General features: G+C 43.0%; 3 long non-coding RNA genes across 8 annotated transcripts; all 3 read right to left on the bottom strand.

The window, feature by feature from the left end:
* Positions 1–3,382: 3,382 nt before the first annotated feature.
* Positions 3,383–29,773, bottom strand: LOC144313492 (uncharacterized). 5 transcript variants are annotated; one of them, XR_013379134.1, is made up of 5 exons: positions 29,633–29,748; positions 22,092–22,254; positions 20,178–20,257; positions 19,585–19,743; positions 15,490–17,204 (listed from the first exon to the last, which is right to left on the bottom strand). It is a non-coding gene; the product is annotated as an uncharacterized LOC144313492 (long non-coding RNA). The 5 variants fall into 5 exon arrangements; XR_013379136.1 differs by lacking the exon at positions 20,178–20,257 and having other exon boundaries at positions 15,491–17,204; XR_013379137.1 differs by lacking the exons at positions 15,490–17,204; positions 20,178–20,257; positions 22,092–22,254 and adding an exon at positions 3,383–3,619 and having other exon boundaries at positions 29,637–29,773.
* Positions 29,774–35,996: 6,223 nt separating this feature from the next.
* Positions 35,997–37,526, bottom strand: LOC144313491 (uncharacterized). The gene is made up of 2 exons (XR_013379132.1): positions 36,797–37,526; positions 35,997–36,315 (listed from the first exon to the last, which is right to left on the bottom strand). It is a non-coding gene; the product is annotated as an uncharacterized LOC144313491 (long non-coding RNA).
* A 2,239-nt stretch (positions 37,527–39,765) lies between these two features.
* Positions 39,766–47,541, bottom strand: LOC144313489 (uncharacterized). 2 transcript variants are annotated; one of them, XR_013379130.1, is made up of 3 exons: positions 47,431–47,522; positions 40,941–41,213; positions 39,766–40,248 (listed from the first exon to the last, which is right to left on the bottom strand). It is a non-coding gene; the product is annotated as an uncharacterized LOC144313489 (long non-coding RNA). The 2 variants fall into 2 exon arrangements; XR_013379131.1 differs by lacking the exon at positions 40,941–41,213 and having other exon boundaries at positions 47,431–47,541.
* Between the last annotated feature and the right edge of the window lie 15,904 nt (positions 47,542–63,445).

The raw sequence follows: 63,445 nt of genomic DNA, 5'->3' as shown, positions 1-63,445 counted from the left end.
TCTCCTATGGACTTCATCTAGCGTGCCAGTGACACCAGCTCTGCCTTAGAGAGTTGGCTTAATACTATTTATCTATTACTGGATCTTTGAATTTCAAGAGCTATGAAATTGATTTGAAAAGAACAACTGAGGGAAATTTAGCTACTTCTAGGACTTACAGTACTACTTACAGTAGATAATATTTCTAGAAAATGTGCTGCAAACTTTCTCCCTTAGAAATGAAAAAACACCTTTCCAAATAAACTCTTTGGTTAAGTAGTCAAAACTGAAATAGCTGAACTATTTAGAAATTAATGGTACCATGTGAACCTGTGGGATGTAGTTAAACCCTTACTCAGAGAACAATTTATAGCCTTAAAGAGATTTATTGAAATACATGATTGAAATACATGAACTGAATATTCAACTTAAGAAGATGGAAAACAAACACCACACCAGTACCAACATGGATCTGCACACACACATACACGTGTGTGCACATGCATGCGTGCAAGCACACACACAGGAAGGAAGGAAAACGTTTCCTCCTGAATTTTTCATGGAAAAGTCTTAGGAAAAAAAAAAAAAAAAGAAAAGTCTTAGGATAGTGGGATATGTTTCTACCAGGAGATTTTCTGAAAATGATACATTTTCCTTTAATCAATAGTTTGCTATTATATTGTGCCTTATTCAGAGTGTGAAGCTTTCTAGAGGATATAGCCATTCTGTAATAGACAGTCATGTTTTATCTACATCATCTTTGGAAAAGCACCAGTCAAGGAAGATGAAGGGGATTGTGGGAAGCAGACCCTTGATCATGTGAAGAGGCATCTTGCTTGGTGATGCGATTTGTACAAAATGGTCATGGATGGCATCAAGGAGGACCTGGAGACCAGAGTGTAATGTGGAAGGGAGGACCCTCAGCCACCAGCTGGAATTTCCAGGGCAGTAGAGAGAGGTAGAGGGGAACAGTGTGTTGGCTTCCTTTATCTAGTTCCATTTGATAATTAATCTGATGACTAATAGGAAACCAGACTCCTATCTCCCTGAGGATGTCATCCAGACAGAAGACCACCAGAAAGTCCTATCTGGGCTACAGCAAAGAAGACCTCCAACACCCATTTCTTTAAACAGCACCTGACTCTGGACTCCTGCTCAGAATGGCAATTATAGAATTGGGTCAAACACCCCCATCGATGTTTTTTTTCTACAGCAGTCTGGGCAGTGCCAGTACTTTCTCTCTTGCCAAGAGGAAGGAACCAAGAAACCAAGAAACCAAGCCTAAGTCTTCAACCCATGCATGGGGCTGCTGGTTCCTGTATGCCACTGATTGGAATTAGGGCTCTGGGGTGTCTGGGAGTCTCCCCTTGACCTATGAGTGCCTCAAACCAGACACATGACAGGGGTGATGGCACCTTTAGACTTGTGTGTGTCCAATGGGATCTCCACTGACTTATTTAACCTCTTGGAGCCTTGTTTTCTTTCACATTGTTGTTTGTGTTCGTCTCTCTCTTTTTTTTAATTCCAGTGTAGTTCACATACAGTGTTGTATTAGTTACAGGTGTACGACATAGTGATTTGACAATTCCATACATTACTCAGTGCTCATTGTGATGAGTGAGCCTTTAATTCCCATCACCTATTTCCTACCCCCCCACCCACCTCCCCTCTTGTAACCATCTGTTTTCCATAGTTAAGAGTCTGTTTTTTCGGTTTGTCTCTCTCTCTTTTCCCCCCCTTTGTTCATTTGCATTGTTTCTTAAATCCCTCATATGAATGAAATCATATAGTATTTGTCTTTCTCTGACTGGTTTATTTGGCTTAGCATTGTACTCTCTGGATCCATCCATGTTGTTACAAATGGCGATTTCATTCTTTTTTATGGCTGAATAATATTCTGTTATATATATATATAATATATATATTATATCTTCTTGATCCTTTCATCTACTGATTGATATTTCCATAATTTGACTATTGTAAATATTGCTGCAATAAACTTAGGGATACATATATCCCTTTGAATTAGTATTTTCATATTCTTGAGATAAATATTCAGTAGTGCAACTGCTGGATCATATGGTAGTTCTATTGTTTGTGTTTTTCATCTGTAAAATGGGTAAAATCATACTGCCTACCTGTCAGTCTGTTTAGGCTGCTGTAACAGACTCTTATACATTGGGTGGCTAATAAACAGCAATGTATTTCTGAGTTCTGGAGGCTCCAAGTCCAATACCAGGGTGCCAGTGGGGTCAGGTGGGAGTTCTCTAAGGATCTGCTGACTTCTAATTGTACCCTCATGTGGTGGAAAGAGGATGGCAGACAGGATTTCTCTGGAGCCTGTTTTATAAGGGCACCAAATCCCATTCGTGAGGACTCCACCCTCACAACCTAATCACCTCCCAAATGCTCCACGTCCTAATACCATCACCTTGTGGGTTAGGATTTCAACGTATACATTTTGGGGGGGATGCAAACCTTCAGACCATAGCGCCATATCACAAGCTGTGTGATAAGTTTTTCATGAAGAAATTATAGAAAATGTTTAGATTAATGCCTGGTGTATGCCTACACTCAAACTAAATGGTGGCTCTCTGTGACTTTACCCCTTTTGTGTCAATGTTCTCGTTGGGGGAAGAGATGGGGTAAACACTAACCATCATATCCTCCCTCTGAAGGGAATTTAAATATAGAAGGTGGAGCCATATGAAATTGTCAACATTAGATTGCTTTTGACCTGTACAAATAGTAATTTTGTGTGGGTCAATCTGATGAAATGTGGTATGCTAATTCCTATCTGTAGAGACTCATGACCAATTACAAATATGAATTATTACTTTATTCCCCCCTCACTATCCAGCTCCACAGTGAAATGCACCTTAGAGAAATGACAAGACTGGAACTGTGGGGTTTTCTTTCTTTCTTTGTTTCATTTTATATCCTTCCCCCCACCTTGCTCATAATTATATTTCCTGGCACTCTGTGGGGGCAAGCTCTGCTAATCAGAACTATCCCATAGAAGCCAGTAGATTTGTTATTTTCAGTGTTAAGTTGTTAATTGATTTGATAATTACCTGGGAGACACACACACATACACATACACAAAACAAATGTCAGGCCACACACTTTTCTCTCGACAGTAAGATGAAGATGTTTTAGTTATTAGGACTCAGATGTCACCTAGAAGAATAAGAGGAGGTGCCGGGGAGGAAAGGGGGGAGTGAGACCAGCCTGGCGGGGGTAGGGGGGAGGCAGGCCATCCCTCTTGGTTATCAAGCGAAATGACTCCCCAAATATGACAATAAATCACTGCAGGAATCAATCAGACGGGAGGCCACTGCTCCACGCTGATAATGCATCAATCAATATTTAATGTTTACACTTTAATTAATCCACACATGGGAAGCATTCTTTCAGTGACAAAAATAAAGGGATGAGAAATAAAACACCTTTTATATCAAGGAGCGGTCAGCCACAGCCTATCTGGGTGGCTTTGATTGGAGCTGTCATTGATCCCCTTGAGCCTCGCCTGCTTCTGAGTCACATTTGGATAGCAAGCTAATGTGGGGGAGGGGCCAGCAGTGTCAGAATCCGCAGGGAAGACTGTGACTCCCTCAGAACTGCCTCAAAGTATGGATTCCTGCGAAGGCAGAACAAAGCCAGGGCAAATATTGGATTCTGAACGTTGGTGACACCTTCTCCCCAGAAAAGATTTCTGTCTGCAGATAGTGATCTATAACTCAGGGGGAGGCAGGGTGAGCAGGAGAGACATGTTGGCCTCTGTTTTGAAGAGTCTGAGTATCATGTTGGGCATGAGGATTTCAGTCTCAATCCCAGGATGGGTAAACGTCCATCGTCCAGGAGCATGCTTTTCCGGCTCTGCCTTACTTATCATGAGCTTGAAAATACCCACATCCCCACATTCATTATAATTCATCTGTAACTGCACACGAACCTGTTTGAGGTGTGGTTGACTAGTTGACCTCATTTTACATTTTGTAGACACTTAGTCAAACATACATTACATTTGATTTTACAGATTTCTCTCATATTTGGGAGCCAGTGCCTTTTGTTTAGGGTTGCAAACATTTTGCAGGCCCTCAAAAAGCCATAGGCTGTTAGCATATCTATGGTTTCTATTTGAGAAGATGACCCAGTAGGCAATGCTTGGCTGGATTTTGACTCTCACAAATGACTAAGCTCTCCTTTTTTGGAGCATAGCAGTGAGGTCACAAGCATAGATGTTAAAAATGCCAGGAGTCTTGATTTGGGTTCTTCCAGAAGTAGATCCCAAGAGAAGAATTTGAGAGCACAGGGTTTATAAACGGGACAGGGAAGAGCAGCCAGTCAAATACAGGAGGAGTCGTCACCACAGATACATGGGACTCCCTCCCACTGAGGACTCGGGAAGTCAGAGCAGAACACTCAATGTAGAGTGAAAGCTTCTGGAAGCCGAGGAAGCCATGTCCATCTACTGACTCCCTGTCTGCTATTAACTAAGGTTTCCAGGGAGTTGGCAAACTACCACTCCCCACTTCCAAAGCCAGAGAAAGAGCCCAAGACAGAGAATCCACTCTTCTTTCAAGCAGCCTTGAGCTTACAGAATTGCATGGTAACAAGACATGAGCACAGATCAACCCTCCCCATTCTACCAGGACAAATAAGGAATAACTGACATAGATCCTGACTGTAAAATATAAAACAAACAAACAAAAAAAACCGACAAAGCAAAACCAAACTCCTCCAAACCAAAGGGTTTCAAAGCAAAACATTTCAGTTATTCTTTAACCTTTTCTCAGTAAATCCCAACTTCTTAGAATTTCCTCCAGTGTTGGAAGACAGCACACTCTATCAGTTGAGCATACGGTTAAGTAGTTTTGGGGCTGTGTGTGAAAAATATAAAGTCACACTGGAGCAAGATGCTCATACAGTGTGGGGCATGAGTGGGGCATGAAGACTTGGAGGCTGGCAGGCACTGGATGATTCATGAATCACACTGCACACTACTTCTGGCTCATCCTGTCCTATTTCAATTTCTCTTTTTCTTTCTCCTTCTCTATCTCTACCAAGCTTCCTTAGCTTGATTTGAACGATGTCAATTCTTGTACAATGCAACAATTCTGTATAAATTTACAAACTCCACTCCTAATATAAGAACCAGACTACACTCAACCATTGTAGAATAATGTCCTTGCGATTCTTTGTATAGGATGCATCTCTTTGTTGTCCAGTGCTGACTATATTGATTTAATTTTTTTTCTTTTGCATCTATACTACCTGCCTCTCCCCACATCAAGCTCCCTTGAGACTTGATAACTTTACTTCCACAGTATATGTCATTGACCTTAACATATTTCTGATTGGTTGAATAGAATTTAATTTTCCAAAGCTCCTGTTATAGCTGGTTCAATCTGTGTCACTCTTTGAGTTTCAAAGACTTAATTGTGGGTCCTTTGGTTGCCAATAGTAGCCTGTGCTTAATTAAAAAGGAGCAAGAACAAGGAATTATGAGATGCCTACCAGCCAGATGCAAAACATCTCTAGTGATCTCAATTATGACCTATTTCTCGAGGGCAACTACCACATGGCCAAACTCCTAACACCTGTTCCTATGCACCTCTATTCAAGAGCCAAACTCTCAGGAAAGACTCTTTGATTCGCCTTGGTTATTCTATTCTCACCCTGTGGCTAAGACCAAGTGGTGTCTTAAGCTGTCTCTTTCCCAAAGAAAAAGTGAGCACTATATGCAGATGAAGGAATACCATACTGACAAAAGCAAAGAAGCTATGATGCCCACCACAGTCCTGTTTTCATAGTATTTTATATAAGAGAAGATTTTTAAAAATTTAAATTCAATTTGCCAACATATGGTGTAACACCAGTGCTCATCTCATCATGTGCCCTCCTTAATGCCCGTCACCCAGTTAAGAGATTTTCCCTCAATTTTCCTGCTCTGGTTTCACTTTCTGATTTTGAAATGAACATATACACCTTCATGATTATTTTTTTTAAAGCTTATGAAAGAAATAGACATGCAAAGACCAGCAGTATGGCAAAGAAATTAAAATATTGAGCACCGGCTGGATGCCAGACTTTTTATACTTATATCCAGAGAGTCCTGTAGCATAAACTCTTGTTTTTCCAATTCGTTTCTTGAGCTCCTGCATCTCCTGGAACCAAGATGTATACAATATTTCCCTCTTGACACTTCCACTACGCGCTCTTTAAATTGTCCAAGAGCCTCTTGGGATTATGTTGGCCCAGTGGTTTTCAACCAGGGACAACACTGCCCCACCTTCCCCTCAGGTCATTGGCCAATGTCTACAGATATTTTTGGACATTGCTGGGGGATGGGAAGTGGGCTGCTCTCAGCATCTCCTGGGTAGAGGCCAGAGATGCCTCCACACATCCTATAGTGCTCATGACAGTCTCCTACAATAAAGAATTATCTGGCTCTGAATGTCCATTGTGCCAAAATTGAGAAAGCATGCTTTAATCCCAGGTGGTCAACTCTAGCCCAAACACCAAGCAAAGAGACCTGATAAGGTAATCAATGGAATACCACAATTGCTTATCTCTACCACGTGGAGTCACTATTAAGATTGGTCCAGGGCAGTCTAGTCATTCTTTCTGCCATGAATCTCTACTGGTAAAAAATGGAGCCCCATATTGGCTCTTTTGGTTCACATTCACACATTCATAGGTTGTTTCCTAAAGTCCAACAAATGAGTCAGGGAGACTGGACCTGAGATGTTTCTATCTTAGCCATAGATAAATTTTCTGCCCTGAACTTGAGGGTTTAGCTGAGCTAATACCCTGGACTTTGCCTCCCGAAGCAGAATTAATCCTGCAGACAGGTTCCTACCACGGGTTCACTGTTGATCAGATTTTAGACCCTTGAGGGGCTTTGCCTTTTGCTTCTTCTGTCCCATCATTCTGCTTGACGAGAGCCAGACATCATATTTCTTCAGTTGCTCGTGCCTTAGAGTTGGCTGCATGTTCAGCATGAATTTGGCTACCCGCAAGCAAGCAAATGACCTTGGCCCTAGCCTTGGCTCTCTATCAGTAAAGTGCTGGGTTAGGTTGCTGGGGGTTTTCTGAATGAAAGAATGTGTGTCTATCAGTTTTTCCAAGTTTTATCAGATCTATGAACACATATTCTTAGTCATATTGTCAATATTTTTCTCTTAATGGACTCACTAAATTTACATGCTCAATAACATTTTTTTGAAAAGGAAGCTTTATTCACTTTCACAGGTGGAAAATCAGTTGGCATAAATAGGAGGTAGGATAAGAAATAAGTTTGATGCAGATAAAACAAAAATCTGTTATTAAATTCTAACCGAATGCTGTGGCTTGCTAAGAGTTCGGAGCCACAGGTCCACCTGTGGTTCTTCAGAACAGTAATGGGCCAGTGTTAGAGAAGACACACTAGGACCCCTGGAGACTTGTTTTTTCTCTATAGCTCATCAGAGGGACAGGATGTGGGCTGACAGGTTGTCTTGTGACGGCCCGATATGCTCGTACAGCCAATCACTGTGGCTCATGTGTTACAGGTGTCCCTGCTATCTGAAAGTAGAGCATTCCTATGAAAACTTTCTTAAGCCGAAATGGAGTAAAGCGAAGAAGCAATTACTATTAATTTATATGGAAACATTTTTGACTGCAAACCCAACAAATAACCTCTCTTAAGCTCTTCTGAAACCTTAGGACACATCTTGCTGGGATGCACAAAATAGATCAGGATAAAGCACAGATGCTCGCAGACACAGTTCAAAGCTCTGGTGGCTAGATGAAGAGACACTGATTGGAGTTTCCAGGAAGGAGCTTGGCCATGGCCCTTCTGGCTCCTCTGGGTATACACTGCTTCTATGATCACTTCTTGGGAAGCAAACACTGAATGCTAATTTTTATTTTTTGCCCTTTTTTTGGGGGGGGGCGTAAAAGCAAAAATCCTCTTCAGATTTCTTTTAGGTATTGAAAGCAGGTACTAAAGTAAGTCTTTTGTAAAAGTGAAGTGGTGAATTCGAGCTTTCGAAGAGCAGGGGATACCTGTATATGCATCCTGTACTTTGGGAATTCTGGACTTTATGATCCTTAAGGGCTCTTTAAGCTCTAGCCACTGGCTTCATCTTCGTTGTTTACATTACAAAATGGCCTAGAGGCACTAATAAGAAGGCTTCCTGGGAGTGCTGTACCTCTAGGGGCAGCAGGTGCTCACTTCCTGTGGATGGGCCAACATCTGGTGGCCCATCCCATCTGATCTGTGAAAATCCCCAGTTCTTCAATCAGAGATAATCCCCTTGGTTTAAGGCTTCTTGTTCTCAGAAAATGTGCAGATTTCCAAGTGGCCACGGGGGGCGATCTCTCTTGGGGCCATGTGCCATTTACAGCACCCCAGAACTGAGTGTATCAGTCCTTTCCCGGGAGGGAGGACAAGACCCAAGCATGGTTAAGAAGGAAAAGTGTCTGAAGTCAGGCCAAGGTGACCAGCCAAGGAAACAGAGGTAAGCTAAGCCCAGAGTCACTGTTTTGCCTAAGTCCCTACTTGGTTTCTTAGTACTATCTTCAGCACGGTTAACACTCGGTTTGGTCCCCAGGAAGGGCCACCATGAAAGCATTGGAAAGAGGAACTTACTGTTTGGAACTGATAGCACAGAGGCGCCTGGGTGGCTCAGTTGGTAAAGAGTCTGACTTTTCATTTCTGCTCAAGTCATCATCTCAGGTTGGTGAGATGGAGCTTGGAGTTGGGTGCTGCTGGGTGTGGAGCTTCCTTGGGATTCTCTCTCTCTCTCTCTCTCTCTCTATCTCTCTCTCTCTATCTCCCTCTACCCCCTCTCCACCCCCCTGTGAAAAAAGTTAAATTAAATTAAAATCTATCAAGCACAGAGCCTGGTACAGAGTGAGCAGCTCCCGACTGTTACTATTATTATTACTATTATATTTTCCTTGACTAGTAATCAGTTACTAAACTTACACCCTCTCTGTTGTCTTTCACAACACTTGAATGGGGCCTGACCCCAAAAGAATACCAACAACATAATCCAAATTTTAAAAACTCTCATAATTGGTCCTAGGGCCTGTGCCAAGTACTTTATATGTAGTTTTATTCCACCCATCCAACTACCCCATGGAATTAGATGCTATTGGTGGTAGCCTCATTTTAGACTTGAGAAGACTCTCAATGGCTTGGCCAAGTTGTCCCTGTGAGTAGGTAGCTGAGCTTGGGTTCAGTGCTGGCTTCCAACCCAGTCCTTCTCCAGCATTCCCTCAGATGCATTGAAGTTAGAATAGGAAGTGGACCATATTTCCATTTCTCTGGGACAGAAGTCCCTATGGCTTGGTTTTCTTTTGCAGACCCTATAACAGAGGTTCTCAGACCACCCAAATCAATAAAATTACCCAGAGAAGAAGATGGAGGTAGTCTCGCCTTTAACCTATAGTTAAGATCTTCGGGGTGGGTCCTGGGAATGTGTATTTTTGAAGAGCTCTCCTAGCAATGAAGCCAGACTACAGCCTGTGGGGTATTTCACTCTAGAAATAGTGGAGTAGGGATCCCTGGGTGGCGCAGCGGTTTAGCTCCTGCCTTTGGCCCAGGGCGCGATCCTGGAGACCCAGGATCGAATCCCATGTCGGGCTCCCGGTGCATGGAGCCTGCTTCTCCCTCTGCCTGTGTCTCTGCCTCTCTCTCTCTCACTGTGTGCCTACCATAAATAAATAAAATAAAATAAAAAATTAAAAAAAAAGAAATAGTGGAGTATACTAAAAGTTTATTGAAGGGATATGTTCTTCTGTAATTTGCCAAGGATGAAATACAGAGTCTCAAGATAGGAGAAGATTTATGTTCTGTAATCCCATTAGGCAGCAAACCATAGTCTTCAATTCTTTTTATTACTGTTTTCCTTCTTTCCATTTTGTATCATCTATCTATCCATCTATCATCTATCCATTCAACCATCCACCCACCTATCCATCTATCATCTATGTATCTATTTTCACCTCTCTTATTAAGTTTTTTTTTTGTACAGAATCTGCCTATCTGCTAGGATTATCTTTTCTATCATGGAACTGGGATGGTATTTGGGTTCTGATGGTAAGAAATTACAGAACCTTTTTGAGAAGCAATGGCATAAATATGAGGGATGCCATCAATGTGTCCTTTCCCTAACTGGGAAGCATAGAAGGATGACTTGTGGGGGGAACTGAAATGACTGCTGAGGGACTGAAGTGTTAGGCATATGGCCAGGCCCCATCCCCTCTACCCTCTGCCTCCCAAATCTGTGAGACCAGGCTCAACTTGTCTTATTTTTTAATTCATTCATGTTACCATTTGCCCATGCCTATAACATGCTAAGGTGCATCCAGAGTTTGGTAGGCGACTCCTCAAAACTGAAAGGATTCTTTTTTGGATCCATCCTTAGGGTTGACAAATGATTTCCTCCCAGAGGAGGAGACTGTCACAGAGGGAGGGTGATCGAATAAAACACGGGACAGGTAAAGTACTCCAAGGTTCTATGGAAGGAATGGCAGTGTCACCTGGAGTTCTGGGCCACTGCTCCTTTCCATGGATCTGGGCAATCAAGGCTTGATGGTGCTAAGAAACCCTGTGACTTTTCATTTCCCAGGAAGCCAGACATTCAAATTCCCCTCCTTTAATTTGTACTCAGGCATGCAGTGAGGGCGCTGGTGTATGTAAGGCACTGGGGAGCTCACCTTGCTCTCCAGCTAAATTCTCAGCCCCCTGGTATGAGATGTATGCTGGAGTTGAAATTCTGAAAATATATCCCAAAGTCACCAACCAAATACACACAGAGGCATTCTTTCATGGATCTGTATCCTCCAATGAATGCATTTTCATTGATTTCTGATGGCCTCTTGGTAAGCTCCCTTGAAAGTCAGAGAAAGACATCTTTTTTTTTCTCCCTCCATTTTAGCCTAATGGAGGTCTTTCTCTGCGAGAAATCAAACTAGGGAAATGGTAAGCCAAAATCATAATTTTGCATAAAAATTGTAGGTTTTTAAAAAGAGATTTTATTTATATATTCATGAGAGACACAGAGGGAGAGGCAGAGACACAGGCAGAGGGAGAAGTGGGCTCCCTGAAGGGAGTCCGATGCAGGGACTCAATCCCTGACCCAGGGATCACGACCTGAGCCTAAGGTAGACACTCAACTGCTGAGCCACCCTGGTGTCCCTGTAGGTGTTTTTAGTAATGCTTAAGGATTTCTGATAGTGACTGAAGGGAAAAACATTTTGCATAATCACTAAACTGATGCTTTATAAAAAGCAGATTCTAGTTCTACATTTTTTAAAAAGATTTATTTATTTATTTATTTATTTATTTATTTATTTATTTATTTATGATAGAGAGAGAGAGAGAGAGAGAAAGAGAGAGAGAGAGAAAGAGAGAGAGGCAAAGACACAGGCAGAGGGGGAAGCAGGCTCCATGCCTGGAGCCCAACGCGGGACTCACTCCCGGGACTCCAGGATCGCGCCCTGGGCTAAAGGCAGGCGCCAAACCACTGAGTCACCCAGGGATCCCCAGTTCTAGATGTTTTTAACAATAACATTTCTAGAACAATGAGTTCTAGTGGAAAAATGGCCAACTGTTGGGGCACCTGGGTGGCTGAGCTGGTTAAGTGCTTGCCTTCTGCTCTGGTGATCCCGGGGTCCTAGGATGGAGCCCCAAGTCTGGCTCCTTGCTTAGCAAGGGGAGTATTCCTCCCTCTCTCCCTGCCCCCACCTCCTGCTTGTCCTGTCTCTCTCTTTCAAAGAAATAAAATCTTAAAAAAAAAAAAAAAAAAAGAAATTGGCCAACTCTTTTCACTAAAGGATGATTCTTTTTTATTTTATTAACAAGGATTGTGCTTTTTTTTTTTTTTTTTCTTTTAGGATGTCAAATGAGGAGAGCCCAGGTCCTCCAGTTTTTCATTCCAGAAAATATTCAGTACAAAACTGACTAGGGTTACTGCAAAGGTGGGATAATTAAGTGATTGCAAGAGTTTGTGCCTAAATATTATATTTAAATCACCATGCTGGCCCAGACAAGGATGGTGAAAATTGAGTCCTGTTCAGATCTCTTGTGGTTGAAGTCAGAATGAGAAATAGAGTGGGTGTCTTGGTCACAATTTAAAAAGAGCTAAAATTCTGCAGTTAGACTGGGCTTGCTTTTTTTTTTCCTGTGTTAGGAAAATCTTTGAGAAAGAATATAATTTTGAACTAGATTGTCTTTAAAACCAAGAGGCAAAAAAAAGAAAAAAAAAAAAGACAGAGCAGTTCTTTCTTTTGCTAAAGCACATCGAAAACAATGTCCAGGTTTTACAGGGGAACTTGTGATTTTAAATATCAAAGGAGACCACCTTTGCCCTTTTCTTTCACTCACATGACTGTCAAGCCACAGGCACCCCATAAAGTCCTATTGCATAGCCCTTTCCATCAGCAACAGAAAATGGAATTTAGGGCATTTATAGAGTGACATTGTTGTGGCTGACAAATTATCCATGCCAAGAACCTGTTGTGACCGCTGATTGAGGGCCATGTACATTTCCTATAAAAGCAGTGTGAAGGGTACTGAGTTCGAGTTGTGCAAAAAAGTTTTGAAAGAGAGTATTGTAGGTACTCAGCTGCTATGACCACTTTGAAACATTTAATCAGTACGCCGTTAAATTTAGCTTTTATTTTTATTTATTTGTTGATTGATTGATTGATTTAAAGATTTTCTTTATTTATTCATGAGAGACACAGAGAGAGAGAGAAGCAGAGACACAGACAGAGGGAGAAGCAGGCTCCATGCAGGGAGACCAATGTGGGACTCGATCCCGGATCTGAGATCACGCTCTGAGCCAAAGGCAGGCGCTCAACTGCTGAGCCACCCAGGTGTCCCTAAATTTAGCTTTTAAAGGGTTAATTCCATAAAATGCTAAACGTCCTGGACATGGCTAGAAGAATCTGGTTACCCCTAGGATAATAGAACCTAAATCTAGATGATATTTAGAAATCATCTAGTAAAACTCACACATTTTCCTGGTGAAACAGGGGATCAAAAGAGGAAGTAATTTGATTACAATCATATAGGGGGTTCGTGGCAGAACTGGAAGTCTCCTGGTTTTCTGATTTAGTGTTTCTTCTGTCTTAAACCACCTAAGAAACCACACTGCCTCACCCATGTGTACACAGGTAAAGGATTCCAAAACCATTATCCATCCATCCATCCATCCATCCGTCCATCCATCCATGCTTCATCTGTCCATTAAAATAAATAACATTTATCGTCTATCTTCTCTGTTTGGGGCATTCTACTAGATCCTGGGGGTGTAAGAATAAAGGATGCCATCTGCATCTTTGAGAAGCACATCACAAGGGTTCTCTGCTGAAGTGTTGCACAGTTTCCAGCAGGAATGCAGAGGGATCTGATTGGAGGGAATCCAAGAGGGCCACCCAGGAAATCTGATCCTCACAGGATAGGGAGTGTGGTCCTCCAACATGGTTCTTCTTGAAAATTCTTTTGATTTTTTGAGTTCCTTTGCCTTTTCATATGTATTTTAGAACCAGTTTGTTAAAACCTACAGAAGCATGGATACAGCACTTTTTCTGTAAGGTAAGTAGTGACGTCCCCTGTTTCCCGCTTGGTTTTAGTAAGAAATCTTCTCACTTTTTTTCTTGGTCATTCTCAATAAAGGTTTGTTAATTTTGTTGACCTTTTCAAAGAAGCGATCTTTCTTTTCACTGATTGTCTCTGATTTTTCTCTTCTCTATTTATTTTTTTCCACTCTAACCTTCATTATTTCTTTCTTTCTGCTGGCTTTGGGTTTGCTTTTCTTTTTCTAGTGTCTCAAAGAGAAAGTTTAAATTACTGATTTAAAATATGTCTTTCTTTCTTTTTTAAATATAGGCATTTACAGCTATAACTTTCCCTCTGAACACTGCTTTCACTGAATCCAAGCAAGGGATTTGTTTGGATAAGCTTTGATATGTTACGTTTTCATTTTTATTCGCCGCAAAGTATTTTTCAGTTTCTCTTGTAAGTTATTTGTTGACCCGTTGTTTAGTTAAGAGAGTGTTGTTTGCACAGATTTACAAATGTTTCAAGTTTCTTTTGATTACTGGTTACTAATTTTATTCCATCATGGCTAGAAAATATATTTTGTAGGATTTCCATCCTCTTAAATTCATTGCGCCTTGCGTTATGGTCTAACACATATGGCCCATCTCACAGAATGTTTTAAGATCACTTGAGAAGAATGTGTATTATTCTGTTATTTTCGGGTGGAGTATTCCATTAGACATCTGTGAGGTCTAGTGGGTCATAGCATTCCAGTTCCTTCATCTTCTGTCTAATTGTTCCACCCCTTGTATAAAGGGAGGTATTTAAGTCCTTGGCTATTATTACAGAAATATCTATTTTTCCTTCAATTCTGTCTGGTTTTGCATCATAAATTTTGAGGGCTCTATAAAAGATGCGTATATAGATGGTGCATCTTCATGTTGGACTGACCCTCTTAGCAACATGAAATGTCTTTGTGTCTAGATTCTCTACTTTTTAAATCTTTGAATGATGCTATCATTGGAAATTTTATCCCAATGCGTAAGACCTGTTCCTAATCTTCTGCTACCAATAACTTACTATATTGCTTTTTGAACCAATGGTTCAAAACTTGTTTGCAACAACATTCAAAACTTGTTCTTATAAAGTCATACCCTCAGGAAGAATGACTAAATCTGTTTCAAATGTCTTTGCCCTCTTTCTTTATTGATTCTGTCAGGTGACCTCTCTCCGCATCCCCAACCAGCTGGCCGAGGTTATTTCAGGCTAATTTGTTTTCCTGAAATAGTACTGTTTGTTCAAAATAAAATATTTGAGAGAGCCTTTTACAACATGAGAGACTCTAAGCAGATTTAAATATAATCCAACTCTCTCTTATCAATAAATAATTTTAGAGAAAAAAACAACAACTTTGCCTGATTTTCAGGCACATACAATCTCCAGCTCTACATATTCTTGTATTTATTCTCCTTCATAAGGAGGTTCAACTGATCACACATCGTGCCCTATCTACTCCTTCTTCTTCTTCTTCTCTGGCTTTCTGGTGCTTTAAAAGTTTCCCCTTCCAGGGCACTGGACCTTCTGAGGGCAAAGTCTTCATGAGTAGCATGTGGGTTCTAGCTAAGAATGGAGCTTGATGTCCTGGTCTCAGGAGAGCCTTGGCTGGGCCTCCCAATCTGCTTCCCATCCAGACTCTATCAGATAACTAGCAGGCTTAGTCTGTTAACAGAAGCATAGCCTTATTTTTCATAAAGATTAATTTTCCCCAGGACACCAGAAAAGTATGGCTCATTCAAGGCCAGCATCCACCATTGTTAGAAACTCAGTGCTTGATGTTCTTCCCAGCATCCTAGAGTTTCAAGGCTGGCAGGTCTCAAGATAATTCTTTCATAGCATGACTGACAGATCCTTCTGTTATAGTCACATGGAAATATGACTGGGCCCAAAGACATAGGCTTATTTTCAATGTATATATCCAAATATGACTGAGAAATGCACATTTTAGGGACACCTAGGTGGCTCAGTGGTTGAGTGTCTGCCTTTGGCTCAGGTCGTGATCCTGGGTTCCACATTGGGCTCCCCACAGGGAGCCTGCTTCTCCCTCTGTGTGTGTCTCTGCCTCTCTCTGTGTGTTTCTCATGAATAAATAAGTAAAAATCTTAAAAAAAAGAAATGCACATTTAAAAAAAACTGGATCATCTGGCTTTAAAATGCACATCGAAAACAAGAGTGCCAGGGAGACTGTCAAGTATGCCCTGTATTCAGGACTTCTAGTTTACTGACCTCCAATCCTCTTCCTACCTCTTTTCTAACCCCAACACTTATTATCCCCCTTTAAGAGACCAAACTGCAGAACTGTACAAGTATTGCCTGGATTAAAAGCAAGATTAAAAGAGAAATGACACCTGTGTTTAGATATCTAGGAACCCGTGAGTTGGAAGAGAATATAAGCTTAGCTTGTACGACGCCAAGAGATAAAACTGGAGCTAACAGAGATTATGTAGATTCAGATCTATTTTAGAAAAGTTTTCTATTTGGCAAGAGTGTCCAAAGAAATAATTGTCTGCTTTGGGAAGTAATAGCTCCCTGTCTCCGGGGACACTGAAATATAACTTTGATGATCGATCATTAATTTATTATTTCACGGTGTGTATTTGAAATTGGCTGCTGTGAAGAACGCAGGGTCCCTGACTGCTCTCATGGAGCTTCCATTTTAGTGGGGTGGAGGGCAGAGACCATAAACTAAAAAACATCAGATATTTTAAAAACGTACATTGTGATGCATGCTAGAAAGGTCGAAGACAGGCTGCTATGGTCGGGAGTGAGAGGGGTCCCGTTTTCCACCATTTCCAGGATGGTTTTGAAGGGAATCAGACACTCCTTTGGGTGTTTGTTTCCTAACAATTCTGGGACCATGATTCTATGACTCAGCAATGGGAATTTCTTGATTGCTTTGCTGCCCAGGAATTCAAGATGACCCAGGAAATTTTGGGTCCAGTTACCTGGAAATTTGATAGAGTTCAATAGAGATCTCTGAAAGTCAACTCTTGACATGAGAGAGCCAACTCCCTGAAATTAGCAGGAATCTTGTTTGCTGCTGGTTTTTGGTCTGGGTTGGACTTTTCTGATTTTGGTCAAAGGTCATTGTGTTGATTTTTTTAGCAGAAAGAGTCTGATGAAAAGAACTGGCCTGCTCTCTAGATTTCTTTTGAAAATCACCTTCCAAGTTCTGTCCTGGACTCAAGCCCTTTTGGTTCAATCATCTATAGCTGGTATGGGAGAGGTGAGGATGCAGTCATATGTACGTTATCCTACACATATTCTTAGCTTGGCCCACAAAGGGGTTTTTGTTTGTTTGTTTGTTTGTTTGTTTGTTTGAGCCAGCATTTAAAATTGGGTGTTTTACTTAAAAATCCAGACTTCTGGTGTTGCTTGGGAAATTGAAGATCTGTCCAAATATGCCCACATTCCCGTGTGGTCACATCAGCTAGGGACACAGGGCAATGGCATCCTTGGGACGGGGTGTGAGCTCCTCAGTTCCCTTTAGTTCTTATTCAGCCCAGTTCACTCATTTCTGTGACCTGCTTGGCTCCTGGAGGCATTTGAGGTTTTTGATTCCTGATCCGTGCATTTCTGGGCCTGGAGAGTGGAAATGCTGTTTAATGATGAATCCTTTATGACCCTGTCATATTGTCAATTTGAAAAGAAAGAGTATCATTGAAACGTAGCCTCTCAGAGCTGAAAAGATCTTTAAAGACCCACTCTCCAATCCAGCCCAAATCCCTGGTGAATTCAAGGGGAAACTGAAGCCCAACGAAGAGAATGCTTGCCCACGGTCACATACTGAGTTGGTGACATCAGTAAGGCTCCACGGGGAGTTGCCCATACACTCAAATCCCATGGTAACCATTAAATTTAATTGAATCCAAACCAATTTAAGAACAGATTTCCATACTGGAAGGATTTTTTTTTTCCTTTCTCGAATGCATTGGCAATGAGTAAAGAAAGGAAAAGAAGGAAATGCTGTGTTCTTTGTCAGGCCCATGTGAATTTTGTTCACGACCCAGAAAGACAATCTCCCAGATAAAAATGTCTAAATGTCTCATCTTAATCATTATCTTGTTGATTAGTACTTAACATTTAATCTAGAAACCCCAAAACAATCTTAATCTCTGTGGCAAATATCTCCGGGGTGGCCAATGCCATAAAGATATTAAGCTCTCTTTATGTCTTCTCAGGTGTTCGAAAGGAGGAGACTCTCAGTATTTGTTAAAATGGGAAATGTTCTTTGTATCCAGAGGGTGAGCTTAGACTTTGGACTCAGTCTTCATCCTTTGGATTTGGCAACTAAAAGTGAGAGTACGGCTACTCCTGATGCCTCCCTGGGGAAGAGTGAGTTGCTAGGGGGTCTAGGTGAGATTCCAAGAGGCTGAATAATGCTGAATGCCATTAATAATAATGATAGGGGTTCCTGGGTGGCTCAGTTGGTTAAGCATCTGACTCCTGATTTTGGCTCAGGTCATGATCTCAGGGTTGTGAGTTCGAGCCCTGCATTGGGCTCCCTGCTGGGCATGGAGTCTGCTTAGGATTCTCTCTCTCCCTTTCTTTCTGTATTCCCCCACCCTCCTGTGTGCACACACACTTTCTCTAAAAAGAATAAATAAAAATAAATAAAAATAAATGATGACAAATAATGACAACAAAAAAAGAATAAATAAAAATAAATGATGACAAATAATGACAACAAAAAAATCCAGCTACATTTAATGAGTATTTACCAAGTATCAGGCTCTGTTCTAAGACAGTCCCATCTATTACCTCATTTAGTCCTCATACCAACCCGGTGAGGAGGGTCTGTGATTATCCCCATTTAGGACACTGAGTCACCAAAAGGCAAAGGGATTTGTCCAGAGCCTCAGAACCAGAAATGTTAAACCTGGGATGTAGGACCCTGGTTCCAGAGCCCAAGTATTTCACTAATACTTTTTTTCCAGAGGCAAAAATGTCCATTTCTGAAAATTTCTCTCCACATATTATATGGAATAGACAAAGCCTCTTAAGTCACAACTCTTTAGACCTATGCTTCCCAGAGTGGTAGCCCCTAGTCTCCTGGAGCTATTTACACTTAAAATAATGGAAAATTACATAAAATTAAAAATTCAGTCCTCAGTCATGCTCAGCACATTTCCTAAGCTCAAAGGCATGTATGGCTAATGCCCACCCTGTTGACATGGCAGATGTAGAGCACTTTCTTCGTGGCAGAAAGTTCTCTTGGACAGCACTGTTATAGATCAAAATTTGAAACCCAGAGAGGCAAGGAACTTGTCCAAAGACACACAGCAAGACCCAGGATTTGAAAATCATGATGCCATCTTAGTCTTTTTCTTGGTTCTTTGTTGCCTACCCTCAACTTATGGCCTCTGCATCTCTGCAATGAGATTTTCAGTTCTTCGGGGGCAAACAGCACATCTTGAATTTTAGTTGGGTACCACATTCCGGCCTCCCAACCCTCACCCCCTTCTAGGGCTGCGCACACGGGAGAACCTCCACAAAGTGTCTTGCCTTCCTTTTTCTGCTCTTCACGTTCAAATGACGATGGGCGTTCTGGCCAGTATCAAGTCTCAAGTTTTAAGTAAGACGTGTTATTATAATTTTTTTAGGGGCTGGCCAACTTAATTGCATAAGGCATAGAGATAGTTTTTATTTGAAAGCCTCCGAGGGCTAGTATGTTGAGTGAGTAGAGAGGGAGTGAGCAAACCTGTAGTGTTTACCTTTCTCAGGGTGAGAGTGGGGGTAGGGCACATGGAGGCCTGGGCCGTCAGGACCTGAGAACTAACTTGGTCTTGTAAGAATCTTACTAGAGGTTTAGTTAAGTATATAGGCCCTAGAGATGGAGAGGTCTGGGCTGCTGTTCCAACTTCAGTAGGTGACTGCCGTGTAAGCTGAAATTTATGCAGACTTTCTGACCTGCATTTCATAATTGGTAGAGTTTGCCCTACTAGGGTCAGAAAACATTTTTGAGATAACCCTGTAGAAGGACAACAAAGACCCTGGCCTCATACCTGATAGCCAGTTATTTTCATCACCTCGTTGTAAATTCCTTATTATTTTCCCTCTCACTAAATGGCAAGCTCCTTAACGGCAGGGTCCGTGTCCACCTCGTTCACTGCTGTATTCTCAGGGTCTAGTTCCCAGCCCCACAGTAGGTGTCCAATAAGTATCTGTTGAAATAATGAAGGGATATCTTAGCTAAAAAAAGTCTATGTTATAGGGACACGTAAACGTTTATGATTCAACTTGCCAGATGCATAAATCATCAATTATCACACCTTTGTAAAGCAGTTGTCTGTGCACTGCTTGAATACTTCCAGTGATGGGGAGGTTACTACCTTATGAGAACCTCTTTTTCAATATGGACCTCTCTGTTGGTCTTGAGAGTAATCACATGTCTGGCTGAGTCACAGATAGGAAGGGTCGTGCTCCTCAAATACACCCTGCTATGTTGCCCAGCCACCCAATTCTCTTTTAGCTTTTGTAGGAATAGGGTAGGACAATAGAAGTCTCCAGCCATCTTTGTGAGTTTCATGGCTATCACTGGGGGAAGGGAGAGAGGTGGAAAAATGAACCTAGAGAATCTGGCTATAAAACACATTACCTGCATTTATGGTCCTTGTGCCTCAAGGCCTGGGATAAAGTGAAGAAGGAAAAACATTCCACTCTGGCTCTCAGTGACCCCTAAAAGAAACCCCCCGTGGAGTCATTTAGGATAGTAATTTGAGTATAAACTCAAGCATGCGTTCCGAGCCTTCCCTTCATAAATGCAGGAGCCTCACGATGATCGGCACCAAATTGCTTGAAAATGTGGCCCAGAACCCTTCCAGATGAGGGGCCGGGCTCAGAGAAATAAAAAGTAAGGGGGCATGTTGCTATGGCATTAAAATCAAGGGAGTATGCATGAACCTCAAACTGTGCGCAGAAATATGTTCTTTCTATATGCTATGCCCATGAAAAGCTAAGCCAGCAGAAGTCATTAAAGTGTCAGACAGGGAGCTGGGTGGGAAAAACACATGTTTAAAAGTAAACATGTAGCCCTGTGATAACTGTGTTCCCTAAAAAGCTAAAGATGATGGAGAGAAAGAAAAAAGAACTGGGAATAAAGAAAAAGTCAGAGAGAATGGGGCTGCCTGGTTCCTCAAGCACTTCCTTATAGTGTTTATACTTTGAGGACATGCCACCATTATCTCTTCATTTGTTGGAGCTAAGCACCCGAGATTCACCCCTGATTCTTCCTTTTCATTGGTTCTTGCATCGAATAAACACAGCAAGTCCTGAATCCTGACTTATCTCCAAAATATTACGTTGAACCATATGAAGTTGCCAATATTATATCTCCTTTGACCTACACACACGAAAAGTGGTAATTCCATATGATTCAACTTAAGTAATTTCACATCAGCTCTTTTGTCCGTCATTATCGCTACCATTCCGGTTCAAACCACCATCTTCATTTGTGTAGACTATGCTGCAGTCTCCAAAGGTCTTCATGTTCCCACTCTCATCTTCTTCTAGTCCCTTAATCCCACGTTAGAAATTAGAGAAGACCACACCAGTTTCCTGTTTAAAATACTTCAGTGTGATAAAAGACCTGTATGCTGAAAACTATAAAGCATTGTTGTAAGAAATTAAAAAGATCTAAATAAATGGGGAGATATACTATATTCATGGGTTAGAAGTCTCAATATTCTTTATTTCAAGTTGATTTATATAGATCTCTAGGTAGATTAATGCAATCCCAATCAAAACTCCAGCAGGTTTTCATTTTGTAGAAAACAACAAAGTGATTTTCAAATTCATGTGGAAGTGGAAAGGACCTAGATTACCCAAAACAACTATGCAAAAGAACAAACTAAAAGACTGACATTGCTTGATTCCAAGACCCCTTTAAAAAGCTAAAGTAATCAAGAGAAACAGTTTTGGTGTAAGATAGAAAAGTAGGTGAATGAAACAGGTTAGAGAGTGCAAAAATAGACCCACCTATACGTGGATAATTGACTTCTGACAAAAATGGGAAAGCAATTCAGTTGAGAAAGCACAGTCTTTTCAACAAATGGTGGTAGAACAATTGAACAGCCATATACAAACTAGAAAAACAACAACCCCAAACAAAAAAACTCTATTCTTTACAACCTAAAAAAAAAAAAAAAAAAAAAAAAAATTAACTCAAAATGATTCCAGATCTATATGTAAAATGTAAAATTATAAAATGTCTAAAGAAAATAGGTTGAAATTTTTTTGACCTTAAGGTCATCAAAGATTTCTTTGATTTGACATAAAAAACATGATTCATAAAATAACAAACAAGATTTTACCAAAATTTAAGACTTTGGCTCTTCAGAAGATACTGCTGAGAAAATTAAAAGAGAAGATACACAGTGGGAGAAAAGATTTGGAAATTGCATATCTGATAAAGTACTTGTATCCAGAGTACACACACACACACACACACACTCATACATTCACATATCCTCAAAACTCAATAATAAGAATAATAAGACAACAACTGCGGTACCTGGGTGGCTTAGTCAGTTGAGTGTTCAACTCTTGGTTTCAGCTCAGGTCATGATCTTGGGGTTGTGAGATGAAGTCCTACATCAGGCTCAATCAGCAGGGAGTCTGCTTGAGATTCTCTCCCTCTCCCTCTGCCCCTTCCTCTGCTCACATGCTCTCTCTCTCTCTAAAATAAATAAATAAATCTTTAAAAAACCTCAAAAATAATAATAAAAAAGAACAAAAGCAGACACAGGGAAGACAATGTGGAAGGCAAATCAGACACAGGAAGTTGCTCAAAATCACTAGTAATTTGGGAATGCAAGTTAAAATCACAATGAGGTGCCATTACACACTTATTAAAATGGCTAAAATTAAAAAGATTGAATATATAAAATGTCAGTGAGGATTTAGAGGAATTAGAATCCTCTTCCACTGTTGGTGGGAACATAAAATGGTATAAGTACTTTGGAAAATAATTTGGCAATTTCTTAAAAAGTTAAATGAGTACCTATCACATGGTCTAGCCAGATCACTCCTACCTATTTGCCCAGGAGAAATGAAAGCTTAAGTCTATATGGTGTTCATTGCAGCTTTATTTGTAATAGTTCAAAACTTGATACAACCCAACTATCTATCAATAGATAGATAAAAAATTGTTGCATCTGTGTGTAATGGAATACTACACTTTTCAGCCAGAAAAAGGAATGATTATCATTACATGCTACAGCATAGATGAATCTCAAAATAATTGTGCTGAGTGAAGGAAGACAGAAAGAATATATACTGTGTGAGTCTATTTATATGACATTCTAGAAAATATAAGTGAATCTATCATGAAAGAAAGCAGATCAGTGGTTGCCTGGGGATGCTGGGGGTTGTGGGATGGAAAAAAGATAGAAGGAATTTCAAAGGACCAGGAGGAAACTTTAGCATGCAAAGGATGTTTGTTTTCTTCATTGTGGTGTTGCTTTCATAGGTAGATACATGTGTCAAAATGTCACGAGTCAATCATAAGCTCAATAAAACTATTTTAAAAATGCTTCAGTGGTCTACTGAACAGCTCCCTGAGACAAACCAATCCCTCTTGAGCCTTATCCTTGCCCCTCTTCTTTGCTTTGATTTTGGTGCTAACATTCATCTTATTTTATTTTTAGAGAAAGAGCACATACAATTGTGAGTAGGGGGAGGGTCAGAGGGAGAGAGAGAGAGAGAATCTTAAGCAAGCTCTGTGCCCAGTATGGAGTCCAACATGGGGCTCGGTCTCTTGACCCTGAGATCATGACCTGTGCTGAAATCAAGAGTCCCACACTTAACTGACTGAGCCAGTCAGGTGCCCTGCTAACATTCATTTACATAGATGTTTTATTGAGGCCCAAGTTTAAATAAACTCATTCAGTCTTTCAAGGCTGTGACTTCCTGAGATGTCTGTGATTTTTTTCGGCAAAGACTGATCCACAAGAACTTTCTTGTGAAGACGACATAGGCAAAAAGGTAGACTAGGAAGCTCCAAGTCCTTGTTCTCTCTGGAGACATAAAAACAAAGAAACAAAAAACAAGCAAAAAACCCCTCACAGACTTGCGAATATAACCTTGTGGGAGCTTTGGAAAATCATCAAAGATCTATAGCAATCAAAGAAATACCCAATTAAGAAGAAAACACGCACACAACATTAGGAAAGCCTGTGGCATTTTTGCTTGCCCTTGCTCTATCCCTTCTTCAAGAGCAGTGTGGTCTGGATATGAAGGAGACAGCAACTTAATTCCCAATTCCCTTCCTTAAATTGGAGAGAGCAGAGCCGTCCTCAGTGGTAACATTCTCACCTATCTGGGGACTGCCAAAGAACTCATCTTTGTTTCACCTAACATGGATCTCAGGTGGGAAGAAGCAATGGATGCTACTTGGGGAAGCTGGAGGGAAACTAAGACCATGGATATTTGGATCAAGAGATCATGAGTAGAAACATACAATAGACCACTTAAGACCCCCAGGAGAAGCTGGTGAGAGATTCTAAGGGAAATTAAAGCTTTTAAAGGCAGCTCTGTAGACAGGAGAATCAAAAATGCACACAGGCCCAAGAAAGACTAATGCCCAGAAAAGATCTGAGAAGACCCTAAGCTTTCTCTTCAGGCTCAGAGCATGCCTAGCTAATTAGTTATGGACTTCCCTACTTAGTCTGCAAAGACAGGGAGCAAGAGCTCCTTTTAAAAATGGTCAGTTTGGGGGGCCACCTGGCTAGCTCAACTGGTTAAATGTCTGACTTTGTTAATTTAAGATTTTATTTATTTATTCAGAGAGAGAGGCAGAGCAAGAAGCAGGCTCCCCATGGGGAGCATGACACGGAACTCAGTACCAGACCCCCCGGATCACAACCTGAGCCAAAGACAGATGCTCAACCACTGAGTCACCCAGGTGCCCCTAAACATCTGACTCTTGATTTTGGCTCAGGTCATGATCTCAGGGTTGTGAGATTGACCCTGCATCAGGCTCCAAGCTGAGTGTTGATCCTGCTTAAGATTCTCTCTTTCTGGGCAGCCCAGGTAATTCAGCAGTTTAGTGCCACCTTCAGCCCAGGGCGTGATCCTGGAGAGCTGGGATCGAGTCCCACGTCGGGCTCCCTGCATGGAACCTGCTTCTCCTTCTGCCTGTGTCTCTGACTCTCAATCTCTCTCTCTCTCATGAATAAATAAATAAAATCTTTAAAAAAAAATTCTCTCTTGCCCTCTCCTGCCCCACTCCCTCACTCTCTCTTTCTTTCTCTAGAATAAGTAAGTCAATAAATAAAATTAGATAAAAATGGCCAATTTTCAACAACAATAACAAATCACAAGGCACACGATGAAAAGGAAAACATGATCTATTCAGAGAAAGTAAAGTGGTAGAAATAGTTTCTGAAAGGCATTAGGTTTACTAGACAAAGACTTTAAAAGAACTGCTTTAAATATTCTTTTTTTTTAAAATTTTTATTTATTTATGATAGTCACACACAGAGAGAGAGAGAGAGAGAGAGAGGGAGGCAGAGACACAGGCAGAGGGAGGAACAGGCTCCATGCACCGGGAGCCCGATGTGGGATTCGATGCCGGGTCTCCAGGATCGCGCCCTGGGCCAAAGACAGGCGCTAAACCGCTGCGCCACCCAGGGATCCCCTGCTTTAAATATTCTTAAAGAGCTAAAGGACAACAAAGACAAATAGTGAGGAAAATCAGGAAAATGATATATGGACAAAATTAGATTATGAATAAAGAGAAGAAATCATAAAAACAAAACAAACCATAAAAACCAAACCAGAGATTTTGGAGCTGAAAATTATAATAGTTGAATTGAAAAATTTATGAAAGGGTTGAGTAGCATACCCAGGCAGGGAGCAGGATGAAAGCAAACTGGAGAGTACGACATTTGAAATTATTGAGTTTGAAGAGCAGAAAAGAATAAAGAATTAAGAGAAGTGAATAGAGCATAAGAGGCCACAAAATGGACCAATATGTGCATTAGGGGAGTCTCAGGAGGTGAAGATAGAGGAAAAGGGCTAAGAGAACTTTCCTGAAGAAATAGTGGCTGAAAACTTCCCAAGCTTGAGTAAAAAAATAGAATACAAGTTGAAAAAGCTCAATGAACTTCATGTAAGATAAACCCAGAGAGATACATATTCAGACACATAATTAAACTGTTGAAAGAAAAGGATGAAGAGCGAATGTTGGAAAAAAACAAGAGAAAAGTGACTCATCCTGTACAAGGGATCCTCAAAAGATTATGCCAATTACTCAGCAGAAGGCAGTGGGATGTTCTATTTAATGTGCTGATTGGAAAAAAAAAAAATCCTGCTAACAAAGACTTCTATATCTGGTAAAATTGTTCTTCAAACATGAAAGGGAGATTAAGACATTCCCAGGTAAACAAAAGCTGAGGGGGTGATTATTGAAAGAGCTGTACTATAAGATATTCTAAAAGGAGTCCTTCAGGTTGAAATAAAAGGATGCTAATCTCAAAGCCTTATGAAGATACAAGGATCTCTGGGAAAGGTAAACACACAGGCAAATATAAAAACCAATATTATTGAAATTTTGGTTTATGGGACTACTTTTTAATTTTTATAGTTTTTAAAAGACAAGGCATTAAAAAAAATCTATGCCAACAGATACACAATACAGAGAGACATAATTTGTGTGTGACATCAATAACATAAAATAAGTCCGGGATAGAGTTGTAAAGGAGCAGAGTTTTTGTATGCTATGAAGTTAAGATGATATAAATTAAAAATAGATTGCTATAATTTTGGGATACTATATGTAATCTCCATGAAAACCACAAAGAAACTATAAAATATACATAAGAGAAAGTGAAAAAAGCATCAAAATGTGCCACTACAAAAAAATCAGCAAACACAAAAAGGACAGTAATGAAAGAAATGAGGAACAAAAAAAGCTATAAGACACAGGAAATAAATAACACAATGATAAAAGTAAGTCTTTTCTTATCAGTAATCACTTCAAATGTAAATGGATTAATCTTCCCAATCAAAAGGCATAGGTTGGCAGAATGGTTGCAAAAACACAATACAACTAGAAGCTTTCTACCAGAGAGTCATTTTAGGTCCAAAGACATAACTAGGCTAAAGTGAAATTATGAAAAAGATATTCTATGCAAACAGTAACCAAAAGTGGACTGAGGTGGTTATACTTGTATGAGAGAAAATAGAAAAAAGCCAATAAAAAAAAGCCAACTAACCCAAAAGTTAGTTTCTGAAAAGATCAATAAAATTGACAAACTTTTTGCTAGATTGACTCTATAAACAGAGGAAAGATTCAAATTACTAAAATAATTGAAAGTGAGCATATTACTATTGATTTTATGAGGAAAAAATAACAGTAAGAGAGTATGATGAAGAATTGTATGCCAGTAAATTAGATAACCTGCATGAAATGCACAAATTCCTAGAAAAATCACAATCCTGCAAGCCTGAATCATGAATACAGAGCCTGAGTAGACCTATAACTAGTGAGGAGATTGAATTAGTAAACAACAATATTCCAACAAAGGAAAGTTCTGGACCAAATGATTTACCGGTGAATCCTATCGAACACTAAAAACTGAATTAACACCAATCCTTCTCAAACTCTTACAAAAATAGGAAGAGGAGAGAACACTTTCTAATTCATTCAATGAGGCCAGCATTAACTGTATGCCAAAGACAAAGACACTACAAGAAAAGAAGACTTCAAATCAATATTCCTATGAATACTGATGCAAAAATTTTCAAAAAATACTAACAAACAGAATTCATCAACGTATGAACGTGGATGACCACTTATACACCATGACCCAGTGGGATTTATTCCTGGAATGCAAGTATGGTTCGACAGATGACTATTATTGATGTATTACACCACGTTAACAGAATACAGGAAAAAAACATATGATCTTCTCAATTGATGCAGAGAAAGCAGTTGACACAATTCAACAGTCACTCACGATAAAAACACTTCAACAAACTAGGACTGGAAGGAGACCATCTCGACCCAGTAAAGGCCATGTATGAAAAATCCACAACAAACATCATACTTACTGGTGAGAGACCCAAAGCATTTCCTCTCAATCAGGAACAAAACAGAAACATTCTCTTTTGCCCCTTCTTTTCAACAATGTACTGAAAGTTCTAGCCGGGTCAGTCATGCAAGAAAAAGAAATACAAGATACCCAAATTGAAAAAGGAAGAGTAAAATGATATCATTTCACAGATACTCTGATCTTATATATAGAAAACCAAAAAGATCCCATAAAGAAGTTGTTAGAGCTAATAACTGAATTCAGCAACATTGTAGGATACAAGATCAACATGAAAATTCAGGTTTTTTTTCCATATGCTAACAGTGATCAATCTAAAAAGGAAATTAAGAAAACAATTCTAGGGGCATGTGGGTGGCTCAGTTGGTCAAGCATCTCCCTTCTGCTCAGGTCATGATCTCAGGGTCCTGGGATCAAGTCCTGCATTGGGGTCCCTATTCAGCAGGGGATCCTGCTTCTCCCACTCCCCACTGCTTATGCTCTCTCTTACCCTCTCTCTTTCTCTCAAATAAATAAAATCTGAAAAAAGAGAAAACAACTCCATTTACATTATAATCAAAAATAAGAAAATACTTCAATAAATTTGACCAAGGAGGTAAAAGATGTACACACTGAAAACTACAAAATATTGCTGAAAGAAGTTAAGGGCATAAATCAAGAGAAGACATCCAGTGTTTGTGGATTGGAAAACTCAGTAGTGTTAAGACAACAATACTACCCAAAGCAATCTCCAGATTTGATTCAATTTGATTCAAAATCCCAACTATGCGTTTGAGAAACATAAGATTCCATCCTAAAACTCACATGGAATATCAGGGACTCTGAGTAACCAAAGCATCTTGAAACAAAACAAAGTTGGAGGTATTAATTTTCTGATTTTGGAACTTCCTACAAAGCTACAGTAAGCAACACAGTGTGGCACTGGCATAGAGTCAGACATGTAAGACCAGCAAAAGAGAACAGAGTCCAGAAAAACCCTCACATGTCTGGTCTGAGGATTTTCTGCAAGGAAGACAATACCATTCAATGGAAAAGAGACTGTCTTTTCAATAAATGGTGATGGATAACTGGATATCCACATGCAAAAGAATACAGCTGGACTTTTCTGTTAGGCCATATACAAAAATTAATTCAAAATTGATCAAATTGCTCAGTGTAAGAACAAAAATTATAAAACTCTTAGAAGACAGCATAGAGGAAAAGTGTAAGGACGTTGGACTTGGCAATGATTTCTTTGATACGATATCAAAAACACAGGCCACAAGAAAAAAATAGATAAATTGGGCTTCATCAAAATTTAGAATTTCTGTGCATCAAGAGACATTATCAACAGAGTGAAAAGGAAACCCACAGAATCAGAAAAAAAATTGTAAAATATATAGTTGTGAAGGAACTCAGATCCAGATTACATAAAGAATTCCTACAATTCAAGAACAAAAACACAAAGACCCAGTTAAAAAATAAAAGACTGGACTAAAAGTCTTTGGATAAAAGTTTCTCCAAAGAAGATAGGCAAACGGCCAATAAGCTCATGGAAAGATGCTTGGAATCATTAATTGTTATGAAATGCAAATCAAACCCACAATAAGATCCCATCCTACCGCCATCACGATGACTATTTCTGAAAAAAACAGAAAGTAGCAAGCATGAGTGATGATGTAGAGAAGTTGGAACACTTGTGTGTTATTGATGGGGATGTAAAATGGCCGAGCTGCTGTGGAAAACATTAGGGTAGTTCCTCAAAATTAAACATAGAATCGCCATATGATCCAGCAATTCCACTTCTGGGCATACACCCAAAAGAATCGAAAGCAGGGTCTCAAAGAGATATTTGTACACTCATGTTCATAGCAGCATTACTCACAATAGCCAAAAGGTGGAAACAACCCAAATAGTCATCAACAGATGAACAGACAAACAGAATGTGATAGATACATACAATAGAATAGTTTTCAGCCTTAAAAGGGAATGACATTCTGACACATGCTATGGTGCTGACGAACCTTGAAGATGTTGATGTGAGGTAAGCCAGTCACAAAAAGATGTATGATGCCATTTATTCAAGGTATCTAGAATGGTCAAATTTGTAGAGTTGGAAAGTAGAATGGTGGTTACCAGGGGTCGAGGGAAGAGGGACAATGGGCCCTTATAATGGAATGAGTTCCGAGTTCCAATTTAGGGCAACGAGGAAAGTCTGGAGATGGATGGTGGTGATGATTGTACAAAAAAAGGTCAATGTATTTAGTGCCACTGAGTTGTACACTTAATAATGGCTACAATGCAGGGGTGCCTGGGTGGCACAGTTGGTTAAGTGTCCAGATCTTGTTTTCTGCTCAGGTTGTGGTCTTGTGGTGGTGAGATCAAGCCCCAAGTTGAGCTCTGTGTTCATCCTCCAGATGGTTCCATGAAGATCTTTTTCTTGCCCTCTAGCACCAGTTCAAATGTCATTAAGAAAAAAAAAAATTCCCTGATCATCTAATTCAAAATCTTACACCCCAAGTTATTTTATCTTTTCTTCTCTATAAGTTACACTGCTTTGCGGAACACTGTTTCTTTCCTTTAAGGTATTTTGGGCAATCAAAAACGATCCTTTTGATCCTTTTGTTTACTTTTATTTATTTTACACCCATATTGATGATTACAGTGTGCCAAATACTATTCTGTCTAGGGTCTGGGTTACACCAATAAAATCATTATAACAGATCTTATACCCAAGTGGACAGATGCAGGCACTGGATAAATTAGCAACATAGGTATTATGTTAGATTGTGACTAGTGGTAAGTAGAAACATAAAATAGGGCCAGGACAGAGCATGTTGGGGTGGGTTTGCAATGTGCTTGCTCATTGGCTGACCTCTGCTAGAATGTAGGTCTCTGAGGCAGGACCTCCTCTGTGTTGGCTACCTTTGTATTTGCAACACCTAGCAGTGTTGGGAATATGCTGTTAATATTTTTTTTTAAATATTTTTTAAATTTTATTTATTTATTTATTTATGATAGTCACAGAGAGAGAGAGAGAGGCAGAGACACAGGCAGAGGGAGAAGCAGGCTCCATGCACCGGAAGCCCGATGTGGGACTCGATCCCGGGTCTCCAGGATCGCGCCCTGGGCCAAAGGCAGGCGCCAAACCGCTGCGCCACCCAGGGATCCCCGCTGTTAATATTTTTTAAACACATGCTATGTAGATCAGTGATGGTCCTATTTGAATAAGGGGTTTGCAGCAGGGGTGTAGAATGGGAGATCATTTATAGAGGGTGATCTCAACTTGCCCACCCACCCAGGGACTGTGTCTGGTGAGACCTAACAGATCTTCCTTCTTTTCTTATTGTGGTAAAATGCACATAAAATCTACCATTTTAGCCATTTGTAAGCGTACAGTTCTGTGACACCAAGTACACCCACAATGTTGCGCAATCATCACCACTCTCCACCTCCAGAACTTTATCATCATCCCCAATCGAAGCTCTGTACCCCTTAAACACTGACTCCCCCTGCCCCCTCCCTCCAGGCCCTGGTAATGACTATCCTATTTTCTGTTTCCATGAATTTGACTACTCCAGGCACCTCCTACAATATTTGTCTTTTTGTGTCCAGTTCCTTTACTTTAGCATAAAGTCTTCAAGGTTCATTTATGTTGTAGTATGCATCAGAATGTTGTTCCTTTTTAAGTAAAAGGGATTTCCTTTTTTGGTAAAGGCTTACTTTTTAGGCATATCATTCTAAGAGCCATCTAAGGCATCTCATTGGAGTTTTAATTTGCCTTTCCCAAGTGAATTTTTAAGGCTGAATAATATTCCTATTAAATATATACCCAAGGGAACTTCCGGACATGGTCAGGTTTGTGACTGATGAAGGAGTACAGCCAGACCATCAGTGCTTTGAGAATGGCAATCATGCTTACCTTGTTCGTTGCCTGGCCCTGGTGTTCTGCATCTGAATACAGCAGGTGCCCAATATGCTAAAATGAGACAACGTAAAGCTCCCTGACCAACTGTGGACTTTCTAGAACTGTCCACTTCAATGTTGGTAATATTTTTCCTGGTTACAGGATGGGGAGGGTCCCCTGATGGCATTTCATTCCATACACCAGATGACCCTAATGGATTCTGATTTAGTTTCATTCAGTCACCACCCCAAATTGGATGTAACTGGAATCAATGGATCTGTTTGCTCTTATCATAACATAAAAAAAAAAAAGATTGATTGATTTGACAGAGAGAGAGCGAGAGAGCACACACAAGTAGGCAGAGTGGCAGGTGGAGAGAAAGGGAGAAACCGGCTCCCTTCAGAGCAGGGAGCCCAACCTGAGGCTCGATCCCAGGCCCCCGGGATCATGATCCAAGTCCAAGGCAGATGCTTAACCGACTGAGCCCCCCAGGTGCCCCTGTCTGCTCTCATTAGAAAGACAACAGGAACATGGGGATAGGATAGAAAAGAAAGCTGGACTCCTGTACCCGTGGGTGCCTGTGAAATTGACATCACTACCAAAATTTGGAAAACTTTCTGTTCTACGTCTTTATTTAGGAATGGCTGTCCTCATTCCTCATTTCCCTCCTTTTCTGTCTCTTGCTTGCAGTTTGGATTTCTTTCTTCCCAGGGCTCAGGCGAGGAAGTGTAACTGTGGCTGCGCTCTCATAGGGACCAGAGAGAACCAGATCAGCAAGCACCCGGGAGGCCTTCTTTCCGACCTGGGGAAGCGCCGACTCCAGGCAAGGCCCATTCCTCACCGCCAGGAGTGCTGGGTACTGAACCAGCTCGGAGCGAGTTCCCCAAGTCATGTTTACACTGTCATGCTGTGCAAATTGGAGAGTTTGTTTCCAGGAACATCTGGGAGGACCAGCTGGACACGTGTTTCCCTTCTCATTAATTTAGGCTCCTAATTAATCGTGCAAAACCCAAACCAAATAAGCAGGAACCGGGACTGAAAATAATCATTAAGCCCCCCAAACACGCACACATTTTAATGAAAACTTGGCCCAGGTGATTGGACCTCTCTTGGCTCAGCACTGTGGCTCTAACAGGGGAGTTCACCAGGGAGAAATGCCTGGGGAAGCAGGCAGATTTCTATCCTCTGTTGGGCAGCACAAGACCTAAAGGGCCAGGGGGACTTGGGACCAGCTTCTTATTTGTTCCTAAGGAATGGATTCCACACCCCCCGCATCCCCTGGGGTGAAGCATACTGTGGACATTCCAGGGAGAGAGCCAGAGTTCAAACCTCCAGAGAGTGGGCCTCAATGTCCACATCTGTAAAATAGGATTAATGATAGTCTCTGCTCCACAAGGCTATTGTGAGGATGGAGTGGGATAATTTATTTAAGGTACTTTGTTCCAGACTTGGCACCTTGCGAACTGGATCACTGGTAGCCGTTATTGTCAAAGGTGGCTGTAGATCATTATTCTTACTAATAATCTCCTTCTCTGCCTCTGATGATAATGACTAGTCATAGATGCCAACTCATGGAAATGAAAATCCATTTCCTGACTTTGTCATGCGTCTTGGTCCAGAAGAGGCCAGCTGAAGGCACAATTTTGGCCGCCACACTCACGATATAGTTTTCTTTTCTGATTCTGACAGCATCTTGGGTTAAGGTCCCCCTCCAGCTTTATAGAATCAGAAGAAAGAGGTTAGCAATGTATCCTCGTGGGTGATGGCCATCGTGGCCAGGATGGAGCAGGACATCTGGTGGGGTTGTGAGCTCCATTATGCCTCCTGAACAGAGTCTAGAAAATGCTGGTTTTGCAACCTAATCACATGCTGAGCACAAGGCTTCCTACTTCGAGGAAAAACAGAGTTAAAAAGATTTATTGAAAGGATTCCAAGGGCATCGTGAACATCAAACAGCTGTGCAAAGGGGGCTGGAGGTAGAAGTGCGTGTGCATCTGAAACCCATGGGTCGTGCTTCACTTTTACTGCACATGGATTTTATAGGAAGATATGTTTGGGGTTCTATTGGCTTGCCCCCTTTCCCTTTGGGGCTCTATTGGCACTGCCCCCTTTCCCTTTATGCCCCAAAAGAAGACCTTGGAACACTGGTTTAGAGATATATTTGGGACAAAATGTGGGCGAGAGCCCACTGAAAGGCAAATCTGATCAAACAGGCCATTCTGTCTGTTGGAGACCACCCTTGTGATAAACCCTACCCTCTGCCTACCTGACTGAGCCCTGGGAAGGTGGGCTCCTGCCTGTGTCAGGGGCTGCACTTCCCATCTCGCCCTCCTGCTGCCCCCTTTCCTACTTCACAGGCCTCTCCTGTTCCTAGAAATCTCTATGCCCCCTTCTTCTCTGCCCAATGCTCTTACCTCTACATGGAACACATCCCCTCCTGCTCACCCCTCAACTAAAGCTTCTCATCTCTCAGGTGTCAGGGCAATGTCATTTCCTGCAGGACGTTGTCTCTGAACCTGAATTGAGCTGGTTTGTCTTCTTGCATTCTGCCCATGACATCTCACCCCTCTTCTAGACTGGCGACTGCCATGTTGTGTTACAACTGCTTCATCGTCTGCCTCACTTGAGAGATGCAGGAAGGATTAGCACAAGGGCCCCATGGAGTGTATGTATCTTTAACTCAATGTCTGGGGCAGTTCTATTTCTCTGTACCTTGACATGTAAGGAGTGTTGGGGGGATAAATGAATGTCCAGCCCAATATGGCCGCTTCAAGCCTTGGGCTCAGGTGCAGATAATGGCCCCATGTTCAGGAGTGACCCAACGCATGTTCTTCACCCATAAGTGTGAGACCACTTCACATATCTGTCCCAAAGCCCTTCCCACCCTCTGCCAGTATGCCTTTCCTTTGCTCTCTGCTTTTATAAGTCAGTGGTCATGCTAGCAGTGTCATTGTTTCCTGTCCATCGTGACCTGTAACCTTGAGTCACCACATGCAACATTCAACCTGACTGGCCCAGATCCCCCTACCAGACTTCTCTACAGGAAGCAGTGCAGACCTTTGGTGAGTATGTCTCTCCCCAGCCCCCACCCATGGATGAAGACAGCTTTCTCAGCTTCTCGTTTCCCAGAGATGGGGCTGCCTTTCCCATAGGTAGGCACCGGGATGCCGTGTCAAGTCAGCAGGAAAAGCAATCATTGCGTAAGCTTTAGAAATGATGTATCAGGCAACCTATAGAGTGGGAGAAAATATATGCAAATCATTTATCTGATAAGAAGTTAATATCCAAAATATGTAAATAACTCATACCACTCAATAATAAAAAAAAATAAACGATCTGGTTAAACAATGCACAGAGGAACTGAATAGAGATTTTCCCAAACAAGATATACAGCTGGCCAAGAGGTACATGAAAAAGTGCTCGACCTCATTCATCATCAGGGAAATGCAAATCAAAACCACAATGAGATTTCACTCCATACCTGTTAGGATGGCCAGTACCAAAAAGACAAGAGATAACAGGTGTTGGGGAAGATGTAGAGAAAAGAGAACCTTCATGCGCTGTTGGTGGGAATGTAAATTGGTGCAGCTGCTATGGAAAACAGTATGGAGGCTCCTGAAGATTTTAAAAATAGAACTACCCTATGATCCAGCAATCCCACTTCTGGGTAGATATTAAAAGGAAGTGAAATCACTATCTCAAAAAGATATTTGCCTTCCCATGTTCACTGCATCATTATTTACAATAGTCAAGATATGGAAACAACTTAAGTGTTCGTTGACAGATGAATGGGTAAAAAAAATATGGTGGATACGCACAATGCGATATTATTCAACCATAAAAAAGAAGGAATCTTGCCATTTGCAACAACATGGGTGAACCTTGAGGGCTAAGTGAAATAAGACAGGGAAAGACAAATACTATATAGTTTTGCTTATATGTGACATCTTAAAAAAACTGAATTCATAGATACAGGGAATAGAGGGGTGGTTGCAAGAGGGGAGGGATGGGGTTGGGAGAAGTGGGTGAAGGTGGTCAAAATGTACAAGCTTCCAGTTTTAAGATAAATAAGTCTTACAAACTTGGTTTTAGAGAAATAAGTTCTGGGGATGTAATGTATACGATGGTGACTCTAATTAACAATATTGTATATTTGAAAGTTGCTAGAAGAGTATATGTTAAAAGTTCTCATCACAAGAAAAAATGATTTGTAACTATATGAAGTGATAGATGTTAAACTTATTGTGGTTGTCATTTTGCAATATGTACATATATCAAATCAGAAAACTAAACATTATATGTCAATTATATGTCATTAAGACTGGGGGAAAATGATGTATTAGAACATGAAGACTGCTCATGTCCAGGCAGTGAGGCAGAAATTTCCTGAAAATAATTTGTGAGATTTTCTGTGGCAAGCGAGGATGATAAATTATGGCAAATATTTTTCTCATTGTAAATAACAGAAACCCAAATGTTGGTGGCCCAGACAAAAAAGAGAGTTTATTCGCCCATGTGAGTGGAAAATATAGTTTGGCTTTCAGGTAGAGCTTGATCCTGTAGTTCAGTGATGTCATTAAAGACCCACTTTGTCCATTGCACGATGCCTTGTAATGGCTTTTGAGACTTTGGACTTGATCACTCTCCGGAGGGAAGACCAAGTGCCTTGATTTTGGCATCAGAAAATGTTCAGTTCCAGGAGTGGCTTAAGTGGCTTGGGGCAAGTTCAACTCTCAACCAGTCACCGCAGGCAGGGTGGGGGAAGATAATGATCACCAAGGTCATGGATTTCAGTCCTGGGAGCAAGAGATGAAGTTGGCTACTTTGGAACACCATGGAATTCCAAGTGGAAGTCAAAAGGAGAAAGGAAGACTGGCGGGGGATCCAACCACAGAAGTGCCACAGTGGTCTGATGGTGGGAATCAGAAGACACTGGCCCGGGCAGCTCCCCTTCCAGCGGCACAGGGGGACCCTTGGCTGTAGTCTTAGTCAACAGAACGGGTGCACCAGGGAGCTAGAAGGTGACTTGGTTGGTGGTTTGCAATCTCTCTCTGCCTGAGAAGAGGTGCTTGCAGGTGACACTGGAATGCACTTGGTTGGAGCACGCGGGACTCCAGAGCCAAGGGCTTGCACCACATTCAGCCTCTCCCGTGCCCCCCGCCCCCCATCCAGTTTTACGCTTGAGACAGCGTCTCCTATTACATTTCATTGTGATCTGGACCTTAATCCAAGCTCAGCACGTGTAATGCTAACCCGCACAGCGGACCCCCAGCAAACCTCAGGCCCTCTAGTCGTCACAGGTTACCGCGCACGATCCCGTGGAGGAGCTTGTTTACTTTGATGCAGCACACAGGTTTTACTTGGTTCAGTGTACTGTGTAACAACAACCTAGCAATTTGCATGTTCTTTCTGATTATCTGGTAATTAAACCCAGTAAGTACAAACATACTGTAATTATCGTGTAACCGACCATCTGGATGGAGAGATGGAAATAACTATGTATTTACGCTATAGCTGTATGATAATTATGACGTCATGGAGTGATCCGCCACGAACCAGGAGAAGGCTTTGCAAGAGGCACCACCACTCTGTAACGCGGTTCTACCATTAATTCTAGCCTTCGCTTTGCAGACACAAGTCAGAGGTGTAAGGCGGCTTGGCTGATGCATCCCGGCCGGGTGGAGGCGTTGGAAGGCACAGGAGATCCACCAGCACCGAGCGCACGCCTGCGCAGGAAGTAAATGTGCCCACTCATTTATTCGGATCTTGTTTACACTTCATTGGACAACACTAAGCATTTGTTGATTTGAACTGCTCTCCATTTGCATGGGAGTCATCAGTGCCTGTCAGTAAATGGTGATGTGTTTGAATATGGTTACTATGTTTTGTGCTCCAGATCTTGGATTCATGGAGGAAACCGGGTGTCCCACCGCAGAAAAAGTTGTGATATAATTGCATTTGTACTACTGTAAAATCATTTGTAAGATGCACGTGCTCTTTCACACAGAACCACGAATAGCATCCTTACCAGCGATGGTGCTAAACGCCCAGCTTCACTCTACTTAGGCTGCAATGTATGCATGGGGGGGTGGTGGTGGTGGTGGTGGTGGTGGTGGTGGAGAAAATAGTGTACGGAGTATTGGAGCATGGCCCTCAGCAGGAAAGAAAAAATCACTATAACTGGAATAGTAGCTTTGTGGGGCTGCATCTTGTGAGCTTTTATGTTATGAGACTCTGTCAAATCTGGGATGTCACTAAGTGACCATTTCACATGCCACTAAGCAGGAAAAAAGTGCCATCAAGTAAATATGATGCAGTGTTTTCTTATCGTTAGAATTTGGAAATGAAGTGGATTTAAAGTGCTTTTGTACACGCGTTCAAACACGATTTTAGGGCAGCCCCGGTGGCTCAGTGGTTTAGTACCTATCTTTGGCCCAGGGTGTGATCCTGGAAACCCAGGATCGAGTCCCGCGTTGGGCTCCCTGTATGGAGCCTGCTTCTCCCTCTGCCTGTGTCTCTGCCTCTCTCTCTCTCTCTCTCTCTGTCTCTATGAGTAAATAAATCTTTAAAAAAACAAAACAAAACACAATTTTAGTCCCATATTCTTCTTGAGCAAACCTAGAGGGGAAGCATAGTGATAAGGCACTGCTAAAGCGTCTTCACGTTAGAAGTCCAACACTTGCAGTTCGTTTCTCGACTCTGAGATTTCAGTGTCTGTGTTATTCATACAACATTGTCCTCTGCCACCATGCACATTGGTGATTCAGCATTTCCTAAAACGGTGCATGGCTATTGTTTCTGGCATTTTCTCCCTGGGCAATTACACCCATCCTGCAAATTATACGCCATTATTTATGGCTTACGTTGTTTGTGATGGTTCTGAAATGTTATACGCTATTCTCATCCGGTAAGATTTCGAAAGTTTTCCTCTTTGAAAATATTATATGAATATTATACATATAATATGAGACATGTAGTAAAACAAAAGCCTTTTTTTAAAAAAATAAAATGACTCAAACTATGATTTTTCAGTATGAGTCAAGCAACAAAATTTTGATTGAAATGGATTATTATAAGTTAATGAAACATTATGAAAGACGTAGGATTTGCATTTAAAATATTTTCGATTAGTCCTAGTAATTTTACTTAGTATCATTCTATTAGATTTTGTTTATATCTTACTATCGGTCACAATAATTAAATTTTTATAGAGCTACAGAGCTTGATCAAATCTGACTATCTTTCTATCTCCTTGATGAGTGAGATCTGGCTCCTCTCTCTCCTTGCCTACATAAACTGGGCAAGGGTATCCCAGGAGCTCCTAGGAACAATTTTGAATAAATTAGTTAAAGGAAAAGGTGTGAAGATCACACACACCTAGTTAGCTAGGACTCCTTGGTTAAAAGCTAGAAATTCACTCAGGAGAGATTTTTTATTTTTAATTTTTAAAAAAGATCTTATTTGTATATTTGAGAGAGAGAAGGAGGGGTGGTGAGAGGCAGAGGGAGAGGGAGAATCTTAAGCACACTCCCCAGTGAGTGTGGAGCCTGATACCGGCTGGGCTCAATCTCACAACCCAGGAGATCATGACCTAAGCCAAAATCAAGAGTCAGACCCTCAACCAACTGAGTCACCCGGGCGCTCCAAGAAAGATTTTTTTTTTTTTAAAGAATCATTTATTAAGGCTACAAGATATAGTAGGAATGCGTTGCTTGTTTTTGTAACATCTCTCCCTTGCCTCCTGTCTCCACCAAAAGTGCTCATTTGTCCTTTGGGCAGTTCTTCCCTCCATCTTCAGTGGTGTAGTGTGGAAGGGATAGACTCTCGCCTTAGCTCCAATACAGAGCTCTCCCTGATTTAATCTAAAGGACATATAGCTTATCTCCTTGTCCATTGGTTCTGAGATGGGTACATGGCCTAGTTTTGGCCAATGACAGGGAATCCAAGGATGTGTACAGGGTCAACTAGAAGAGATTTTTCTTTCCCTTTTAATAACTTGGGTTATGATGTGAGGTCCGGAACTACCGCAGCCATTTTGCTACCACCACCAAAAAAAAAAAAAAAAAAAAAAAAAAAAAAAAAAGCCAAGAGCTGCAAAGGACCCTAAGGTTCCTGAGAATAATTCTTCATCACAAAAGGCAGAAGATAGAGATAGGGAGAAATTGAGTCCTTGGTCATATCAGTTACCAAATCAGCTCTATCTGAAGCCAGAACTACCTCTGGATTTTTTAGTTACATGAGTGACATTCAGTAATATCTTTATTATACAAGTTTGATATAAGTTTTCTTTCACTTACAACAAAAATAAAAAACTTTACTCTCTACTATGGAATCCAGAGTTAGGAATACAGTGGGATCCCACGAAGTTACTGGAAACACTCTGGATCTTGTCTCTGTTGCTTTAAAGAGGGATTTATCCCTCTTCCTTCTCACACATCCATCCTCCGGTCAACACACACAGTCAGTGTCTCTTAGTAGAAGTTCTACATTTCCAGGAGGGAGATACTAATTGGACCAGCTTAGGTCAAGGGTCAACCTTTGATCCAACAATTCTGGCCACAGTGTCAGGGTCACAAAGCATGAAGATGACATCAAATCAAGCCCTGAAGGTGGAAAGTCAGCTCTAAGAAGAGACAGGGCTGGTGAGGAGATGCCCAGGCACCCCAGAAAGTGCCCACTCTTGGTGGCCTATGGGAAGTCTCTTCATGTCTTGGGGCTACCATTTTCTCCTGTAAAACAAAGATACTCAACCAAAGGGTTTTCTTGAGTGTAAAATGAAAAATCTCAGGGGACAGGCTGCTGATGGGGGTGTCAGGGATCATTTCCACACTTCCTGTACTCTGAACGGTCCTGAGCACATTACAGGGTTCAACAAGCACGTTCCTTATGACTGCAGAGCCCTACTCTAGCTTGACTCTGGGAACATTTGCTATTGCAGTATTACAAACAACTCAGATTTAGACTGTGCAGTTCTACACAGGACTTTCACATCCATGAATGTAATGGACACTTAGGACCATCTCGTGAGGTCAAAATGAGTCACCGTGCCCATTTGATAGATGAAGAAACTGTAAATCACTCATCCTAAGTCAATGGTTCTCGAAGTATGAGCATCACCTGGGAATTTGCCAGAATGCAAAATCTCAGGCCTCCCCCCCAGACCATCAACTCTGAGGTGCTGCCTTGCAATCTGCATTTTAATGGGCCCTTCAGGTAATTCAGGTGCCTGCTGTTGCCTCTGAGGTCAATGAATAAACCCAATTCCCCCAACCCTCACCAGGGCTAATGCCCTGCAGCTGTTTGGTCATCTCAAAGGGAAGGACGGTAACTAGTGACCATAACATGTTGTGACTCAGAAGCTACTGCAGGAAGGAGATTTCAGCTGAGGACATCAGGCTGCTTGATTTTAATTTGCCAGTACCTTAAAAGCCTCTAGAAACGAGTTGGCTTCCTCTCCAAGGAGCTTTCTCCGGGCAGTGGCCAGGCCATGTTTTTCTGTGCCCTTGAGATCTTTGTATTTGATTCTAGTACAGTAAGCACATGGCTGCCACGAGCTTCTCCGCATTTCCTCCCTCCTCCACAACTTCCTCTCATCCCCGTCTTCCCTGAGGAGTCCAGGTGGCACCCTAGCATGGTCAGTAGTGAGCAGAACACACATTCCAGGGCTCTTGGCAACAGTCTTGGCCGCATTTGCCTGTTGATAATGCAGGGGTGTCAGTCACTGCCAGCTGCAGGGTCCTAGCACCTAGGCATGCCACTCCGGCTTGGTCATGGTAAGAGGCATCCTTAAGAGGTTAGTCATTGAAAAGGATTAAAGCCGAAACCCTATCAGAGCTTTGAGAAATGTCTCTGTCCTGCATTATTGAATCAGGAAGGGTATTTAGTTAAAAGAAGCCAACTCTGGTTGACTTGAGCAGGAGAGAAATGAATTGAGGGATATGGGTGGCTCATCACCCTTGCTAGTAGAGGTGGCGAGCCAGGCTCCGAGGCCACATAGCAGGGAAACACCTGAATGGTGTCACAGAAGGTTCTGGTAAGGGCACGAATGCCACCACTGCAAGGCACCAGAGAGACACAGTTGACCATGCTGGGGGCACCCTGCCAGCTGCTCTTCTAGCTCCTGCCACAGCTGCCCTGGGGACTCTGCATTGCTGTGAGGGCCACCACCACCCCAAGAATACTTCCCAGGCCCAACCTTTTTGTATCACGAGTAATAAATTAATAACGTAGGTGGATGTTTCTGATCGGCAGAACACAGGTGACAGGCCTCCTCTCTGGCTCCGAGGAATGCTGGGAGGATGGACATCTGCCATTTTCATCTTTTGCCTGAGGAAGGTGGGCTCTGCACCTTCCAAGATCCAAAAAGTGGCAAATGTTCCCCAAATAAGAGGTTAATGAGTTGGCTAACCAAAAGAATAACTATGCAAAACTAGCCACTAAAAAATTCATAATCATAGAAGCCAATTAATACTATAGCCTAAGGCGCCTGGGTGGCTCAGTGGGTTAAGCATCTGACTTAGGCTCAGGGAATCTTGGGGTTGTGGGATCGAGCCCTGTGTCTGGTTCCCTGCTCAGTGGGGAGTCTGCTTCTCCCTCTCCCTCTGCTCCTCCCTTCTACTCGACACACACACTCTCTCTCAAATTAAAAAAAATAAAAAATAAAACAAATACTATAGCGCTTACAATGTGTCAGGTGCTTTGATAACTATCATATATCGCATCACTTAATCCTCACAAGGGTTTTGCAAGGTCAGTCCTATTCTTACCCCTCCCATATCAACAGATGAGGAAACCGAGGTCCAGGTTGTTGACTGACTCACCCAAGATCCTGTAGCTCTAATGTGACAGAGTCAGGCTTTGAACCCAGGATGTCTGGCTCTGGGGTCCAGGCTGAGATGCCTCTCAAAGCAAAAAGGTGGGATACCCTGGAACCAGGATTTCTTGTTCCCATACCTTTCAGCTGCAGGAGCCAGTAAATTCCTCATTGTTAATTCTTCAATTGATTTGGCCCAGGGCAGTGGAAGTTGGGTTTCTGTCCCCTGAAGAAGGGTGCTGACCAATGCACTTTTGTCCATGGCTGACTAATACCAAGTTTAAGGGAATATCTGTAAGGACGACTAATCATAAGTGTGCCCTGTTTTCCTTTTTTTCATAAGTAAATCATATGCTTTTGCAGGAACTCAGTGAAATAACAGCAATTTTACCCCTTTTCTCTGATGTAAAAACATAGGCCTGCAGAGTCAAAGTGGCCGGGCCCTGCTATCTTAACTCTTTTCTGGAAGAATCAGGACTGGAGTCCAGATGTGGCCGTCTCTCACCTGCCAAGCCTTTCCTGAGTATCCCCCAGTGCTGGGGTGGGGGCCACATGGTGACCTAGATATGTCCTGCCCCCAGGCTCTCTACAGTCTACTGCAGGGACACAGTCAAGGTCACAGGCTGATACTGCAACACGCCCCCCCCCCCCCCCCCCCCCCCCCCGACAGTCAACCTCTTAGAAACTTTCCAGCAAGGACTCCCTGGTACAGGGATGGAGGTGGGGTGGATGCTGTGGCTGACACCAGGGGCCCCTGCCTCTGAGAGTCTCAGCGTTGGGTATGCTTAACTTGAGTCCTGCCCAGTGGTGCAACGTGGGCTCTTCTTTTACAGACTGGCCATGGCTGAGTCAAGATGGTGAAGGGTCCAGTGAACTCATTGGATTTCCAGTCCTGGAACAAGAGTCAGCCTTGGGGGAGCCTCGGGAATAGAGCAGTGGGGAACTGGGGAGAAGGACGCTGATGGGGAGCTGAGCCTCAGCCACAGCCCAAGATCGTGAAGGGTAATGACCTCCCAGAGGGCAGGGCATATGGCAGAGAGCATGAGGCAAGGACATGGTGAGACATGGACCCAAGAGTGACTCTCCAAAAAAAACCTGATAATAATGGCAGTAATAGATAATATTGAATGTCTACTTGTATTTAACAAGGGCCAAGGTAAGTTCTTTACACTTAATCATCCCCTTTGTTCTGTAAGATAGGATCCAAATGTTACTTCCTTTTTACAGATGAGGACCTGAGGCTCAGAGGTTTAGGAACTGACAAAGGTGATGCAGCCTGTGAAAAAAATTGAATCCAGGGCTCTTGCCATTGAAGGCTGATGACAATTGGCCAAACAAAATGGGTGCCGCCTACATCTGGTGGCTTCACCTGAGCCTCCGTAGGAGACTGTTAGAAGGGAAGGCACTAATTTCTCCCCTGCCCCTCCTCCCACTATGGGCAAAGGCCTAATTGCTAATGACAGCAAACATCCCTAATCTACCAGCCTGCATTTTCCTACTTAACCTAAGCATGACCTCAGATTCCTTCTTAACACATGTGCTTTTGATATAGCCACTTCCAACTGACCAGAATTGGCACATGAGATGCAAATGATTTCCCCTCCCGTGGGTTCCAACTGGCATGAGCCAGAGGTGCCTTTCTACGGAATCAAAGCAGCGGGCAGGCTGAGCTGGCATCGGGAGTGTGGATATTAAAGACAGGGCCCATTTTGAGTTTAAATCATCTGAGCAGAACAGGAGCAATTAGGAAGGCGGGGAATGGCCGCAACAGAATCTGCAAGGGGTGGAGGAGGATGCGGAGAAGGGGCAACTAGCTCTGATCCTGGGACACCTCCAGCCAGGAGGACGTGAGCCTCACAACAGCAAACTTTTCATAAGGTATTGTTCTCACAATACTTTTCTTTCCCCTGAGCACCTACCGCACATGGATGCAGAAGAGGGTAGCTGTTCCCCCGCAGTGTAAGTTTGCTAGAATCTATTCCCCATTTAACAGAACTGGAGATCACTTGTAACAAAAAGCACACGTTCTGCAACCGGACATTTAAAGCCACAATAAGGGATCCCTGGGTGGCGCAGCGGTTTGGCGCCTGCCTTTGGCCCAGGGCGCGAGCCTGGAGACCCGGGATCGAATCCCACATCGGGCTCCCGGTGCATGGAGCCTGCTTCTCCCTCTGCCTGTGTCTCTGCCTCTCTCTCTCTCTCTCTCTGTGACTATCATGAATAAATAAATAAAATCTTAAAAAAAAAAAAAAAAAGCCACAATAAGCTAGGAGGACTGGAAGAAGAAAGTGGATGACTTTTGCCAATAATTTGCAGGATAGTGATGATGCTTTTATTTATTTATTTTTTTAAAGATTTATTTATATATTTATGATAGAGAGAGAGAGAGGCAGAGACACACGAGGAGGGAGAAGCAGGCTCCATGCAGGGAACCTGACGTGGGACTCGATCCTGGGACTCCAGGATCGCGCCCTGGGCAAGGCAGGCTCCAAACCGCTGAGCCACCCAGGGATCCCATGATGATGCTTTTAAAATTAAAGTTCCCGGAACACCTGGATGGCTCAGCGGTTGAGCATCTGCCTTTGGCCCAGGGTGTGATCCTGGAGTCCTGGGATCGAGTCCCACATCGGGCTCCCCGTAGGGAGCCTGCTTCTCTCTCTGTGTCTCTGCCTCTCTCTCTCTGTGTGTCTGTCATGAATAAATAAATAAAATCTTTAAAAAAATAAAAATAAAATTAAAGTTCCTGAGTTTCCTGGAAGCAAGAAGAGCAAGAGCAAAGGGCAAGGAGATGTGTTGTATGAGTTCTTCCTTGCTGATGAGAGTTTCAGGGAGGGGTATAAACTGATGGCTTGTCTGGCCTCAAGTTTGCATTGTTTAATTGTAAAAGGTTTAAAATCAGGTGAGTTCACTTAAAAAATGCAGCCTTGCTTGAAAATGACAATATTTGGCCACTGCGTGCTCCTACCTCTCAGGGTCACTGAGCCGCAGGAGTGGTTGCCCTTTTAGACCAGCGTGCAGGCTCCTGTTCCTAGGCTGCCTGCCGTTCTCTAGCATTCATTCCCTTTCGCCCCCGCTTGGCCCCTGTAGGGACCCTGGAGAACGTAGGGCCTTGCTGAGGATACAAGCCACACACCTGGTCTTTTGGTCTGTTCTCTGCATTGCATTCCGCATGGTCCTGTTGACCTCAGACCTCAGATCATGTCACTCCTGTGCCTACAACCCTTCAGTGGCCCCAGTGCCCTCAGCGTAAACACCAATGGCCTTAAAAGCACCTTGTCTTGAACTAACTTCCTCTTTCTTTCTTTCTTTCTTTCTTTCTTTCTTTCTTTCTTTCTTTCTTTCTTTCTTTTTTTCCATTCACTTAACAGAAACAGAGAGAGCGCACAAGCAGGAGGGGTGGCATAGAGGGAGAAAGAGAAGCAGGCTCCCTCCTGAGCAGGGAGGCCCCCCAACACAGGGTTCAATCCCAGGACCCTGGGATTATGACCCGAGCCAGAGGCAGATGCTTAACAGACTGAGCCACCCAGGTGCCCCTTGAACTTTGTTCCTTTTTGTCCTCCAGCCTAATTGGCTCTTTCTGTGCTTCAAACCCACCGAGTATACTCCTGCCTCTGGGCCTTTGCACTTGCTCTGCCTTCTGCCTGCATCACCCTTCCTCAGCCTGGCTGCCAGCTTAGGATTCCACTCAACTGTTTCCTTCTGAGGGAGGAATGCCTGACCACCTCATATAAAATAACACTTCCTCCCAACTCCCTACCTCCTAGACTGCTTCATTTTTCTCCCTAGTACTATAACATGACCTATTTCTTACATTTTATTGTCTATTTTCATACCCAGCAATATAAATTCTATAGGGGGTGGGGCGGGGGGCTTCTTGTTTGTTTACCGCTGTGTGCTCGCACTAGAGCAGTGCCTGGCACATAGGGGACACTGAGTGTGTGGTACGAATGGATAAAAGTCTATGATAGCCCAACATTTCTATGGGAGACATACAGACATAATCTTCCTGAATAAAGATATCTTTATATAAATATAAAGCTTAGAGATTCAAAGAGGCATTGTTTTATCGTTGCCTGCAAAGATACAATGCTATAAAGATAGCTATATTTATATCCATAGTGTTTCCAGATTAAAGGCCAAACAATGACCAACAGTCACAGAAGGCAAGAACAATGGGAAAGCTGTTTACAGTTTCCTTGCCAGGCACACTGTTTGCTTCTTTGAGCCTCTCTTCTTTATACGTGCCATTAACCCTTAGGTGATTGCTTGACTCCTAGAAATTGCCAGAGTTGGCCAACTTCCCTCTAATCTGACATGTTGGAATCTAAACACGGGGTGCTCAGATTTCCGAATGGCCCTTACACATGGAGGGGTGGCCAGGACTGCGCCAGGCAGCCTGGCCCTACTGCACTGGCTGGGTGAGGATGGCCCAGGTGGCACATGCCCAACCTAGTCCATCAAGAGTCCCTGCGGACAGGCTGTGTGTACCAGCCTGGAGAGTCTGCAGCACCCAAAGCTTGTGTCCTGCGTTGTCCCTTCAGGTCATACTAATGGAAGCCCTCCTGGACCTGGAGGGGTCCTTTTAAAAATACCATGGAGCCAGAAATGTGCCTTTCCTGCAAGCAGGGTGGAAAAGCCATTGCTTTTTTCTTTTGTTTGGAGCCCACTTTCCTGATCTGGAGAAGCCTGTGCATTACATGCAGCCCAACGTGGGTATGTTTTGAACACTTGGCTCCCAGCTATACATAACATGAATGACAGAGGGAACCTCATCAGAGCCTGCAGAGCCACACTGGCCCAGCCACCAAGCCCAGGTGGGGGACTGGGGGTTGGGGTGGGGGAGGCCACCATGCAGGCCTCCCTGCCCCCAGAAGCTCACCTCCCTTTCCTCAGGCTCCTGTCCCTTCCCACCTGCTGCTGGAGACCTCCTGGGGGGCCACCTCCCAGCCCCCATCCCTCCCCAGTGAAGACCAGAGAGGACCAGGGTGGAGCCCACCTTCCCCAGGGCAAGAAGTTTGGGGGGATACTTGGTGGGGGTGGTCATTGCATTCCCAAACCCCATCAGAACCTTCTTCCGGGGGAAAGTTTCTTTTCCTACCTTCTTAAACCACTTCCGGAGATGAGCTTCACGAGAAAAGGAAAAGCAGATGTCAGCCGGTGACACAGAATAATCACTTCGCTCACTGCTTGTATTTTCCTACCAATTTTGTATTTTTCAAAAAGGACAATAAAACAATTGTACTCTCGGCTAATTAATGACAAGCTGGTAAAAGCATCTCCTCATTGTTCCATTTATTTCTCCATTTCTCCCAGTTAACAGTCCTGTCTCTGAAATGAATCAATGTCGTTTACACAATGCTGTCACCCCATTGTTCCTTTATCATCCTCCATTTTCATAAATCGGGGTGTTAATCCCTTAATGGCTTTTCTCAGTGCTTTAAAAAAAAAAAGAAAAAAAAAAAAGGAAAGAACGGAAAAAAAAAAAAAAAAGAGCCCAGCCCCTGCTCCTCTTAATCCGCCAGTAGACAATGCATGTTTACACAGGCGGCCCTGCACTGTGTTTACTGAAAAAGCAGGTCCAGTTGGGGATTTGGCTCCTTCTGTTTGTTGGCTAAACAGGAACCCTCAGACCCAGGGATCTGTCCCTTCCCCAGGTAGGGTCCACTCAGGCCCCAGTCCCAGATTCTAGGCTGGACTCATTTGAAGCCTCTGACCTTTGCCCTGGTGGCCCAGGAAGGCCCTTCGCGAGGTGGGGAAGATGGGAGAAGCTGGAGTAGGGAAGTGTGGTCTTTCCTGGGCTCCTAGATCCACAGTCCCAGGCCCTTCTTGCTCATTTTCCACTGGGGCAGTGGTTCTTACTGTGGTCCCTGGATCAGTAGCACCAGCACCACCTGGGAACTTGTTAGAAATTAGCTAATCGGATCCACACCAACCTGCTGAATCTGAAACGTCAGGTGAGGGGCCAGCAATCTGTTTTACAAGCCATCCAGGGTATTTCTAATGCACCCCTGAAATTTGAAGACTATGAGAGGATTTAATTCTAAGGTTAAAAATTCAATAAATGGAAATAAAACTCATTTCAGTTAACAAATATTGGCTGACTTCCGGTTCCTGTTGAGTAAGACACAAGGCTTGGAGCACTGGTTAAATCATGGCTTGGTGCAAGCCTCCAAGGAGTCTACTGAATGGGAACTCCTTGGGTTGGAACCCTTCCCAGACCTCCTCTTCAATTCTCAGACCCCAGCAAAATGACTGGCATGAAGTGATAGATCTCCTCTTCCTCCTCCTCCTCCTCTTCCTCCTCATAGTACTTGGGAGTGAGCCAGGAGCCCTGTCTCAGCCTCTTGCTCAGGAATCTGGGTTTCATCAGAATCTCATGTTCCATCATTCAGTGAAAGTAGTCTGCTTGCTCTGGGCAAAGCCATTTGCAAGCTGCTGAAGGCTCAGAGTTAAGTCAAGGGATCCCTGCCCTCAAGAAGCTCCCTGTCTAGTGAGTATACAAACAGTTTGTACAGACAACTTGCAAAACCCCCGCAAGTGCTGCGATAACCTTTCTGAAAAGGTACAAAGGCTGCATGACTAGTGCAGGACAGGTGGTGGTGATGGTGATTGTGATAGAGAAGGCGGTGGTGGTGATGGAGATGGTGGTGGAGGTAGTGGTGGTGGTGGTGATAATGATGGTTTAGGTGATGGTGGCTGGGCAGTAAGTAGTCTTTACAGAGATGACTCTTAATTCAGCTTTTCAGTCTGAGGCAAATTTCTCCAGTTGGACTTGGGAGAATGTTCATTCAGGACAGAATGAGAAGCTTATACAAAATACAAAAGTTTGAACAGTATAAACTGCTGCTGAAGGAGGTGAGGGGCGGTCATGAAGGAACTGTGAGTTACTGAGGATTCTCTCTCAACTGTCCTGGCTTAGGTATGAGATTCAAGGTCTTAGAGCAATTGGAAAAATCCTATGGATTTTAGGTTTGTGAGCTAGACTCTGACTTACACTAGTTTAAGCCATATAAGGAATTTATTGACTTCTACACTGCATCATTCAAAACAGTTCAAAAAGCTTTAGGCAGAGTTGGCTCCAGGGGCTTAGGCACCTTATCAGAATACTGTATATCGGTTATGCTTTCTTCTTTGTGGGTTTCGTTTTCAGACAGACTTTCCCCAGTTGATACCAAAGATGGTCACTGGCAACTTTACGCTTATTGAATCTTTATGCCTAGAAATTTTGGAGAAAAGTGGACATCCCCCCCCCCCGCCCCCCCGCTTTCCCCGTGCTCTCAAAAAAATTTCTAGAAGGACCCTCATAGGCCTGACTTCCATAACATGACTCCCAGAATCAATCACTTTGACTCAAATCCAAGTCAACTCTGAAACAGACAGAGGGTAGGGTAGGTGGTGAACCCCATTTGAATGGCATGGCTGACAGTGGGAGATGCAAGGTGGTTTCCCAAAGAACTTGGCAGTGTTTTCCCAGAAAAAGTGACAGTGGATTTGAGCCAGCAAGAAAGAAAAACATGACTTGAACAAAGAGCTAGAGACAATTGAGTAGAAATAATTGAACTGTGAGTAAAATTATGTACATTCACGTCTACACAGAAAAGAACACTCAAAAGGCAATCACCAAAATGTCCCAGTTGGTTATTGGTGATGAGATGAAGGGTAATTTTCATCTTCTATTTCTTTAGCTGGGTTTAGTAAAACACAGACAGAGACAGACAGACAGACAGACAGACAGCCTGCCTTTGAATCTGGGTTCTCCTGCTTTGAACTGGAGGCTTCAGGATGAGCTTCTTTGCCCTTCTCCACTTCCGAGTTGAACATTTATAAAATGGGTTTCCTCATACCTTCCTAACACTCACTGGTTGGCATGGAAGGGGAGATGATATTATTATTATTATTATTATTATTATTATTATTACTATTATTATTACCTCTTTGGACGGGCTTAGAATAACCAGGTATTACTTCTATGAGAACCAAAGTCATCTACCCCACATGGCTTTAGTATTTACAGTACCATGGCTTTACTAGTCTATTGTCTTCATTAGCATAACGTTCCTATTCTATGACTACTTTTGCCCAGTCAATTAACTTTATTGTTCATTACAGGAATATCCCATAAACACTTCGATAGAAAGCATCCAGCAACGTTTTATACCCTAAGACTCTCTGAAACGCCCCCCTCAAAATCACCCTGCTGTTTCCATCAGTTCCAAACTATTACAATGTGGCGGTTGCCAAATTTTAACCAACTCTCCCTCCCGCCGCTTTGGAAACTGTTCTTAAGGCAGAGATTCGGAATCTTGGTAAAATCTCACTTCACCTGTCCCTCTTTCAGATGCTATTAACGCTCTGTTGAGGTGGTTGATGCTTTCCAGTGTGGGGACCAATAGACTCAGCTGTGCCTCATGACAGGTTGTGAGTGATGCTTGGAAGGCAGCATTCGATAGCTATAATAAAAAGCTGTAGGACTATGGAACTGGTATTTTTTGCCTGACTTTATTTAGATGACTCATGGAGGCTTCTGCTGCTATAGGAAATTTCACCCTTGTCCCTTTAGGAGATGGTAACAGCAAAGTTTATGGTGAAACACGCTGCCTGCGAGTCTTAAGACAATGTTATAGTCTTTATTACAGTTTAAGTGATGTTTGTTTGTGATCATTTGTTTCGTGTCCTTTTTCCTGCCCAAACTATAACCCCATGAGGGCACGTACAATATCTTATTCATCATTTGTCTCCAGCATCTAGAAAAGTGCTTTGCACAGGTTCAGTCCGGTAGTTGTTGAATGGGTGGGTGAATGAATGAGTCAGTGAGGGGAGGGGCCCACAGTTCAGCATAGGCTACTGATTTGTTGTGTGCCTTTGGGCAATTCCATCCTCTTTCTGGGCCTCAGTTTCCCCACTTGTATATTACTGGGATGAGCTGACACTTGGATTCTACATCTATGCTTATAAGCAGTTATGGTTCCGAAAAAGGAAGCAGTGTCTCAGGCTTTGAAGGATGCTGGATAAGAAGGCTGATGACTGCCCTTCTGGAGGCCTGGGGTCAGCAGCCCTGGGATTCATGGTAACTAATCCCAAATTCTCAGACCTGATTCCCTTCCCAGTCCCTGAGACTAGGCAGGATGGTGGAGGCTAGGAAGTTTCCTATTAATTAGCTACTGCATTTATATTATATATAGCATTATATATAGCATCATTCTCTTGTAGGTTGTGTGTGAGTAGGCATCGACTCTGCAAGTGGTCCTTAGTGACATGCAGTAGAAGGAACCCTTGGTCCCCTTTCCTTGTTATATCCTGGTCCTGTCAGTTGTCCGCAATCCCCAGTACAGCCTGCTCTGGAAGGGACTGCTGTCTACCATTTACACTTTCCAGGGGATTTAGATTTCTCATCTCCCTGCCAGAGACATTTATGATTACTTTTTCCTATTATGAAATACAAGGCTGGACCCCGCTCTACCCTTACAGGAGGTTCCTGAACTTACCTACTGTGTGTACTTTGGGTAAGTTAGGTAACCTCTCTCCCTGCATGTCTCCCCATCTACAAAACCGACATGGCGCTAGTAGCTGCCCCACCGGGACATAGAGAAGTTAAAGGAATTAATATGGCAAAACACCAGGCCAGAGCTTCCTATCCGTTAGCTGCTATTATCATCCCGTAACGTGCCTGGTACACGCCTGACCCTAAGCAGAGGCTTTGCAATCAAATACTACTCAGGAGGAAAAAAAAAAAGAAAAAAAGGAGCAACTGTAGATACAGGCAACTACTTGGATGGGTCTCAAAGGAATAATGCTGTGTGAAAGAAGCCAGTTTCCAAAGGTTACATACTGTATCATTCCATTTAAATGACATTCCTAAAAGAAGTATAATGATGAAGAACAGATCAGTGGTTGACGGGGGTGAAGGGTTAGGGATCGGGAGAGGGTTTGACTTTTTAAAAGACTAGCAGAAGAGAGATTTGGGGTTGATGAGCTGTTCTGCATCCCGATTGTAGTGGTGGTGATAGGGCTGTAGACACATGTTCATAAATTCATAAAACTAGGAACCAAACTAAAATGAATTTGGGCGTGATCATTTCCGAAAATGTTGGGGCTCGATAAATGTTACTGTCTTTCTGCTACCTCCTTTTCCCTGGCAGGGTAAGCAAGAAGATGCCATGTCTTTAGATGCCCCGGGCAAGCAGAAAGCATTATACACAGTGCCTCACAGTAGAGAAGGAAGCCGGGATGTTAGAGACCTGCTCCAGACTGCCCCGGGGTCTCTGCGAGAGCTCAGAACCTGGGCGTAGGGGAGCTATTTAGAACTCCGGTAAGCTATTTAAAGAGACTTAAATGTGCAGTTGCCCAGTTATTCTGAGGTGCAGCTATAATTGCTGTTCTTTCCAAATAAATCCTTCAGATTAAATGGATATCGAGTGTGTAAGTTCAATGATTGCTCATGGCACGCGAATCTTGTCAAAGTTCAGGGTGAGTCAGTCTAGATTAGCAGGAGGAAGTTGGCAAACGTTGTTTTAGTCTTAACACTATCATTTGGGACTGGTGTTGAATGTTTACATTTTGGGGAGAGAAAACCCCGGCCAGATAAGGCCGCCTGGGGCAACGTTCGGGAGTCAGGAATCTTGGCTTGGCAACAAAGTGGTACAATTTAGGGGGAGTTCCTTCTCCTCTCCGGGACTCGCTTTGGCCACCTGCTCTTTGGCAACAGTGTGAGTTGAACTCAATCATGCTTAGGGCCCTTCCCTCCCTGGTTTATGGATGAGACGGGTCTCTACTCTCTGCTCTTCGGGACGGAGATGCCTCCTCTTTAACCCAGCAGCATTTGCCCGGGCGCGGCTCTCCGGGCTCCCCAAGGCCATCCTCGGGGCGTCTGCAACTGCGTGAGCATCCTTCACCCGTCTGCCCGCCCAAAAGGGATTCTCTGAGCCAACTGGTGCGCAGATGCCCACAGGCTCCGCAGAGCATCCGAGAAACGTGCCCAGAGGTGCCGTTAGGATGTGCGAATTATGAGGTGAGCAGGCAAAAGCCAAAAAACCAAGGAAGCCACTTGAGCAGAGAGTATAAACATAAATATCCCCGGGCAGGCCCCAGCGCTGGGTTTTTTATGTTGATGTGCTAATATGTTATCCACTAAGGGTTTATTTACGCCGTTTTGGTATTCCCTGCAATTCATTTATCTGCATAAGGAAGAGGCGCTAACAGGACAGTTCCTCATGAACAAGCGTCCCTGTGTGATCCCCACTGCTGTTTATAATCCTTCATGCCCAGATCTATAATTCATGAGCTGATGGCCTGGTGGCAGTTTCCATAAAGGCCGTGGCGGGCACCCAGTCGTTAACGCTCGCACTGTCATGCATGGAATCGAAATCAGCCCGCTCTCCTTCTATTCATCATGACGCCACCGACGTGTGGGCAATGATATTATCCAAATATTATTAAAACTTTGAACCCTGTCCCCATAAATTACGGCCGAATGGCTCCGTGGCCATTAGGAGAGGGGGATGTATGGGCTTCGGTTGCCGCCGAGTAATTATGTGCTTAAAAGGAAGCGTGGCTGAGCATTCCCCTAGTAAAACAGAGAGAAGCTGGGATCATTTGTTACTGCTGTGGGGTTCGGAGCTGGACGGCTCAGGCAGGTCAAGTCAACCTTACAGCAGGACAATTATCTGCCTAGAGAGACCAAACATCTGTTATTAAGTATGTACAGGCATCAAGGCAACATGCTAGAAATCTTGTCCACTTCAAACACTTGGCGTATGCCGCACAACGCCCCCCTTGCTTTTTGTAACTTCAGCAGTCAGCTTTGAAATATGCCCTATCTTCCCTCCCCCGGCCCCTCGCTTTAATGTACCCTGCAGCTGCTAAAGATGCTGTTGTAACTTTAGAAGGACCTCGCTATCTTTCTCCAGCTCTTTAAGTAATAATAATAATTTTTGTGGCGTTTCCCCCCCTCCCGAATTTCTTTTGCATTTATTAGTTATTCAAGGAGGATGACGGGGGCCGCGATATCATATAATTTGAAAGCGCAAGGTCAGCCCGTGTTTACGTTAGAAGGCCAGTCTCTCTTTGATTCCTGCATCTGCGGCAGCTTGCAGGCTGGTACGGTGCATGGGAGCAAGATGGCTCTGGGTTGGGACTGGGAAATGGGAAATTGGTTTTTCAGGCTATCGTGGTTCCCTGGACCATCTGTGCATCTTGGAATCTCGAGGAAGGAAGGAGTGGGGAGCATGCCAGAGAACAAGGCTATTGGAGCCAGAAAGTGGGCAGAGCTAGGGGGTGGGCAAGATGGCAGGATGGGGGCCATATCGATGGGGGTGGCCCAGAGACATGACATTGCAATCACCCCCGCTGAGCATGTCCAGACAAGAATAACTGGAGTGCAATTTTCCTCCCATAAAGATGCACAATATCAAGTAAGGAAGAGTTGGGCCATGTTCGTGGAGGAGGGAGGGCAACACTCGCCTCGCTAAATGACGTAGTAATAACAGACCAGATTCCTTTCTTCTCAAGAAGAATGGAATCTCCAGATCTTCTGGGGCACTTGCAATCTGAGCATCTTAAAGATATATGATGTTTGGATTAGCTTCAAAGTCATCCAGGGTGGAGCGGGACGGGTGGGACTACACATGAAACAAAAGTAGCCCAGAGTTAATCATTGCTGAAGCCCAGGAATGGGCACGGGAGGGGGTGGTTATTAGACTACTCTCTACACTTCTGATTGTATCTGAAATTTTTCCATAATTAAAAAAAAATCATCAGGAACAGCACTCCTTTCTGATGTGAGTGACCTACAACACCAACAGAAAACCCATCTCCTCAACAGAGTTCTATGGAGAAAAGCCCAGAGGATAGAAGCCAAGATTGACTGGTTTTTGGAGATCATGGGACTCTCTGCTCTAATCCATCCCATAAACACTTCTCCCAGAAAGATCTACTTAAATACTGTTTCATCACATCCCTACTCGGGAGACCACAAAGGCTTCTTGGCTCAACGGCACCAGGTAAAATTCCTTCTTGTGATATTCCAGGTGATATTGTGATATTCCTTCTTGTGATATTCCCTGCCATACCGGGGTCTCGTTCTACTGTCCCGTTCCTTTACCTTCTTGCCCCACTGGAGCTTGGCAGGAGAGTCAGGGGGCAGCGATGGTGGAGAATTAGACACAGGAGTGATGGCCCCAAGACCACTTCTGAGACCTCCCTTCCCCCTGGTTTCTTTCCTCTTGTGTAGGGCTATCAGGTCTAGTGGCATGCCTTTGACCTTTGGTCTCTCTTCCCGTGGTAAGGGCTGGGAAGAAGGCAGCTCTAGCATAGCTACTTGATGTCACCACAGAGGAAAGAAGGAAAAGCACACAGATGACCAGGATCTAGTCCCCTTCGAAAGCACAGGCTACCTTTTCCTTCTCATGTGGGCTACATTGGCCTTTAAAACAGTTCTAGTAGAAATAGGCCGCAGCAGAGAATAGGTCCGAATAGGAGAGACAGCAAAGAACTAAATATATCCATTGAACCAAGGCAAATCCTTGAGAGTCATGGTGGACATCTAACATCCACTAGCCTAGAATCCATTTCCACTTCTTTGGGAAAAATCACCCCACATTTCCTTGGGGGAACCAGTCTTCCACTCTAGATTCACAGAATGTTAGTAGAATTGACCTCTGATCCCAAGAGCCCATCCCATTTCAGTGTCATGTGACCCAGGTATGGCCTTCTGGAACACCCCTTGGACAGAGTCATTGGCTTAAGGGTAGCCATGTGACCCAACTCAAGCCAAAGAGACTCAATGCTGAACTTTTGCTGAACGTGTTTGGTGCCATTGGCCACCATTTTTCCCCCCATCTTGAGCAGGAAAACCTACATGAGGATAAGTTACTATAGAAGAAAACAGAGAGGGTGAGATATCTTTCCTGGAATGGTCCAGTGATGTGAACCAGTTCTTTCCTTTTTTGTATTTTTTTCATACAGAGCTGGGTTTCTGTTACTTGCAACCAGAAAAGTCTTGCCTGACATCATCGCTTCTCAACCTGAGGGTGACCAGAGGAAGATATTCAGTCCAGTTGGGCAAGAGGGCAAAGGACTGTGGGCTGCAGCCATGGGGTTGAGTGAGATGCTAGGCCAGTGACAGAAAGCCTGTGTCCTAGGCCCAGGGCAACATCAGTGACCAGGGTACCTTTCCTGGTGAATCCAGATGTGACCCAAGTACTTTCCCACTCAGTGATGTGGGTAACCACAACTGGTCAGCCACACTTGGCCCAAGGACAGATCTATCTGCCATTCTTGCTTGAGGCCCTGGAGAGGAGTTGGGTAGGGCTTTTTCTGGGAGGGCCTGGAGAGAAAGGCTGCCACAGATTCCAGGACACTTGACAGAGTTGGGTCCAGGCTCAGGGAGGGCTCAGTAGTAGTATTGAGGGTGCTTGATGGTGAGGCCACTAAACAAAGCACCTTGACTCAAAACAGAGGAGGAGGGCAGGACTTGGGCTCTGGATATCCTCTCAGGGGCTACCCATGTGAGCTGACCCCTATAGATGGACAAGCAGCAGCATGGCTTCCCAGAGCACAAATGCCTAGTGTCCAAGCCTGGTTTTATTTCTTTCTCAGTTCTGTGACCACAGACAAGGTTCTTAACTTATCTGTGCTTAGGTTTCTTCTGTAAAATGAGGATAATAATAACACTACCTCCCCGGGGGTTGTAGTGAATATTAAGTGAGCTTAGTTAAGAAAGGGACTGAGAACAACGCCTGACGCATATTAAGTGCCATATGTTTGTTAAGCAAACAAATAACTCCTTTATTTTCTGGGGTTCAGCTGATGGTCTTGTTTAGACTTAAGGCAGTCAGTCCTGCATTAATACTCTTATTTACTCCACATATTCTCTTGCTTTCTTTCCTTTTTTTTTTTTTTTTTTTTTTTTACGATTTTATTTATTTATTTAACAGAGAGATTGCGTGAGACAGAGAGCATAAGCAGGGCGTGGGGGGAGCAGCGGATGTTGGCAGGAGAAGCAAGCTCCCCACTGAGTGGGGAACCCAATGTGATCCCAGGACCCCAGGATCATGACCTGAGCTGAAAGCAGACACTTACCTGACTGAGCCACCCAGGCACCCCTACTTTCTTGCTTTCTCTCTCATTTGTTCAGCAAACATGTGTTAAATGCTGATCCTAGGCCCAAAGCATGTGTAATATGTCAAGATTTAGAGAGGAACAGCTTCACTGCCTGATGCTTCTTCAGATTACTTTTAGTTCATGGATGATGCAAACCTCAATAGGGCTTCTAGATGTCTGCCCCAAAACCTCAGTCCATACACAAGCAGGTTCTGAACCTTTTTTCCCATGTGATTCACACTCTTCCACTTGTTCTTGCCAAACAGATCTTCCCAGAGATGAGGTCCCTACTTCTTAGATCTAAGAAAATGGGACTCTAGGAGGTGAAATGACTTCCTAAGGTCCACCAGGTAAGATGTAGTAAAGCTAAGTTTGCAACCTGGGTTCGACTTATTTTTCCATCATATTGACATGGGCCACCTTGTCACCAGTTGCCTTGCCTGATACTATGCTGAGTGGTTGATGTTTCTTTCTCCCCACTACACATTGGGCAGATCTGGAAATCCAGATCCATATTTCACTCCTCTCTGCCTCACTGGCCCCAGAGTAAGCCCTCAGAGCAGCTGTAGACTTTCATTGCCAAGGAGTTTATGCAAATGGGCCAAAGTTGCAAATCAAGTTAGCAGCTGGAGAAGTGGTAGAAATATATCCTTTCTTTGAAAATCCCAAGAGCATACATTATGCACTCATTGTTGGGTTACAAAAGGATGCCCATTTCCCACTGAGATCTTTGTCCCTTTCTCTGTCCTAAAAGGCTCTTCCCTAGGATTGGGCTTCTGGGGATAACTGGATGGAGAAGTCAGTGAAGGACAGCCTCTGAACATCCCCTTGGGCCAGACTACTCCCCTGTGGTTCAAGCAGCTAGGCCAACCTGGCCCCAGTTACCAATATCTCCGCAAAGGGCTGTCGATTGTCATCTCCTCTTTGCTGGGAACGGGCCTCTTCCCTTATGATTTCCTGTTCTCTGGCCTTTCTCTAATTTATTGCTTCTGTTTATGATTTGAGGCTAAATGCTTTCAGCTCCATTTTCTTCAAAACATAGATTTCATTCCCCCTGCCAAGTTATCGACTGCTGGTCCCTGAACAACAGGCTCCAGGAAGGGAGGGGGGGGGGGATTCCACTTAATGAGACCTCCTGCTTGCTCCTGTGTGAGCTGGGCAGGCTGGTCTCAGCTCAGCCATTTCCCAACTGCTTCCAGAGAACCTACACATCTCCTGCTTCCAGAAGCTGCAGTGTGAATTATGTGAAGCACACGGTCTTAACATTTTAGACAGACTCTTTTTTTAAAAAAATAAATTTATTTTTTATTGGTGTTCAATTTGTCAACATACAGAATACAGATTCTTAAGGCAGGAGGCACTGATAGTGGGTAGAAGGGGAACACATCTGGGCCTAGTCGTGTGGGAGGCCCTGGGAGAATGGGGGGAAGGCTGGGGACAGACCTAGCTTCAGATTGGCACCCAGACTTCCAAGAAACTACCCCACCTGGAACAGTCATTTCGCAAAAAAAACAGAGTCTTCTGGGCAAGTGTGCCTGTTTCTGGATCCCTATTTGAAGATTTACCTCTAGCCTTCTGGCCAGGTGTGGCCACTCACCTGTTTTAATGGCACCTGGAAATACCTGGCCCTCTAAAACCACACTGTTCCTGGCCACCTCTCTTTTAGATTCAGCTTATGGACTGTTGGACTTCTCTCTAAATTTCTGGTCAGGTTCCCTGGAATTCCTAGATGTCCCCCTGCTTTCCTTGCCTGGACTGTCTTCCCATTCATTCACTCATCTAACAAGCAGATGCTTGGCACCAACTATGGGACCAGGTGCTGGATTAGCTATGGTATAGAGAGAGATGAATTAGACACTGCCATTTGCCTGGCATTGGGAAGCCTGGGTGGGAAGGTAATGTGTGACAAATGTGACAATTGTGCATTGAAACCATCTCTATAATTTTGTCATTTCTAGAATGCTATATAAATGGAATAATATAATATGAAATCTTTTGAGATTGCCTTTTTACACATAGCATAATCCCCTTAATCTAAGGTCATAAAGTATAAAATGAGGGCCTAGTGTGGGATAAGAAGCTCTCTTATTTAATACCTTAGAAATCAAAAATCCTGGTTCCTACTTGCTGCTCATACTACAGTTTCATCTGCCTGGGACCTACTGTTTCCTTCCACTGCTCTGGTGCTATGTTAGTCTCTGCACTAGGCAATGGTGAACCAGAGGGCATCATCCCCACCCTCATGGAGCTTATAGTGAATAATAGTAATTGCTACTGTGCAATGCTTTCTATGCACCAGACTGTTCTAGGGACCCATACTTGGGGCAGCATCCCCTAGGAGACAGATGGGGTGCATTTTCTCTGCATGGAGGTATTGATGCTGATGAAGTGATGGGGTGTGTGTGTGTGTGTGTGTGTGTGTGTGTGGAGACCATGCTTTCCCAGAGTGGAGCTTTTAATTTTTTTTTTTTTTTTTTTTATGATAGGCACACAGTGAGAGAGAGAGAGAGAGGCAGAGACATAGGCAGAGGGAGAAGCAGGTTCCATGCACTGGGAGCCCGACGTGGGATTCGATCCCGAGTCTCCAGGATGGTGCCCTGGGCCAAAGGCAGGCACTAAACTGCTGCGCCACCCAGGGATCCCCAGAGTGGGGCTTTTGAATGCATCCAAAGGCAACTATAGGTAGTAGGCTCTGTTCAGAGCACAGGTAGAGGCTTTGACCCAAGTTAGGAGGGCACTATAAAAATATATCTTGGGCATTATCCCCAGGAATTTGGCAAATGCTTTTTGAAATGACTCCAGTCATGGGAACAATTCCCTGATTCTACTTCCTAATGCCATATTGTTAGCTGAAATCACTGTGTCAGTCAGGGGATGTTCTTGGCTCATCCTTCTCCTGGGGTTATAAAGGAGACCACCTCTGGGCAGCCTCTCCAGGGAGACAAGCAGGGACCTGGGGTTGAGAGAGGGGGGAGGACAGGCTGCTCTTGAGTATCCAGTAGTGATCAGCAGGGTTCCTCAACTCCATTCTGTCCTCACTTCTCCAGATCCACTCCAGCCACAACCCCAGGTTTTATAAATTCCAGGTTGTCCTTTGATGAAAGGGCAATACCAGGCCAGACCTCTTCTAGCCATTTGGAATTTCAGAATATTTTGTGCATCCCTGTTGGCCCCGTCTTGGGTGATTATTTAAAAAAAAAAAAAATCAAATAGTTTCTGAGAAGAGGCCACCGGTGACTAATGGCTGCTATTCACAGTTAACTAATTAGTACAGTCAAGCCCAATTTGGAAGATAATATGTACTTATACTGCATAACAATATTTTCCAGGGCTCATCTCCTGCACTTAGAGTGATGCTTTCAATTTGCTCTAATTCTGGCTTTCAAGCAAAAATATAATACTATGAGTGAGTGTGAATGCCTGTAATATGTAAGGATTTAGAGAGTGTGGAGGAAAAGGGAGATGAGTGAGAGAGGATGTAAATCCAGGTAGATAATCCCAATGGACCAAAGAATCATCAGATGACCCATAAGCTCACTTCATTTCTTTGCAAGCTGTTTTTTCCCCAATTATGGGCTGAACAGTGTCTTCCCAAAATTCCTACCCTGAAGTACTAACCCCTAGTAGTTCAGAATGTGACTGTGTTTGGAGACTTAAAGAGGTGATTAAATTAAAAGTAGGTCATGAGAGTGACCCAATCCAATCTGATTGGTGTCCTTAAAAGAGGGAAAATTAGGACACACACAAAGGGAAGGCCATGTGAAGACATGAGGAAGATACCATCTACAAGATAAGGAGAGAGGCCTCACAAAAAAAATCCCATCTGCTAACACCTTGATCTTGGACTTCCCAGCCTCCAGAACTGTGAGAAATAAATTTCTGTTGACTAAGCCACCCCATCTGTGGTATTTGTTATGGCAACCCGAGTAGACTAATACACTTTCCTTGCACTGTGAAGGTGTGATTTGCCCAAGCATCCAGTGGTTAGGACAATTGAAGGTGACTTTGAGAGTGAACCTGGCTTTGGATGGAAAGATTTCAAGAGAATGAGGAGGGGGATCTGGCCCAGCATAGGGTGGGCCTGAGGACAGTCCTTGGCTTGTGATGTTCTGGAGGATTGTTGCTCCTTATGTGACCCAATTGCTCACTAATGTCCCCAAAGGAGGAGGGGACAGATGAGTGGATTGTGTTTCCACAGCAGAGTTTTGTTCTTTGCCAGGAAAGCTACTATCTTTCCCTTTTCCCCATCTCTTTCTTCTCCTGTGAGTTGGATGCATCCAATTTTACCACTAGAACTGTTTAAGAAATACAACTGAATATATGTAAAGAGCTAATTGTCTTTATTGAACAATTCATGGATTGGACAGCATCTCATACAGCATGTGAAGAGTCATAGAGTCCACCAAATCATAGGAAAGGTTTTTAGTTAAAAAAATTTTTTTTTAAAAATTTATTTATTTATTTATTTGACACAGTAAGAGTGAGCACAGGCAGGGGGAGTGGCAAGCAGAGGGAGAGGGAGAAGCAGGCTCCCTGCTCTGCAGGGAGCTCGATGCAGGTCTCAATCCCAAGACCCTAGAATCATGACCTGAGTGGAAGGCAGATGCTTAACTGACTGAGCCACCCAGGCACTCAAAGGAAAGGTATTTAAAGGCAGAAAGGGGCCTAAAAAGGAAATTATTAGGGAAGAATACATAATTTCAGGCAAGGTTGTCCTTCTAAGTGGATCGGAAGGCCCTACTGGGTAGGTTATATCACTAGTGCTGACCAGGTAATTCTGGGTCAACTGGCTAAAGGTCACATTCCTGTGGGCTGAAATTAAAATTAGCTTAGACGTTAAGTCTTGGTTAGCTGATGTGGAGTTTAGCACAAGTGATTCCATTCTGGAACTACTGTCTCCTTTTTAACAATTTCTCCCTTTTGATCAGGACTCTCAGCTTTTCTTTTTTTTTTTTTTTTTCCTAATGCAAGTTGATTATTTACATAAGTACACCAAGAATAGCGATTGGTCATATAAACTCTTTTTAAGACTGCTTTGCTGGAACCTTGGAAGCAAAGTGCCAGGCTGAATTCTTCAAGGGCCTTTATTGACTCTGTAAAGTCAACCTTAGTTCCTTAAAACTGCCTGGTCATATATGAGTCTAGGCACATCTCTCTCAAATATGACATTCCAGCCAAAGCCTTGACAACATGGCCAGTATTTTCAACTGTGTTCTTTTACAAGGAAGACAGATTCTTGCTAAACTTATACAAATAACTAGCTGTATTGCCATGGAAAAAAAAAAAAGCAGTCAAGAGAGTTTCTGGAATCTGGAAGGATCAGGTAAGGGGGAAAAGTAAATGTAGCATCTTAGCTTACAAAGTATACTTTACTAAATTGTTGTAAATCATAGATAGATTAAGAGAAAAAAATGTCCTTAAATCTGGAAAAGCAAAACATGAGAAAACCAGTAATGTTTCAAACTAGAAGTCATAAAAAGTTTATAATCATCCTCCTAAGTTTATTTAGTCCCATGTTATTAATTCTTGTTCAGCTTGAGCCTAGTTTTTCATTAGTTTTAGAAATTCTTACCCGGTTCCCAGTTTTATGATCTCAAAATTATCAGAAAACTTATACTTGTCTGAAATCCTTTCCTTGAATCTCCTTGAAGATGAGGTACTTTGCAGGAAGTCTTCTGTAAAATATCAGAGTAAAACAATAATTGTCTGCAAACAACAAACGATTTTAAAAATGTGCATTGTTAGAGAGATGCTGAGAGTTTATTGTAATGGAATTGATAAGGAAATGTGGTTATTTCTATAACATACAGCATTTTAAGGTAACAACTGGAGTTATGGCTGAAAACATTATACTAAGGATATCAGACTATAGGAATTTCATTTATTTTTTTAGAACTTCATGTACAACTACAAGATAAGGAAAGCTTAGTATTCTTATTTGACAATACTTCCCATGTAATTTAACATATCAGATAAGCCTAAATAGTTTAAAATCCCCCATTTTTTTTTTATAA

This window comes from Canis aureus, chromosome 5 (assembly GCF_053574225.1).
Source record: "Canis aureus isolate CA01 chromosome 5, VMU_Caureus_v.1.0, whole genome shotgun sequence".
Taxonomy (NCBI): domain Eukaryota; kingdom Metazoa; phylum Chordata; class Mammalia; order Carnivora; family Canidae; genus Canis; species Canis aureus.
The sequence above is the reverse complement of the archived record's forward strand: the minus strand, read 5'-3'. Positions and strand labels throughout refer to the sequence as shown.